This window comes from Mustela nivalis (assembly GCF_964662115.1).
Source record: "Mustela nivalis genome assembly, chromosome: 3".
NCBI classification, from domain to species: Eukaryota; Metazoa; Chordata; class Mammalia; order Carnivora; family Mustelidae; genus Mustela; species Mustela nivalis.
The window spans coordinates 135,461,649-135,524,449 of NC_139022.1; the positions used below are offsets into that span (position 1 = coordinate 135,461,649).

The following is a 62,801-nucleotide window of genomic DNA, read 5'->3' on the forward strand; positions in this document are numbered from 1 at the left end:
TTTGGCGGAACCGGGGGCACGAGGTAGGGTGCATGCTGCCCTCCGGACACTGTAAAGCGTTATCGGGCCACAGGTGGTGGAGTTCACTCTGCAGCGCTCCCCATGCTTCACTCACAGCTTCATCCCCCAGTTCCGGAGAACTTGTTACAACCCAGATTGCCTGGTCCAGCCCCCAGACGGTCTAGCTTAGTTGGTCAGGGCTGGTCCTGGGACTCTGCATTCTTTACAGCTTCCCAGGCTGTGGGCAGCTGCTGGTTTGAACATTGCATTTGAAGTTGCGCTGTAATAGACTGATGTCAGGAGAAGGGCACAGATGTCGTCTGCTGCTCTTTGGTCTTCAATGATGGAAGTTAAGAAGTTCTTCCCAGAAAAATGTACAAACCCACCTACACACAAGATCTTGCACTGTTTCAGGCAGCTCCTGGATCGTGGAAAGCTGGCCCTGGATCCTTGCCCCAGCGACAGAACCATCCCCTGGTCAAAGCACCAGGCCGCTGCTCACCCCTGCCATGTAGGCTCCCTGGACCTCTTGACAGAATTGCTCCTCTGCGTTCACGATGCTTAGAGTGAGGCCATAACTCCATCCGGGTAGCTGTGTCCATATTTGCCTCCCCTCCTAGATTATGGGACTTTCAAGCGGTTGTCCCCTGCCCCGCCCTTCGTAGCATGATAAGGTTAGATTTCCCTTTGAGGTTAGCCCTAGCCATGTGATTTACGGTAGCTGCTAAAATGTTGGTGATCCAAGCTTTATGAGCCACTATGTGGCTCACTGGACTCTTCACTTTGCCTGGGATCTTGGAAATGTGCATGTAGTGGAGGAGCCACGAGCTGCTGTACCCGAGCATCTGGGTGTGTAGAGACTCCTGCCCACCTGCGTTGGACACACAGCACGAGTATGAGCTCGGCTTTTGTTGACTAACTACTGGGTTGTTTGTTGCTGCAGCGTAACCTGGCTTGTCCTGGTGGAGCAGGCGCTGTGAAGCCATGAGCTATGGGTCTCCAGCTTCTACGCAGGCTGGTGCAGAGGAGGCCCTCAAACATCACACCGGCTACCACTTATGAAGACCTCGCTAAGTGCCAGGCTCTGGTCACTGGAATCTCACCTCAAAGTCCCACCAACCCTAGAAGTCAGATGTCCTTATTCCCAGTTTACAGATGAGGGGCGTTTCTGGGTATCGAGTGGCCTAGGAACCCAGCATCCTATCTGCAGCGCCATATATGACCCAAGACACAAGCAGGCTGGTGGCTTTTCTGGCCGCTCCCTACGCCATTGGCTTCTCACTGAGCCTCAGTGTCTGCAGTCACAGTAATGCTCTTCTCCCAGATCAGCGGTGACATGTTCGTGCTCTGCACAGCGCCTGGCAGGTTGTAAGTGCTCACTAGTGGTAGCTGTTGTTTTTCATGATGATGCTCCTCTGGCTTGGAGACAAGCTGTTTGAAAGAACGAATGAATGCAGAAGGGTGCGGTGAACTGGAAATTGGATGAGGTGTCTGGGGACACCCTGGGAGCCAAAACGCAAATGTGGCTTTTTTTTTTTTTTTTTTTTTTAATGCTTCCCAACCAACCTAGAAGTCAGCTTCCCTCTATTGAGCCCTGGCTTGGCCTGGTTCAGGGCAAGACGCTTCACACACATCCCCTTGACCTGATGAGAGAGAGGCTGTTAATTCGCCCCCATTTTACAGATGTGGAAACTGAGCCTGGGGGCAGTCAAAGATCTTGCCCAAGGACTCACCGCTAGAAGAGGCAGCTCCAGGGGAGCGGGGCGGCTGCCTCTGAAGCCGGGGATAGGAACCTCTTCATGAAAGGGGCTTCCCTTCAGGGGAAACCAGGGCAGGCAAGGCAGCAACGAGCCAGGCCCTGCGCTTCCGCTCCAGCTTTCTCCTCTGCAGCCTTGTCTCTGCTTCCCGCAAAGGTGTGAAAAGAGCACACGCGCACCGCCCCCACCCCGGAGGAAAGCGAGCCAGCCGAGGAACCGCCCCCGGGCCGCCGGCGGCCCCTCCCCGCGGCCCACAGACTCCTTGTCACCACCGTGATTGGTAGACTAAACAGCGGCAGCGGAGCCGGCCTCCTCGCCTGCTCTCGCCGGCGGCCGGCTTTCAAAGACGGGCCTCGGCGGCTATCTCCCCCATCAGCCCCAGCAGCATTTAGCCACTTTCTTCAAACACCCAGCCAGGGCATGATGGTTAACGTCAAATCTGGCAGCAAGTCATAACCTATAGGGCTGGGACATTTATCACGGCCGGGGAGGCCCCTGGGGACTTCAAAGAGGCCTGAGGGGCAGGGGGACCGGGCGGGGTTGGGGGGGCGGGGAGGGGGCTCCGGGCTGGGCTTCTCCACCCAGATGCTCAGATCCCTCAGAGCCCGAGGAATCAAGGGGCTTACCTCTGCTGGCCGGCGCAAATCATGATGATGATCGTAGAAATGCTGTTGACCTGTAATAGCTGTTGCCTATGTAGGGTCAGGCTCCATGTTTTATTTTGATTTTAATTAATTAATTAATTTGTTGAGGTAATCTCTGCGCTCAACGTGGGGCTCGAACTCCCGACCGGGAGGACAGGAGTCACATGCTCTCCAGACTGAGCCAGCCAGGCGCCCTCAGGCTACATGTTTTATCTCATTGAATGCCCAGAGCCCCTCTGTGAAGCTTTTATTGTTATTTTTGGAGATCGGGGAAATGGGGTGGAGAGACATTATGCCATTTGCCCAAAGCCACCTGGTTCCTAATAAAAATAGCGTCAACCACAGTAATCCTATCCTCCTGTATGGAGTGATTACTCTGTGTGGGTGCTTCATGTTGCCTCATTTAATCCTCCAGGTGCTCTCCGAGATAGATTATTCTCATCAGGAAGAAAAGAAGGCATGACAGATATTAGTGGCTTTCCCAAGGTGACAATGACTGGTGAGTCAAAAGCAAGCAGACCTTCTGCTCCAAAATGGGTTCCCAACCACCTTGTAGTGGAGCCTCTGGGGCTTTGGGTCCCCAGGGGCAGCCCCATCCTCTTCATCCTTGTCACTGGCTCCCTGAGGCACTGGGAAGCCAGAGAGCAGCCCTGGGTGTCCCGCTGTCAGATCCCAAGCCTGACAGAAATCCTTGGCGTGTCCTGGAAACTTCCAGCTGGTGAACTCAAGGCCTCGTGGGGCAAGGTGGAGAAATGGAGGAGCTGAGAACATTGCCTCCATCCAGCTTCCTGCCCAGGGCTCTTTCATGCGGGTGGCCTCCTAAACGTGGAGAGTGTCCCATGTTTGAACGCTCCAGAAGGCTTCCAGGAGGAGGTGATATTTGGGCTGGTGAGAAGATAGAAATAAGGCTTACGTAGAGGGAACAGGTCAATGTATCAGCCAAGATTCTCCAGAGAAACAGAACTAATAGGATGTATATACACATACATAAATATATATGATACATATGTCTGAGAATGAGAGAGAGGAAGATCAAAATTGAGTTTTTAGGAATTGGCTCACGTGATTGTGGGGATTGGCAAGCCTGAAATCTGTAACGGAGGCCAGCAGCCTGGAAACTCGGGGAAGGGTCGATGTTGCAGTCTTGAGTATGAAGGCTAGAAACATAAGCAGAATTTCTCTGTTGCACTCTGGAGGCAGAATTCCCTTCTATCCCGGAAAACACAATCTTTCCTCCTAAGGTCTTCAAATGATGGACGAGGCCCACCCACATTATGGATAGCAATCTGCTTTACTCAAAGTCTACTGACTTAAATGTTAATCACATCTGAAAAAATACCTTCCTGGCAACATCTAGGCTGGCGTTTGACCAAGCAAGTGGTCGCCACAGACTAGCCAAGTTGACACATAAAATTATCCACCACAGAGGGCAAATATTTGCATGGCTCCTTCTATAGGAGGGACTTAGAAGAGTCACATTCACAGAGATAGAAAGTGGAATAGTGGTTACCACGGGCAGAGGGGAGAGAGGAATGAGGAGTTAGCATTTAATGGGTCCAGAGGTTCAGTTTGGGATGATATGAAAAAGTTCTGGAGATGAATAGTGGTTTGCCCCGAAATGTGAACATACGTAATGTTACTTCACTGTACACTTAAAAGTGGTTAAAATGGTCAATTTTATGTTATGTGTATTTACCACACACACACAAAAAAAATGGCTGTCACAGACACTTAAGGTCCAGGCTGGAGAGGGGGATGGGGAGGAAAGGCCCCACACGAAGAATATTAACTCTTTCAATTGCTTACCAGATACTGTGTGTTGTCTACACATGCCAGGACCATGCAAGGTCCTGGGGAGACAGCAGGCAATGACATTGTAACTCAGAGTCTTTATCTCATGGTTGCGAAGAGCCCAGGAGGGAAGTGTAGCAATATCCCCATTTTACAGATGAGGAGGCTGAGAGGCTTACGATTTGATCAAGGTCAGACAGACAGTGGCAGAGTGAGAGCTGCGATCCAAGTCTGTCCAATGATCAAGTTATCTGTGGGGAGAACTGGATGGAAAGAACACATAAAATAATTTTTGTCCCCAAAAGTTTGGGGGTGAAATAAGGGAGAAAGGGGGAATGGTAGAAGGAGAAAAAGAACTGGGGTGGGCCTCCTTTTGGAAGATGGGGAAGACTTGAGCTTGTTTGTGGATGTGGGGGGTGAACCACTGAGGGATGGGGAGAAAGGTCGGGTTGAGTGGCTGAAAGCAAGATGGTGGCACATAGAAGAAGAACTCTTGAAGAGAGAGGAAGGGCAACAGCAGGGGCAGAGTTGAGGAGAGGGAGCCCAGGGATGGGGTGCAGGAGGAGCAAGGTAGGGGCATGAGCTCTTGAATCAGAGAGATATAGGCTCAGAGTTCAAGTCACATCCCTTGCCTGTTAGCCTTGTTGCCTTCAGCAAGCAACGTAAGCAGCCCAGACCTCAGTGCCTTCCCTCATTCAATGGGGATGGCAATAGGTCACGGGTTATTTTGAATATTAGTTAAGATATGAATGGGACGTGCCTATCCACAGTGGGTGCCTGGGTCAACAGGAGAGGAGGAACAGGATGGGCAGCTGAGAGAGCCCAGCTGAGATGCTGAGAACATTCCAGTCAGCCCAGAGTGCATCCTTCCCTGTCTTGGCTGCCCAGCATGGAGGGAGGCCAGAAAAGTATTTCTTCTTGTTGTGCTTGTGACTCAGTCCCCCTGAGACCACACCACTTGGCTCTGCCCAAGGTGGACCTGGGGTAAGGGGAATTGCAGCCTCAAGAAAGAACGTCCCATGGGCCACACGACTGGTACCTAGTAGACACGTGAGGTGGAAAGGATAAAACACTTGGCTCTGCTGCTCTGCAGCTGTATGACCCTGAGCAAGTCTCTTAGCTTTCCTGAGCCTCTGTTTCCTCATCCACCCAAGTGGGGTTTACAACCCTAGCCCCAAACCCTCAATGTCTCAGATATCTCAGAGTAGAGAGGAGCGTCAGACACTTGTGGGGAGAACTTCACTCCCATGGTGGAGCCAATGAGAGAAAATATCAGCATTATCATTTACAGAGCACTTTTTAACTTTTGCAAAGAGGTTCAGATTGTTCCAAGATGGGACCTCCCCCTTCCTTCCTCGCTGCTTTTTAGATCCTCCAACTCAGTCAACAAATGTTTCCGAGAGGCTAACTGTGCCAGGCCATGTAGTAGGGGCTGTTGACAGAGGAGTGAGCAAAGCGAACATCTACCACCATGGAACTTACACTTGATGGGAGAGAACAAACAAGACACCAATGTCTACTATGCTCGAGAGTGAGAAACACTATTAAAAATGTAGGAGTGGGGTGGGGGGTGGCGCCTGGGTGGCTCAGTCATTAAGCGGTTGCCTTTGGCTCAACTCATGATCCCAGGTCCTGGGATGGATCCCTGCATGGGACTCCCTGCTAAGCAGGAAGCCTGCTTCCCTCCTCCCACTCCCCCTGCTTGTGTTTCCTCTCTCTGTCAAATAAATAAATAAATAAATAAATTCTTTAAAATACATATGTAGAGGAGAGGGGAGCCTGGCTCAATCAGTTAAGTGTCTGCCTCTTGAGTCTGGCTCAGGTCTGGATCTCAAGGTCAAGGTCGTGAGTTTGGGCCTGGGGTTGGGCTCCATTCTGGGCATGGATCCTACTTTAGAATAAATAAATACATACATACATACATACATACATACATACACGTGTGTGTGTGTGTGTGTGTGTGTACATATATTTATTTATTTAAAATATATATATAGGAGGGAAATGTCAAAGAGGGTTTTATTTTAGATGGCATGGTCAGGAAAGGCTTTCCTGAGAAAGTGGCCTTTGACCAGAGCCTTAAATGATTTTTAAATTTTTATTTTTTTAAATTTAATTTTATTTTTTTTCAGTGTTCCAAGATTCATTGTTTATGCACCACACCCAGCAGAACCTTAAACGAAATGAGAGCTAAGCTAAGGAAATATCTTGGAGACTAAAACAGGCAGATAGAATCCCAAGGACCAAGGCCCTGAGGTGGGAACTCATGCGGCAGCCAGCATTCCTGCACCTGACCTTCAACTACAGTCTCATCTATGCATTCATCCATCCATCCACCTTCCTATTCCCTATCTATTTTATTTATCTGTCCATATCTCCATCTCTCCATCCATCCATCCATCCATCCATCCATCCATCCATCCATCCATCCATCCATCGACCCAACCATCCATCATATACTGGGAACCTCCAGTGATTCATCATTGGGAGGCATGGAGAAGACTTGATAAGAATTAGGCACCATCTCAACTGATATGGAGATCACAGCCAAAGGAGAGACAGGTACAAACACTTAGTGCATGGGATAGCAGCTGATGGCATGTTTTCCATCACTCACCGTGTACTTTTGCTAATGAAGATCTCTGTGTTTCCTCACCTTCATAGTTTTAGGAAATCTGCTCGGGTTTCACAGCTCAGGTTCTCGCTACCTTCTTCATGAGGTTTCTGGTCCTTCCCCTTTAAATTCACTACCCCTTCTGGTTGGGACCTTCACCCTGCACTATGGTGCTCCAACCTCTTTGGACTTCTTGTGTAAAAATAAGTCTCCTACTGGCTCATGAACTCCTTAAGATCAGGGTGAACATAGACAACAACAGTACTAGCCTACCATTTTTTTTTTTTTTAAGATTTATTTATTTATTTATTTATTTGACAGAGATGAGAAGCAGGCAGAGAGAGAGGAGGAAGCAGGCTCCCCACCGAGCAGAGAGCCCGATGCGGGGCTCGATCCCAGAACCCTGGGATCATGACCTGAGCCGAAGGCAGAGGCTTTAACCAACTGAGTCACCCAGGCGTCCCATAGCCTACCATTTATTGAATGGTTAATGATGTGCTTAGCACTGTGCCAAGCATATTTTATTTTATTTATTTATTTTTTGCCAAGCATATTTTAAAAACATTGCCTTATTACTCAAAATACACTTGAAGGGGACCTGCCCGTGCTGAGAGAGAGGTGCTATCATTATTCCCATTTCATAGATAAGAAAACTGAGGCACAGAGAGTTAAGTGATTTGTCCATGTCACAAGCTAATAAATGGCAGAGCTGAGACCTAAATCCTGGCCTCTCCAACTGCGAAGCCCATCTCCTGAATGCTGCTCCCCTTACTGCTTAGTCCCCTTACTGCTAACCTATACCCCTGTCCCAGCGGGGGCACTGAATAAACAGGGCAATGGTGAATTAAAGTTCATGGCCCTAGCACAGACACCTATTTTGAATCACATTTTCATTACTGGCACTCAAGTTTTGTGACCTTGGCCCTGGTCAAGTCAATTAATCTGTCTGTGTTTTAGGGGGACTCATAGGCTTATTGTGGAGTAAAAGGAATAAAAGAAGGTGAATGGGTGCCCAGCACAGGGTATGTAATCTATGTAAGTTAGTCACTTGTCTTATGTAAAGAAGATGGCGACCTCAGTTCCCTCACAGTTTGGCTCTTGGTTCTTTCACAATTGGCCTTTTGTACTTCCTCATTCTTACTTTACACTTGTGACTGAGACTGCCCAAGAAAAGTACCAGTATTTTTGCCTTAGGAACCTTTAAATGCTGCCAAGGACCTGCAAGAAGAAGGGCAGAATGAAGCATGGACATAGAGGGCCTCACCCGGGGGGGGTTGCGTAGAGCAGTGGGTCCCCATCATCAGCTCTCATGGGGACTGGCAGACAGGCCCGAGGGCTCAGGCAGCACTTATCTGCTCCTCCCCAGGGGCCGCATCAGTCAGGCCCTCGGACCTTCCAGGGCCTCCCTGTAAATCACCCTGGATGATTTATACAGAGACGCCCAGTCCGCTAATCCAGTAAACAGGATAAGCAGGGCCCAGCCGGATTTATGGGCTGCCAGAAGGGCCTTCACTGTGGGAGATGTGTGCACTGTGACCCTTCTCCTGACCGCTGGTCTGGAGTACCCTAATGGGCAGGGGTCAAGTCACTGAGTTCCAGGCCTCACTCTGCTCCCCCAGCTGCTGATGGTAATGTTGGGTTGGTCCCTTTTCCTAGTTGGGTTCCAGGCCCCGCAAGCCCAGGTGTTCACAGAGCAGCTGGCGTACAGTCAGCTCGTGGGGAAAAAACCCGGCTCCATCTAGTACTTCCTAACTGTGTGATTCTCTGAGCCATGGTTCCCCCTCTCCATGTAAAGTGACAATATTAGCACATTTTCGTGAAGTTGTTATTATAATGATAGTATAAGAGAAGGCATAGGGACACCTGGGTGGCTCAGTGGGTTAAAGCCTCTGCCTTTGGCTCAGGTCATGATCCCAGGGTCCTGGGATCGAGCCCCACATCGGGCTCTGCTTAGCAGGGAGCCTGCTTCCTCCTCTCTCTCTGCCTGCCTCTCTGCCTGCTTGTGATCTCTCTCTCTGTCAAATAAAGAAATAAAATCTTAAAAAAAAAAAAAAAGCAGAAGGCATATAAAGTGTTCACCGAGTACCCAGCACCCAGTGAGGGGCCCATAAGTATTGACAGATCACAATTATTTCACAGATAATGGCGCTGGGATATATCACAGAGATTCTCGCCCGGAGGGGGCCTGCCCGAGGGTGTGTTGCGGCTTTGGTCAAGCAGAACTAGAAGGAACCTGAGTTCTTCCATGGGCTGCAGATGGGTAATCATGAGGGTTTGGCAGAAAGGAGATAGGAAGGACTAAATATTCACATAGCTGCGTGGATGGATCTTGAAAATAGAGTGGAAAGAGAAAAAGCAAAGAAACAGTAACAATCATATAACTTAAAAATACACATCCCCAGGGGCGCCTGGGTGGCTCAGTGGGTTAAAAATACACCCCCCCCCACATACAGATGCAGGACAATCTCCCACAAAATCTCCATAGTATTTTTTATTGAAATAGAAAAGTTCATCCTAAAATCCATATCTAATTTAAAGGACCCCAAATAACCAAAAGCAATCTGAAAAAGAAAAACAAAGTTGGAGTTCTCATAGTTCCTAATTTTGAACATACGACAAAGCCATAGGAATCAAACCAATTGTGGCATAAAGATAGACATAAAAAGCAAAAGAATAGAATACACATTCCAGAAATAAATCCTCACATATATGGTTAACTGATTTTTGACAAGGGGGACCAAGATCATCCCTTGGGCAGTCTTTTCAGCAAATGTTGCTGGGAAAACTGGATAGTCCCGTGCAATAGAATGAAGTTGGAACCCGACTTTATACCACATATAAAAATTAGCTCAAAATGAATCAAACACCCAAACATAACAGTCAAACCCTCAAAACTCTTAGAAGAAAATATAAGGGAAAATCTTTATGACCTTGGATATGGCAGTGATTTCTTAAGTACTACACCAAAAGTACAGGCCACACACAAGAACGACAGATTGGACTTCATCAAAATGAAAACCTTTCGTGTATCAAAGGACACTATCAAGGGAATGGAAAGAAAACACATAGGATGGGAGAAAATAGTTGTAAATCACATATCAGATAAGGAATTAATATCCAGAATATATAAGAACTCCTACAAATTAAGAACACACACATACACAAACAACTCAATTAAGAAATGAGCAAAAAATAGAAAGAAATGGGCAAGTACGTATGCAGGCACTTCTCCTTTCTGCTGAAGATAACGAATGGCCAACAAGACCTCTGAAAAGATGCTGAACATCATTAATCACTAGGCAAATGCAAATCAAAACCACAGTGAGATTCCACCCACTATTATTAAAGAACACAATAAAATAACCCCCCAAAATAACAAGTGTTGGTGAGGAGATGGAGAAATTGTAACTTTTGTGCATGCTGGTGGGAACGTAAAATGGCACAGCCGCTGTGGAAGACTGGCCGTTCTTCAGAAAGCTAAACATAGAATCACCCCATGAGCAGCAACCTCAGTCCTAGATGTAGACCTAAAATAATCACAAACAGGGGCTGAAAAACAGATACCAATGTTCTAGCCACATTATACAACGGCCAATACAATGCAAGTGTCCACCAGTAGGTGAGTGGATAAATGACGTGTAGTACATGGGGTGTGGGTCACTCATAGGGAGGGATGAAGTTCTGATACACGCTACGATAGCTGTGGACCTTGATAACATTATCCTAAGTGAGATAAACTGACACAAATGGATAGATGCTGTATGATGTCACTTGGATGAGGTATCTTGAATAGGCAGACTCCTAGAGACAGCGGAGTGGTGGTTACCAGGGGCAGAAGGAGGGGCATGTGGGGAGTTAGCAGTCAATGAGCAGAGTTTCTGTTGGGGTGAGGGAAACGTTCTGGAGATGGGTGGAAGTGATGGTTGCACATCGACGTGAATATATTTAATGTCACTGAATCATACACTTAAAGATGGTAAACATTAGGGGTGCCTGGGTGGCTCAGTAGGTTGGGCGTCTGCCTTCGGCTCAGGTCATGATCCTGGGATGGAGCCCTGTGTCGGGTTCCCTGCTTAGTGGAGTCTGCTTCTCCCTTTCCCTCTGCCCTCCTTCATGCTTGTACTCTCACTCTCTTGCTCTCTCTCTCTCTGTGCTTCTCGAATAAATAAAAGTTTAAACAAGGATCAATGGTGGTTATATGTCATGAACACAGGAGCGAGAGTGGTTAACTCAATGCTTTGAACTTGAGGTCTAAGAAACAACTATGCCAGCTCATCCCAGAGGACAGAACAGTGGGTCATGAGGGGCTAAAACACCAGATGACAAAGTGGTCTTGGTTTGAAAGCCATCTTGGTTTGAAATTTTCATCATAAACTGTAAACCTCTAGGGCTGGCATTCATAGAGTGCAGGAAGCCAGATGATCTGGGCTGGAGGGTGACATGGACCTGCTTGCTTGCTCAGTGTGTTGAGACAGAGCACTGAAGACTTTGGTCCAGTTATCTGTTAAGGAAGATGGGTCTAGGAACACTGAGTATCGGGTGTAGTGGATTTGTTTTTACACAACACCTTCTCTGTCTCTTCCAGGGGCTGTGGTCAGGAAGGCTTCTAGAAAAGTCTAGATGCTTTTTCTTCTAGACTTCTAGAAAAGTCTAGAAGCTGTGGTGAATGGCAGTGCACCAGATCAATAAGGGGTTTAGGCATCTGAGAGGGCAGACACCTGTGAGCTACATATATCTCGGTGGGCTTCATGGAGGCAGTGGTAGTAGGGCTCATCTTGGCCACAAGGGCAGATGGGAGGTGGACAGGTGGAGAGAAGGGGAAGGAAGAACAAGAATAAACACTTTGAAGCTGGAATAAAAATGACAGATGTGGGCAAAGGAAGGAAGGGGAAAAGGGAGGCTGAGGAAGAGGGAAGAGGAGGCGGTGGCTCACAGCAGGGGCATGGTCCACAGGGCATCCACCACTCATCAGGCCCATTTACTCATTCACTGATTTGTTCCCCTATTCATTGCTTCAGCATGCACTGAATCCCTCCTGCATGCCAGACCCTGGGCTGGGGGCCAGGGATCCAGCAGCAAACACCCCAGATGGGGCTCCTGTTCTTATGGAGCCCACAGGGCCAGGAGACTGAAGGAACAGGCAAATAAAATGAAATAACATCTTTGATTGTGACCAGTGCTGGGAGGAGAGAAAGGGTGCGGGGGAGACCGGCTTGTTTGGAGGTAACTGGGAAAGGCCTTCAGGGAAGGTGGAGTTCAAGAAAAGGCCTGAAGGATGAGAGCCGTCAGACCTGTGAAAAGCGGGGAGGGTGAAGACCCTGCCAGGCAGAAGGCTGAGCTGCAGGTCCCCCCTGCAGGCGGAGATCCGGACACACGGAGCTGCAAGATGGCAGCTGCAGGTGCCTCTGCCCAGAGACAGCACTGCTCTTTCCTTGGTCCGAATTTTGCTTCCAGAAAAGCCTTCAGGGATCCTTCAGTCCGTTACACAAATGAGGAAACTGAGACCAAGAGACGGGCTTTCCTAAGGTTACAGTTTGTCCATGTGGGAACCCAGTTCTCCTTATCCCATTTAGATTCTTTCCTTCTTTGAAATGCTCATTTTCTCATCTGGATGTGGCCTCAAAGGACTCTGGCTTCTCACTTCCATTGGGGGACCTGACACAGGGACCCAGACATGCCATTGGAGCTCATGGACTGAGGATTTGGGGTCAGCTTGGGCTCTGTCTGCCAGATAAAAACACAAGATGCACACACATCCTGGGAGTTCCCGTGAACCACAATGCCATGGAGTTTGTCTTTTCCCGAAATTTCTACTTTGGCCCTGAAGAGACTTGTGGTTTGACAGTGGGGTAGAGATGGCCAAGAGATCTGTTTTCACTTAACTCAACGGCCCATGGGGAAAGAGGACTAGCAGGCTTGACAAGTCCTGAAGGGCAGAAGTGGGTCACCAATGGATGAATATCTCAGGAAGGCAGATTTCAGCCCAACCCTAGAATGCGCTTTCTGACTTCTCACCGTGTCCACCGTGGAGGCCCATCGCCAGAAGTATTCAAGAGGCCAAATGGCCATCCATTAAGGAGATGCTTGGGACGGGAGGATGAACTTCTGAGATATTATCCAACTTGGGCTCAATGACTATACAGGTTTAGGATTTAGGATCCAACTATAAGATTAATAATATAACTACCAAGGAGAAGTTGAATCCATAACTGAATAAATGATCCCTTCATTCTCATTCTCTATGGTCCCATTTTCTACGGAGTCGCTTGGTTGGCCCCCAAAAGGCATATCATTAGTCACCCAGGCATGACGGCACTCACTATGTTACAGTCTTAGATTTGTTCTAGGGCAGGGGCATTGGCTGGCAGCCTCAAGCACTTCCTTTCCCACCACCATGGGTCTCGTTGAGTACTGACTGAGTGTTCTGTGCTGGGCCACCTGACAGGCACGCCCCTCTCAGAGCTGTTCTGGAAAGAGGTTCTATTGATGTCTCTGACTCTAAGAAACTTGATTCTGTTACTCTTTGTCATCAGTGTGAGGGATCCTTTGAATTCTCTCTTGACAGCTGGAGGAGATTTTCATTTGCCCAAATCCAGTTTGAGGTTGAGCACAGGAAGTTCTGGAAGAGCAGGACCTTCCAAGTTCTGTGCTTGTCATGAGGAAACAGGAGAGTCTGGGTGGAGGGCCAAGGAGAAGGCTGATGGGCAGGGTGTTATTTGAGGAGAGCTGAGTGTGAATGCACGCGCCTGCGTGTGTATGTGTGTGTGTGTGCGTGCGCGCGCGGGCGCATGCATGCTGGCCATGCAAGGGGTATCATGTAATTCAATGACACAGTTTCTATTTCCAAAAAATGGATTCCAGGTCACTCCAAACACATCCAGAAATCATCTCTGTACTTCCAGATGAAGTAGAATTGACAAATAGCAATCAGAAAAATTGAACAAAGACGGGGTAGGACTCATTTTTTTTTTCCTCTTTCCAAACACTGGCAACAGCTTGCAACACTTGGCTCAGAATGCTGGACAGACAGCAGGCGGGGTTCTAGGAAGCTCTCTGCACCATCTCTGTACCTGCTTCCCTTGCATCTCCTGGGAGCTGAGACTAAGCCCACAGCCCCTGGACTTGCAGGGATGGTCACCTGCCACATTTTCTGGTCCCCAGGTTTGGATAGAACTTCAGCACATTTCTGCTTCTGCTTCTTCTTCTTCTTTTTTTTTTAAGATTTTATTTATATGACAGGCAGAGATCACAAGTAGGCAGAGAGGCAGGCAGAGAGAGAGGGGGAAGCAGGCTCCCTGCTGAGTAGAGAGTCCGATGCAGGGCTAGATCCCAGGACCCTGAGATCATGACCTGAGCCGAAGGCAGAGGCTTAACCCACTGAACCACCCAGGTGCCCCTGATTCTTCTGATCAAATTTTTGGAGAGGTGGGGTCTTTTTTTCTTTCTTTCTTTTTCTTTCTCTCTCTCTCTCTTTTTTTTTTTAACCTGGAAACAAACTGTAGCTGAGGGAAAAGAGGAGTTGCTTAATTTCAAGGTCCGTTGTGTTTTTCCAAGATTTAGTTCCCTAAAAAGTAGGATAAAACAAATAACTATTTACCACAACTAGGCTTTCTAATTAGCTCCCCTGTGTCCTCCCCTAAATTCAAAACACTTGTCTCCACATAAAATCTCCCGTAGGTACCACCATTAACACCCTTCAGAAGGAAGGGCCAGCCCACAGCTGGCAGCCCCTAGCTTGTGGGCTGCAAGCCACGAAAAGTGTGGGGCTCAGACAAAGGCGTGTGCAGTAAGTGTGGGATCCCAGCACTTAAGAAACCTTCTTTGTTGAGGGTGCAAATGTCATCGTACAGTGAGAGAACATCTGGGCCACAGAAATGGGGACTCAAAGGGCCTCAGGCCTAGGTCTGAGAGGTCACTGTAACTTCCACACAGTCTGGCAGAAGATGTCCAGTGCTCATGGAGAAAAGAACCCATTTCCACATTCTTTTGCCCCGGACACCCACTGGATGTTTATACATCCCTGGGAGAGGTTATCTGCGTTTGACTTGAGGCGGGCCCAACACCAGGCCTCCGATGGGTGAGCCTGGGAGATGTTGTGAAAGACGGCTGGGAGAGTGTGAGCGCGTGCACGCGTGCTGGGGGTTGGGGATTCAGAGGAGAGGATCCGTGGAATCCGGAGACCCAGAATCAGCTCCGTTGCTGGCCCTCCTCCAGCCACCCCTTGCCAGTGAACGAAGAGGTCTTCTCCTAGACATGTCAGGGTTTAAAGGGGCCTACCTCTGCCCTTAACTAGTTGTGTGACCTTGAAGAAGTCACATCCTTGCCTCAATGGACCCAACTATGAAAAGCTTATTGGATCATGGGCTTGAACCGGTAGTGGTTCTTCAGATTTTAGAGACTTTAGCTTTTGGGGAATCTGATGTCAGAGGTCTCTACGGGAAGGATATTTTACATGTGCATTTACTTACATATTTGGATCTTCTTAGACTCTGAAAGTCCCTAAGGACCCTCTGTAAGACCCGCTGGTGGGATCCTCCAACGCCCTGAGCACCGTGCTTATATACCATGGGTGCTTAAGAAATGTTTGTGGAATGAATCAGTTCTCCCTTTAAACTCTGACTTACTATAAATCTGGGATTCTAAGCACCTGGGTTGATTCCACTCAGGTGACTTTTGCAGACAGAAACAAAGGTAGAGAGGGAAGATCCTTGCTTGAGAGTTAGAGGCACGTGCATACACACACACACACACACACACACACACACCCCTTCTGATGGCCAGCCCTCTGCCGCACCTCTTTTCTCAAGCACCTACCGTGTGCTAGGCTGCAAGGACAGGGTAGTGAGCAGCGATGACCCCATCCCCCACTCCCGGGACTCACGGGATAGCCAGGCCGAGCAGAGACCTGTACCGGACCTGGGTGCACATCGAGGCCCAGACAGCTTGCACCCAGGGCCACATTCCAGCTTTCATGGGCCTTGGGCACTTTGGCCTCCATGCACCTTTCATGGCAGAAGCTCCATCAAAAATTATTTTAAAAGACCACTGCATAGGTATCAAGATGAATATAATCGGTTTGGATTCATTGTTATATATTCATTTTTTGGTTTGTTTTTTCATCTTGATTTTAAAAGAAAGAGTGACATTTCTGTGGGCCCCTGAATGTATCATGGGCAGCACGTATGGTGTCTCATGGATGGTTAGCCCTTCCTGAAGCTCTGTCTCACCCATCAGATAACACCAAATGGAAGGTTGCCAAGCGCGGGTTTTACAGAGAAGCTAGAAGGTGTCAGAGGAGGAAGAGGCCGTGGAAGATCCTGGAAGAAGACGGCAGTCAAGCAGAGCTCTGGAGGGTGAGCAGTAGAGTAGAAAAGACTTTCTGGACCTGGGAGGGAGCAGGGAAGCCAGAGGCCTGGAAGGAAGAACATGCAGGACATGGGTAGGTATGGGGGTGACCAAAGTCCCAGTGTCCCTTGACATGGGATTTGGAGGTCATTCAGTGTCTTACTAACAGCCCTACCCCCTTCAGGCACCCCATTTCTTCCATATCCCGTAGTAGAATCTCAGGATATGGAGAGGGATGAGGCCTAGGTGACCACCAGAACCACCACCATTTATGGGGCACTGAGTAGGGCCAGGCACATGGAGCACTTTGTCATTATCCCATTTTATAGATGAGAAAACCAAGGTGCAGGGGTGAAGTAACTTGTCTCCAGTCAAACAGCCAGAAGACCCAGAGTTGGATTTCCACAGAGGGCTCTCACCTCCCACCACTCTCCATGCTGACTCTTGGAGAGGCTGAAGGAGCCCCAAGCAGTCAACCACACTTGGGAAACCAGAGACCAGAGAGGAAACATGATCGGTCTTATGTCACAGGAGTTTTTCAACAGGGTTGAGAATCAAATCCAGGCATTCTGGCTCCATCCAGCTCAGCAGCCCTGTCCGGCAGTCAGAAGGATGGACGTCTTCTGAATGATCACACTGGCACCGTGAGGACTTCCTCATCCTCTCAGCCCCAGAAATCACAAAGCTCGTTTCCACTATGGCCTTGCCCCCTTCTGAGCCAGTTCTTCTGGCCCAGGCTGTTCATGAGGGTTCCTAAAGGCCCAGTTTCTGTAAGAGTCAGACTGATACCCCCTTTCTCAAAAGTTGTTACCGGAAAGGGGGATCTTTCTTCTCCTACCCCTATTCCCTGCCCCAGGGGAAGGCTCAGCAAGGACAGAAGAGGCTCCTTTGTGTCCCAAACCCATCCCTCCCGTGCATGAAGCACTGGCCTCCCGGGCTGGCTGTGCAGATGCTATCACGGGAATGAGCTGACTCACCTTCGTAACATCTCAGCCCGCTGGGCAGGAACGCTACTCTGGGCGCCACTGTCTTCCAAGGGTATAGACATAGCAAGCAGTCCCACGGTGGGACAGCAGGAGGGCCAGGGGCCTCCATGCCGTGCCCCCCTGGACTCTAGGAACAGGGCTGGGAAGTAAGGGGATGTAGAAGCTGTCAGGAAGGGCCTGGCTGAGTATCCAGGAGAGAAAGGGGGATAAAGGCTTGGGGCTCCTCAATGAGAATATCCCATCTCTTGGCTGAAGTGACAGGAGTTGAGGTGCATTCAATCCGAGACCTCACCACAGTCAGTGCTGACCAAGGAGGAAATGGGTGGTTCGGGGGGAGCTGAGTTCCCCTGTTCTGAGGGTGTGGAAACAGCGGCCGGCTGGGGACATTGGGAGGAGTTTCAGGTGCCAGGTGGGTGACACAAAGGTTCAGAGTTGTGTGGACTGGAATGCTTTCTGAAGCCCTCTTCTCATTTTCTGAGGAGGCAATGTGGTTTCATGGAAGGAAATATCATGACCTTAAATATCTGATTTCTACCACTTACTACCTAAAAGTGGCCCTTTACTCTCTGCGACTCAGTTTCTTCTTCTGTAAAATGGGGACAGTAACAATAACAAGGGCTGTTCTGAGAGTGAGGTAAGACGATGTAGATAAAAGTCCTGGTGATCAATGAGTTTCATTTCCCACTTTACAGGAGAGGAAACAGAGTTTTGGAGCTGTTGTTAAGTGACAGCCACAGTCTAAAGTTAAATGGCTGGTTGGGGCTGTGGCTTCAGAATGGGAAGACTGGCTTCTTCCAGCACAGTGGGCTGAAGTCCGCTTACTGAGCCCCTTACTGAGCACCCACAACATGTGGGGTTCCACTGACCAGGTGTTCTATGACCCGGGGCAATTATTAGCCTCATGTTACAAATGAGGCTCAAATAATTATGCCATTTGTTCAAACTCTCACAAATAAAGATGCGGCAGAGTCAGGATTCCAATTCAAGTCCAACTCCCAAGTCCATGCTCTTAACTAGGGGTTGGCAAAATACAGCCCATGGGCCAAATGCCCCGCACCCTGCCTGTTTTTATAAATAAAGTTTTATTAGAACACAGTCACACTCACTTACGTATGTGTTGCCTGTGGCTGCTTTTGAGGTTATAAGTGCAAAGCCGTTGCAAACCAACGATATGTCTTCGAAAACCCGAGCCATTACTATATGGCTATTTACCACAGAAGTTTGCCTAGTTCTTCTCTTAATCACCATTTTTTAAGACTTTACCTGAGAATTTAAAAAGAGAACCTCCTTAACACCAGGACTCATTTTTAGGCCAGTAAGTTAGTACTCAACATGAATTCTGGATAGAGATTGAATTACTGCCTGAGGCTACTTCTACCCCTCTTCCTTCTCTCCGGGAGCAGATCTTTGGTTGGGGGTGTTGAATAAAACAAAGACAAGGGCATTGTGCTGAGCACATGAGCACATGAACAACTCCTTATAACAATCTGTATATTGTTATATAATTAGAGGATTTTAAAAATTGTTTTATTTAACATTTTATTCTTTAGAATGATTTTATTTCACCACTTGCTGATATTTACAGTTTATTATTAATGCTATTTATTTTACCTGTATCAGAACTGTATTTTTTCTCCTTTTAAATATATAATCTATGTTTGAATGTAGAATGTCTTCTGCGACTGAACAAGTGAGATTTTTAGCCATAGCCAGGCAGATAATAGATTTTAATATACAGAGATCAAAGAACAAATCCAGTCCAGAAAAAAAGACACGGCAAGTGTCTTTGGGTGAAGCTGGACGGGAGTCAAGAGACCTTGGTTCTAGGCATTGCTCTGTCTAATCAGTTGGATGATTTGAATTTCTCATAAGCCTTCCTGTGCCTCCACTTCCCCTTATATAAAATGGGGCCATTGCACCAGATGATTGCTAATGGTTTTTCCTAGTATGGCATTGTATTCCCACAAAAGCCCACCCAAATAAAGCCTTTGGTGCAGAGGTGCTTAGAGGCAGAGGCTTAACAGAGATGACCTTTGATCCCACAAACGGGCATTCTCTTCTGAACCCAGCAATTCTTTACGGAGTAAGGAACAGTCTGCGTGCACCAGGCACCTTTCCAATCTTTTCTGGTTTTGTCACAGGATCCAGGACTCTTATCAGAAGAAGGGGGATTTAGGTCTGATGAGGATAGAGTGTCCCTGGTGGGCAGCGGAGGGCCAGTGGACGCCACAGTGGGTCTCCATGACGGGGAGGAGGTGGAAGCCAAAGGAAGCAGGGACTCTGGCCTGTCATCTCTGCTTGTCCTCAAGATGACTCTATCAGAGCACTGGGGAGCAGGACAGGACGGACTTGTCATCACCATTAGGGGTGCAGGTGTCCCCCTCTCTTTCCTGCTAATCCTCATTATGATTACCCTCTCTCTAGGGCAAGAAAGCAAACCTTTTGGTCTTTATTTCTTACCACTTTTTACAATTTGATAGGCACACACACACAAAGGAATTTCATTGTTCTTTTAATTTGTATCTATTTGATCACTCTAAGAGTGAACCTTTTTTCTTGTTTAGCTATTTGTATGTTTTCTTTGTAAATAATTTTTTTCTTTGCTAATGAGTTATTTATGGCCTTTGCCTTGATTTTTTCCTGTATCTTTTCACTTTTGATTTTTTTGAAGTTACATATTTAATAGGTAAATACATCTTTTGTTTTGGTAAGCTCTTACAAAATCAAACAAAATTGGGTATAGAAAGAAAATGTTAATAGCTTCCACTTTCTCCTCTGCAATTCTGAACTCCCAGGAAAACACTAACAATTTACATTTGCTGGGTAACTGCTATCACTTCTTCGGTATTAGTGCAAATTTATTCTCTCTCTTTCTCTCTTTCTATATATATATTTATTTTTTCTTTTTCCTTCTCATAAAAGTAGAAACATTCTTTCTTTTAATCCAAGATCTGTTTTAAAAAAATTTTACATTTCAAACTGATTCTCAGATTCCTATGCCTCTTTTCTGTTTTGCAAATTCTTTCCTGTTATCTTGACTTTAAGAGTTAAGCAAGAATCTCTGGTCACTTTACAGATTAGAGAAACTGAGTCTCAGGGAGGGCATGCAATTTGCCTAGATCGTTCCAGGGCTCAACAGTGGGACAAAAGCCCCAGGACAAGAACCTCCTGATTTTGGAGGGGGTTCCTTTTCTATGCTGAGTGAATCAGACCTTCTGCCCTTAAAGTCACCCTCCCAAGGTACACAAGCTGAGTTGGGGGTCCGAGAAAGTCTAAGTACTGAGAGAGTCAAATGAAGGAAGAGAAATTCAAATCAATCCCTAATGTGTTAGGTGACCTTGGGGTGACTTGTTTGCCCTCTCTGGGTTCCCTGGGTTCTCATCTATGAAGTATTTGGCCTTACCAGAGTATTTCAAACTGTGCTCTTTGGGGCTTTAGGGAGCCCTTGCTAGTTACCGTTCCTCAATGGGGCGCCTGGGTGGTTCAGTTGGTTTGGCCTCTGCCTTCAGCTCAGGTCATGATCCCGGGGTCCTGGGATCGAGTCCCATATCGGGCTCCCTGCTCAGCTGGGAATCTGCGTCTCCCTCTCCTCCCTCCTCGTGCTCTCTGTCTCTCCTTCTCTCTCAAATAAATAAATAAATAAAATCTTTTTAAAAAAGTGGACACAGGGAGCACCTTCAGGGGTGTCACTGCAGTAGTTTGTGCTGGTGAAAAGTTGGAAGCAATTGGACATGTCCACCCGTATGGGATGGGTTACCTGCCAGGGATCACTCATTTGTCATCTCTTTACTCATTCATGGAATAGTTATTATGACTTCAGGGCACTGCTCTAGACATGGGGAATCATCTGTGAACAAAACTGACCAAGTCTTCACCTTCTCGGAGCTTACCTGGAAGGCAGAGCCACCTGGCCATGACCTGCATCCCAGTTAGGGGACATGAGACGGATCCCTGCATCCCGGTGTGGATGGGTCTCTCCAGGCCATAGGGCTGCATGGTGGAAGAAGGGATCGAGACCAGAGAGGGCTGATTCCTTTCATACAAGCCCCTCCCTTACATCGGTCTGTCTGTGGATGAGCCTGTAAATGGAAAGGTGCTGAGGAAGAGTTGGGGGGGGTACATCCCCAAATGATGGTGTTGTTTCTGGAAAGAGAAATGAGGGTAGCCTGCACTGAGGGTACTTTAACTTTATATTTTTTAAGAAGATTTTATTTATTTATTTGACAGACAGAGATCACAAGTAGGCAGAGAGGCAGGCAGAGAGAGAGGGGGAAGCAGGCTCCCCACTGAGCAGAGAGCCCGATGCGGGGCTTGATCCCAGGACCCTGAGATCATGACCTGAGCCGAAGGCAGAGGCTTTAACCCACTGAGCCACCAGGTGCCCCTGTATTTTTTTTTTTTTTTTTTTGACCAAGGAAGATATATTCAAGTATTATTTGTGGTTAAACAATACATATAGATATAGATATAGATATATTTTTAAGTTTAAAATAAACTTAAGTCCAAAGAGAAAGAAAAGACAAAAAAATGTACAAGTTTCAGTTTCTCAGAGTCCTTCAAAATCTAACATGCTCAGACTCTAGAATCTACCTAAAGTGATGAAGCATCTTGGTTTGGGGATCAGAGATTTTAAATTACACAAACCAATGAATGTTACTGTCTGGGTCCAAGCACAAGCTCGCCTCAGCCGGAATTCGGTGTGTTCAGCCCCAGCTCACCCCTTCTCAGTCACTTCGAATCCCCATCTCAGCCTGGCTGGAAGGGAGCACCTCCCCTGAGACTTCTTTCACCAATGAGGGAACATAGGGCCAGGCACTGCGATTTCTTTTTCTTTTAAATTAACTGGATATATTTGACATATAACACTGTGTAAGCTTTAGGTATACGAAATGTTAAGTGATTTCTTGTTTTGCCAAGGACTCAGTTAATGGTAGAGCCCATCTCGAAGGGGGAAGCAAGCCTGCCTTACCTCCAGATTCCGGGTCCAATGTCCCAGGGGAGGGGACAGAGTAGGAGAGCCGGGGACGCCATCCCCCAGCCTCCCCCTGGAAGCTCCAATGACGATTTCCTGAGTCCCGGTGTCCAGCACTTGCTGAAAGGGAGCCTTGTTGACATGGAAGGAGATCAAGGCAGCCGGGGGGTGCCGAAACCTACTGTCGGGTCCACATCTCCCGAAGAGATAGGGACACTTGGGACACTGCCCCCACCCCCTCCTCAAGCTCTCTCCATTCAAATTCCACGGGGCTTTGGAATCACTAGACTGTCTCCCGCTCCCAGGAAACCCCAGGCTTCAGTGGAGCCAGGCGACTGGCCATCCATCACCCTTATCTCCTGGCTCTGGCGGCCCCAGGTCCCTGGCCTGGATGGGCCCAGGGGGCAGGAGGGGTAGGGGAGGGGTGGGGCCTGGGGGGTCCTCGATAACAAGAAAGGCAGCTGTCCCCTGGGGGAGCTTCAAAGTGCCTGGAGCTGAAATTTATGTGCAGACTTGCTCCCATTAGGGGTCAAAGGGCCATTCATCCCACAAATAGTCATTGAGCACCTACTACGTGCCAGGCACTGGGCTCGGGCCCGGAGATTTTGTGGTTTGTAGGTCCAAAGCTTAGCCCCAAGCCTGGCAGATGGTTATAGGGCAACACAGGTGGCTGTTCTTATGACTGCAGTTGATAGATACAATCGCTCATCTGTGATGCATGTGTTGAGATGCTGTGTGCTGGGCAGTTGCTGGCAGGGGACACAGCATGCAGGCCTGGGGGTGGGGTTTGCAAGAACCACCCTCCCCCACCCGCTTCTCCTCAGCTGAGGACTCAAGGTATGCAAAAGGGGGTCTCTGCACAGGGCCCTGGAAAGTCACTGGACTCGACCACTTCTCAAATCCCTTTCTCTCCCAGACTCTAGGGGCCCACATCTGCAGAGCTGAGATCTGCTTTTCTGAGATGCTCGCCAATAGGTTCCTAGCTCTGTCCTGTGAGCCTTACGCAGACTCTTAAAACCTCAGTGTATTCATGAACAAAATGGGGATAGCAACAGTTCCTGTCCTGACTTATCCTATCCTATCTTGGGTTATCATGAGGATAAAATGAGAAAAAGATTCTAAAACACTTGGCATAGGTCTGCACAGTTCAGTCTTCAATAAGTGGTAGCCACTAACAAACAAAATAGTGATAGTCCTCGGAATCAGAACAGGCAACAACAGCAGCAGGAGGAAGGAGTAAGAAACATTAAGACCTAAACTTTCTAGGGAGAAAGCCCTTCTCTGTTCTCAGGGAACCTCAGTTTGGCCAGGCAGGGCACACAGGGTTTCCAAGGATGCATTGTTGCTGCAGAATTCACATCAGCAGAAGAGGAAAGACATGGGGAGCTGGCACACTTCTGCTCCCCACCATGGGGGCAGTATAACTGCCGATGAGCAAGGGGAGGTGGCCCCGGGAAGGTTGATAGGTTTCCCAGTGTCGTGGAGCTTGGGTGAGCTGGGCTTCAGCAGAGCTTGTCCCCCACCTATACCCCTGCCAGTGCTGCAGGGGGAGCTCCCCAAGGACACGGTTGTGGGAGAACTGTGTGCCCGCTCCCCCAAATGCATACATTGAAATCCTAACCCCCAGTATCTCAGAAGGTAGCCACATCTGGAGACAGTGTCCTTACAGAGGTAATCATGTGAAAATGAAAGCATCTTGTAAAACTGGTGTCCTTGCTCCAGGGGGAAATTTGGACAGAGACACGCATGGAGGGAATGCGATATGAAGAGACCAGGAGAAAACGGTCATGTACAAGAGATGCCTGGACCACAACCTTCCCTCACAGCCCTCCAAAGGAACCAACGCTGCCAACACCCTCGTTCTGGACTTTCCAGCCCCAGGACTGTGAGGAAATAAATTCCCATTTCAGGCCTGTAGTCTGTGGGGACTTAGGGCAGCCCTGTGGGCAGAGTGCGGAGCTCCTCACAGACCCCATGTATGGGCTAAGTGCCCAGGATTCCCTGACGACGTCCTGGGCAGGCCGGGGGAATGATGTGAGCAATCATCCTATTCCTCCCTAGAACCCGGGATGTTGGACAGAACCTGGCGGCCAGCAAGGCCGTGTCTGGCCACCAGGTCAAGGCCATAGGATTGCTCTTTGTTTCCTGTGGCTCTCTGAGCACCAAAAATTCATTTTCTGGGTGCCTTCCTGGGGAAGCTCAATGAACCTCACTCACGTCTGTCCTCTGGGAAGACCTGGCAGGCGCGCCCTGGCCTCCCTGGGACGGGGGGTTTGTCAGAGTCTGGGAATTACTGAGCTGGCTGAATCTCTTCCCTCTTCTCTCTGTGATCCTTTCTCTCATCTTTCCCTTCCTTCTTCTCCGGCGTCCCTCCTCCGGGACTGTGCTCTGTGGTATCCTCTCCACATCCCATCCCCAGATGGCTTCCTCCAAGCCCCACTCTTCCCAGGCCACCCTCACGTGGTGGCGCTCAGCAGGAAAAGCTCCCTTGTCCAAAGCCCTAGGCTGCCTTGGAGAGGGAGGCAGGAAAGTCTAAACTCGCTACTTTGGAGCTGAGAAGAAATTATCCAGAGCTGGTTTCTCCTCCCACGTTCCAGGGAGGCTTGTTCTTGTCCCTGGCCTGGATACATTATTATATTTTGCTTTAATTGCATTAAAGCAAATGACTATGCCCCCTGTGGTTTGGATCAGGTTGAGGATCTGATAATCAACCTTGGCACAGTCTAGACAGGAGTCACTTTGAAGCTGTTTTTAGCAGGATGAGAACAAACAATTTTTCCAAAGTGGTCACATTAGACAAACAGGGTGGTGGGTCATCTTTTTGGGAAGGAGCAGGCCCTGGCTCCAGGCTGCCTGCTGACGGACTCCCAGGCTCCTGGGAGGACTGTGGACTGGACTCCCTGGGACGCAAAGAACTTAAGTAGAGAGGTCATAGGCATAGGTCTCCCACAATGTCAAATCTTGTCCAGGTGCCTCTTCCTGGAAGCCCATCCTGACTGACACCACTTGGCCCAGAGCTGAAAGGCAGCAGAGTGCTGGGAGGACACAGTGGGCCTTGGAGATGGAAGAAAGAGGGAAATCACCCAGGGCACCACAAAAGGTGGACTCGCTTGATGCAAAAGTATTCTCTCTTCAGCTGTGCTCTCTGGGCCTCAGTTTCCTTGTGTGAAATGGGATGGCTAGTGCTACCGTGCAGGGCCGAGGGGAGGTTTCTGAGAGTGTAAGCATGTAGAGCATCCACATGGTGCCTGGCATGGGCTCTGCACTCTGCCTGGTGGCCTTTCCCTTACAGGAGCCACAGCTCCCCTCAGCCATTCTCAGAGCCTTCCCTGGTCCCACAGTTCAGACTGAAGAAGTTCTGGCTTCTGTGGCAACCAAAGGAACCTGGAACCCTTAGCCATGCTCTGGCTCCAGCTCCCTGGCCCTGGGAGGGAACTCAGTTTTCCTCTGTCTCTGCAGAAGCTCTGACCAAATGGTTTCTAAGTTCCCTGGCAGCTCTGACATTAGAAGGTCTTGAGCAGGAACCAGAGAGGGGCAGGTCCACGGCAGAAGACTCTGCTTTTCCAAATATACCCTGTGCTCCATCCTGCTTGCTGCTCTGGCTGGGGACCAGCAGCACGGGCCTTACCCAGGAGCGGGACAGAAATGCAGACTCTCAGGCCCCACCCAGGGCACCCGAATCAGAATCTGTATTTTATTTTATTTTTTTTAAAGAATTTATTTATTTATTTGACAGAGAGAGATCACAAGTAGACAGAGAGAGAGGAGGAAGCAGGCTCCCCGCTGAGCAGAGAGCCCGATGCGGGACTCTGAGATCATGCCTGAGCCGAAGGCAGTGGCTTAACCCATTGAGCCACCCAGGCGCCCCCAGAATCTGTATTTTAACAAGATGCCCAGTCCTTGAAAAGCTGTTTTATATACAATCAGTCTGAAACGAGAATTTGAAAAGGCTTTTGTTTGTATATATTTGAGGAATTGTTAAAAAACTATGAAGATGTCATTTTTTTTTTTTTTTTTTCAAAACCAGTATAGCTGTTGCAAAAATGTTAAAGGAATCCAGCACAGTTCAGGGAAGAAATGATTTATGGAACTCTGGCAAACAGCTTTTTCTCCAGGGATTGATCTTTCTGTGTAAGTCAGGGTTGCCACTTGCCTTTGGATCTTTGGTCTCTTCCCAACAAGTGTCTTGCTCACGCCTGATTCCTGGAGGGCTGTGTGTGTGTGTGTGTGTGCGCGCGTGACGGTATCTTGCAGCTGATCCAGTGGGCAGGGACTTCAGCAAAGTCAGCAAAACCAGGATGGAAATAAACTGAATTCCTGAGAGCTGTAGGGTAAGCACGAGGAGCACGGGAAACCAGCGCTCAGATAAACTCAAGCAGCGCACATAGTCTGTGGATTAGTCAGCCACCCTGGCTTTCCAGCAGGGCCTGTCTGCTAGAGGGCTTCCTGCCTCTCCCTGCAGCCCAGCCTCCAACGGGGCTGAGTCCTGTTTCTCTTGCTCCATAACAAAAGCCCCAGACACTGGACCATCCACTTCAAGGAACTGATTCCCCAAAAGTGAGCACCACGTTGGCAAAGATCTTTATACAAGAATATACATCATGTACTACTGATAAGAGTGAAAAGCCAGGGGAAAAAATCTGAGCATCCAAGAGTAGGGGGCCAGAAGTCACTTTGTGATGTATTTTGAGTCCGCAGGCAGTGCCCGGGAGCAGATCAGCTCTCATGCTCAGGAGTCAGCAGGTCTGGACCTGTGCGATGTTTTCAGCGAGTCATTTAGCCTCTCCGAGCCTCAGCTTCCTTGGCTGGAGAATGGAGGTAATCCTGATACCAAATTCATTTTCTTGTTTTCAGGATTAAATGAGGACATGTGTGGAAAATATCTAACACAGAAGCTGGCACATGGTAAGTGCTTGGTATGTGTTGGTTTACTGTGCTCCAATTCACATGGAGAAAAATGTCGTACATGGACATTCATGCCGTGGAAATATAGATGTAGTATGGTGAAAGCTAAAAAAGTGGATTGTAGGGCGCCTGGGTGGTTCAGTTGGTTCAGTGTCTGCCTTCAGCCCATGTCATGACCTCAGGGTCCTGGGATCAAGCCCCATATCAGGCTCCCTGCTCGGCGGGGGTCTGCTTCTCCTTCTTTCTCTGCCCCTCCCCCCAGCTCGTGTTCTCTCTCTCTCTCAAATAAATAAAGAAAATCTTCCAAAAAAAGAGCAGATTATAACTCAGCATGATCCACTTTATAAGCCTATGTGTATGTATTCACATTTAAAATGATATGAATTCGGGGTGTCTGGGTGGCTCAGTCGGTTAAGTGTCTGACTTGATTTTAGCCAAGGTCATGATCTCATGGGGCCCCACGTGGGACTCCACACTGAGCATGGAGCCTGCTCAGGATTTTCTCTCTCCCTCTCCCTGTGCCCCCCCCTTAAAAAATTATATGAATCAACAGCCACATAATAGAACTGTCATTGTTAAAAGAATAGGAAGTGGTTGAACACCATGTAACCATGTCTCATCTCTCAAACTCACTTCCATCATCTCTGCCTGGGAGCACCACGGAAAAGCAGAGTTGGACCTGTCTTTCATAAGGAACATAAAGACAAAACAAAAGTGGTACCAACTAAGTACTTACTAGGAGCCAGGCACCCTCCGGGTGTACTACTAGCCAATTTATTTTTCACAACCACCTATGAAGTGGCTACTCTTAACTTCCCATTTTACAGATGAGGGAGCTGAGGCCCCCAAAAGCCTTAGTTGTGATTTGCCTGAGGTCTCAGAGCCAGAAAGCTGTTAAAGGATGGTTTCAAAGCCAGGCTCTTAATTACTATGCTGTGCCACCTCTTAGACATTTCATTTTACCAATAAGGAAACTAACACCCAGAAAAGCAGGGCATCTGGCCCAAGGCCACATGCAAAGCAGGAGCAGAGGAAGAAGTAGGACCAGGGCATCCCAGGGCCCTGGGTAGTTAGCGTTTGCCGTCCTCTGCAGCCAGAGCCTCCGGATAAGTCCAGGCCCTTGGCAAGCAAGGGAGACAACCCATGAAAGGCCTGCACCTTTGCCCCGGAGCACTGAGCCCCGCTTTAAGTCCTGTGTAATTTAAGGCAAATGGAATCCATATGGCTCTGATTCATTTACACTTAAATCTTCAAAATATTGTGTTTTAAGAGCTGTTACTTACAAAGCCTTCAAAACCTGTTAAATAAGATTCAGCTCCCCCATGCCTCCTTCCCACCCCCACCCCCAATCCAGCCTCCCTCCCCAGCCCCCTTCTCCACTGGGCTCACACCAGCATCTGGTGGGCCTGGAAAGACACTCCCTCAGACTTGGAAACCTGGCTGTGGGCACAAGGAGACCATTACTAGGATGTCCAGAGCAACACTTTTTTGTGGCAGATTTACATCATGTGATACCATACAGCAGTGGAACCCAATAAACAAGGTCTATACATGTTGAAACGGACAAGTCTCACAAACACATCGTTGGGAGAAAACACCAAAACAAGTTGTGGATGAAGTCATAACCATGATACCAGTTACACAAAATTTTCAAACCTTGAAAATTGGGCTGTCTGAGTGGTGCAGTCAGTGGAGCACCTGACTCTTGATTTTGGCTCAGGTCATGATCTCAGGGTTGTGGGATCGAGCCCTGGGTCTGACTCTGCACTCAGCAGGGAGCCTGCTGCAGATTCTCTCTCTCTTTCTCTCTGCCCCTCCCCCCACTTTCTCTCTCAATAAATAAATAAATAAAATCTTTTAAAATGCCAAATCATTTTTTAGACATATAAACTACTCTGATAAGGTTTATTTTTTAAGCTGGTCATGGGTACGTGAATGTTGGCTACATCACGGATACATGTTTGTATAATCTTGAAAAACCACCTAATCAAATTAAGATTAAAGTTTATACTTTGCATCAGTAAAAGAAAGTTAGCTTGTATATTAGAAAGTCCAAGCTGCTCATTTCATGGAATGGGGGGAAGGAACTAATTGCGAGTTTGTTAGCTATGGAACACTTACTATTTTACTGGCCAAGCACACGTCATCTCAGTCCCACACTGCTGCTCTGGGGTCGACGTCAATGAGATCTCCATGTCAGGGGTGAGGCAGCTGAGGCTCGGAAGTTTCCTCCAGGTCATGCCGCTTGTAAACCATGGGGTCAGAATACAAACTGCGGCCTTCTGCCTCCCAGCACGCACCCCAGGTCCCATGCTGTGGAGACAGGCATTGTTATTTGGTGCTGACCCCCCATTCTCTGGGTTTGGTTTCATCATTGCCAGCCTGAGCCTCTGAGTAGTCGGAGCGACCTGTTAGCGGTGGCTCAGGGAGGTAAATCCACAGAAAGCAGACCAGTGAGCCTCTTGACTCCTTGTCTAGTGCTCTTTCCATACCAGCCCTCTGGAGAGCTGGGCGTGGGAGAATGTAATCGTGTTTACTGATACCTTCCACTTTTTTTTCTTTTAAGATGTTAAGATTTTCCTTACAGCTCTCTCATGTAAGAGAGCACGAGAGAACACAGAGAGCACGGGGTAGAGGTGGGGGTGGCAGAAGGAGAAGCAGATTCCCGCTTCCTGTGCAGTTTGGTTACTTCCAAGGGGAATCAAGACCCCAAAGTCACCTTGGCCAGGCTGGGGAACAGAGTTGTATAGAAAGGAAGAACCTGGTGAACCTTGGGTGTTGTAGCTAGCTCTCCTTTCATTCATGATCCAAACTATCAGTCAGGGGCCCTGCAGGAAACAGGTGGTATGCTCAAATAGCGTAATTTGAGAAGAATGTAAGAAAGGGACTATCCACAAATTTATAGGGGGGCAGTGTTGGAAAAGCAATGAGTCCCAGTGCAAGGGACTGAGGCTGGCAAGAGCAGTGAGCTGTTATCACCTAGGTCTGGGGGATAAAATGAGGAACGTTCTCTAATTGAGACGAGCAACTTTCTGCTGTGGGCTGTCCACTCAGAGCTGCGGCCACTGGTAGAAGGTGCAGCCAAGCCAGCAAGGAGGGGTCAAGGAAATGTGTCCCAGTGTCATGCTCCTCCTTCCCTCAGATGCCCTGCAAGTACTCCTTTCAGCCAAATCTAGTGGGAAACAAAGGCCAGGAGACTCAAAGCTATTTATGCAGGTCGGCCTCCCAGGGCACAGAGCATGATGCGGAGAGCCAGAGACTGAATCCAGCGGGGCCAATGTATTTCCCCATTCCACAGTAAATACTGGCTTTCCTTCAGACATGCACAGTCTGACCATTTCTTCCCACCTTCACAGCCAGCCGCGGGTCTGAGCCACTCAATCCTTGGCTGGAACACTGCAGGAGATTCCTAGGTGATCTCTAGCTTCTACCCTCTGTTCTGTCTGTTCTTAACAACCAGAGTGATTCTTGTAAATGGAAAGTCAGACCACGTCACACCTGTTCTCAAAATCTTCAAACTTCCTAGAGCAAAAGCCAAAGTCTTTACATGACCTCACAAGTTCCTGGATAAGGTCATCCCCCCAGACCCTCCTGACCTCATTTCTGTATTTTTCTCCAGTCCTCACTCTGCTCAGGCCACACTGGCTTTGCTCTTCTTTGATACACAGGGAAAGTTCCTGCTTTAGGGCCTTTGTTGATCCCTCTTCTGGAATGTTCTTCCCCACCCCCTACCTCCATCTAATCAAGGGTCTCCTGCTCCAAGACCTACTCTGACCCTCCTTTGTAAAACTGCAAACTGTCTCTCTGTCTCTTGCCACTACTGCTCCCCATTGTCCACCTCTAGTTTTCTTTTCCCCACGTCACTTGGCATCTTTGACCATGCCATATAAATGACCTATTTGTTACATTTACTACTATCTCTCCACACTAGATGCAAGCTCCATGAATGAGCATAAGACTCTGTTTTGTTCATCAGTATATCTCCAGAACTTGGAAAATAGTTAAGTATTCAATACATAACTACTGGATTATGTTGAATGACTAAAATGGGGTTGAGGAAATACCAGACTTGGGTTGTTTCAGTTAGAGAACGGCAGAGGATAGACAGCAGCAAGAAGATTAGTGGATGCAATATGAGGGGAAGGGAAAAAAGTCAACATGGAATTATTCATTATCTACTACATACCTGTTAAAAGTCGTGGCTTATCAGCAGAGATCAACGGCCAGAACCTTTTGTATGACCTTTGACCTAGCAATTCCACTTTCAAGAATTTGTATTAAAGAAAATGTCAAAGTTATTTGGATAAAAATTTAATCACAATGAAATTCTTTGCAGTTGTTTATATTAGTGAAAAACTGGAAACAACGTAGGTGTCTAGGAATCGTGGAATGCCTAACTCAATGCTTAAGTACGTTCCAACCATAAGATGGAATACTGTGCAAACATTAAATGTATTCATTGACTATGTATGATAATTGCTCAGTGGAAAAGGCACATTACAAAACAGCATTATGGTATAATCTTGTTTAATTAAAATATATATGCATTTTTAACAGTCTGAAAGCTATAACTCAAAATATTAATAACACCTAATCTTTGGATGACACTCTATGTGTGTTTAATTTCTTTCTGTCTCTATTTTCTAAATTTGTTTCAAGGAATTTGGATTATTTATTTATTTAATTTAAAAAAGATTTTATTTATTTATTCAACAGAGAGAGAGAGAGAGAAAAAAAAAAAAAGCACAAGCAGGAAGAGCAGCAGGCAGAGGGAGAAGCAGATTCCTGACTGAGCTGGAAGCCTGATGCGAGACTGGATCCCAGGACCCTGGGTTCATGACCTGAGCTGAAGGCAGATGCTTAACCCACTGAGCCACCCAGGCCTCTCTGGATTATTTATTTTTATAAAACTACATTTGTATTTTTTAAACAGTAGTTATTTACTAGCTCTTGGGCAAGTAACCTGACTTCTCTGGACCTCAGTTCCTTCATTTTTAAAAACAGAAATAAAAACAGCTTTGGGGAGGTCGATGGAGGAGGGCTAGACTGGTAGTAGGGATTAAGGAGGGTACCTGTTGTGATGAGCACTGGTGTTGTATGTAAGTGATGAATCTCTAAATTCTACTCCTGAAACTAATATTACACTATATGTTAACTAACTGGAATTTAAATAAAAACTTGAAACAAACAAGCAAAAAAAAAAAAAAAAAGAAAGAAAGAAAAACAGCTTCATGTCTGTCCTATTTCACAAGAGTTGTTCTTAGATGTGTATTGGAGGAATTGACCAAAACTGTAAGAGAAGAAAAATAATTAAGAGTGTAAGGATTGAAAGGGAAAAGATAGAACTATCACCATTTGCAGTGATTATGTTTATTGACTTAGAAAAATCAATTCTACCTATAAAAATTAATAGCATTCCTCTGTTCCAGCAATAACCAACTAGAAAATACAATTTCAAAATACAATACCATCCATAACAAAAACTACAACGTCTCTGGGAAGTAATTAGGAACAAAGCCAAGACGTCCCCTTTCATTATTTCTATTCAACATTAAAGTGATTATTTTAGCCATTGCAATCATAAAAGAAAAGTTACTAAAAGGCATACAACTTGGAAAAGAATTAAAATTGGATTTTTAAAAATAGATTATATGATTTTGTGTGGAAAAACTTAAGAAATTTATGATAGACACTATTAAACTGAGGACACTAGGTCAGTATTTTTTTAAAAAATCGATTTTATCTCTATGGTAGCTCATACAATTTAAAAATTAAATTTAAAAAATACCATTACATTAGATCCCAAACCCATAAAATTCCTAGAAATAAATTTGTCAAAAGATATATAATACTTCTATCCTCAAAATATTGATAGAATAAATTAAACAGATCTAAAAGAATGGAGAGCTACACTGTGTTCATAGATTGGAAGATTCCATATTGTTGAGATATTAATATTCTCCAAATTCATATATAGATTCAACATAATCTCATTCAAAAATATTACAAAATATTGAAGATCTAAATGTGAGAACTGAAACCATAAAACTCCTAAGAAAACATAGGCAGTAATCTCTTTGACATTGGCCTTAGCAACATTTTCCTATACAGGTCTCCACAGGCAAGGGAAACAAAAGCAAAAATAAACCACTGGGACTATAGCAAAATAAAAGGCTTTTGAACAGTGAAGGAGACCATGAGAAAAATGAAAAAGCAACCCACTGAATAGGAGAAGGCATTTGTAAGTAATACATCTGATGAGGGGTTAATATTAAAAATATTTAAAAAGTTACACAACTCAACACCAAAAATGCTCAAAATAACCCTAATAAATATGGGCAGAAGACCTAAATAGGTATTTTTCTAAAAAAGACATAGAGATGGCCAACAGACACATGAAAAGATGTTCAGCATCTTTACTCATCAGAGAAATGCAAATCAAAACCACAGTGAGATCTCACCTTACACCTGTCAGAATGGCAAGTATCAAAAGGGCAAGAAATAACGAGTATTGGCAAGGATATGGAGAAAAGAAAGCCTTGTCTACTATTGGGAATACAAACTGGTACAGCCACTGTGGAAAAACAGTATGGACGTTCTTCAAAAAATAAAATATGGAAATACCATATAATCCAGTAATTCCACTACTGATTACCTAAAAAAAATGTGAACACTAATTCAAAAAAATATATGCACCCTTATGTTTACTGCAGCATTACTTACAATAGCCAAGATACAGAAGCAATCTAAATGTCCACTGTTAGATGAATAAAGAAACTGTGAATAAAGAAATGTTCCATATATATAGAATATATATTCTCTCTCTCTCTCTATATATATATATAGAATATTACTCATCCAGAAAAAAGAATGAGCTCTTGCCATCTGTGACAACAGAGAAGGACCCAGAGGCTGTAATGCTAAGTGAAAGAAGTCAGAAAAAGACAAATACCATATGATTTCACTTAAATGTGGAATCCAACACATTATATGTTATTTAAAAAAAATGTGGAATCCAAACAAGCAAAGACAAACCCATATATAGAGAGAACAAGCTGGTGGTTGCCAAAGGGGTGGGAATAAGGGGATGGGCAAAATGGGTGAAGGGGAGTGGGAGGCACAGGCTTCCAGTTACAGAATGAATAAGTCACAGCTATGAAAGATAGAGCACAGGGAATATGGTCAGTGGTATTGCAATAGTGTTGTGTGGTGACAGACCGGAGCTAGACTTGTGGTGAGCACAGCACAATGTCTAGAACTGTCAAATCCCTGTGTTGCACTCCTGAAACTAATGTAACATTGCATGTCAACTCTACTTCAATTAGAAGAATGTTTAAGGGACACCTGGGTGGCTCAGTGGGTTGAAGCCTCTGCCTTCAGCTCGGGTCATGATCCCAGGGTCCTGAGACCCTCCTCCGCAGAGGGCCTGCTTCCTCCTCTCTCTCTGCCGCCTCTCAGCCTACTTGGGATCTCTCTCTGTCAAATGAATAAATAAATGAATAAATGAATAAATAAAATCTTTTTTAAAAAAGAAAAATGTTTAAAAAATTACAAGATTTCTTTGAAGCATAATTTAATTCTAAAATTTATATGGAAATGTAAACAACTTCAAGTATTCAAATGAATCTTCAAAAAAGGGAGCAAAGTTGAAGGACTTACCCCACCTGATTTCAGGACTCATTGTAAAACCACAATAATCAGGAAACGTGGTAGTGGCCTGAGAAGAGATACATAGATCAATAAAACAAAATAGTATCTAGAAATAAACTCACACATATATATGGTCATCTGACTTTCACCAAAAGTTCCACAGTAATTTAATGGGGAAAGAAAACACTTTCAACAAACTGTGCTGGAGCAACTAGATATAAGTGTGAAAAGAAAATGACCCTCAATCTCTACCTCACTCTACACCCCCAAACCAATTCCAGATGAACCAAAGATCTAAATGCAAAAGTTAAAACCTCTAGGATTGTCTACAAAGTCTCTAGAAACAAAGAGGAGAACATTTTCAACCTTGGGGTAAACAGGTATTTCTTGGAGAGATGTCAGTAGGCTAAGAATGTGGGGTGGGGGGCACAGGATATATGGAAACTCTCGTACTTTCCACCCAACTTTGCTGTGAACCAAAAACTGCTTTTAAAAGAATATTCTGTTAGGGGCGCCTGGGTGGCTCAGTGGGTTAAGCCTCTGCCTTCAGCTCAGGTCATGATCTCAGGGTCCTGGGATGGAGTCCCACATTGGGCTTTCTACTCAGCAGGGAGTCTGCTCCCCGCCCACGTACTTGTGATCTCTCTCTGTCAAATAAATAAATAAAATATTTAAAAAAAGAATAGTCTGTTAAAGATTTGATAAGTTAGGCTTCATCAAAAATAAACCTCTGATCATCCAAAGACATCATTTAAAAATGGAAAGATAAGGGGCACCTGGGTGGCTCAGTGGGTTAAGCCTCTGCCTTCAGCTCAGGTCATGATCTCAGGGTCCTGGGATCGAGCCCCGAGTTGGGCTCTCTGCTTAGTGGGGAGCCTGCTTCTTCTCCCCTCTCTCTGTGTGCCTGCCTCTCTGCCTACTTGTGACCTCTGTCTGTCAAATAAATGAATAAAATCTTTTTAAAAAATGGAAAGATAAGATAGGAGAAAATGTTTGCTATATATATGCTTGATGTCATATATATATGAAAAAGGAATTGTATCCAATATATGTAGGAAGTCTGACAATTCAATAAAAGACAACCCAATTTAAAACAAAAGTACAAAAGAGTTGCAGGGGTACCCTACAAGGGATATTGAAATGGCCCATAGGCACATGAAAAGGTGTTCAATATCATTAGACAGAGGGAAAAGCAAATTAAAGCTAATATGAGAAACCTACTATATACCAGAATGATTCAAATGAAAAATACAGACAATACCAAGTATTGGTGAGGATCTGGAGCAAATGGAACTCTCTTACATTTCTGGCTGGACTGTAAAATAATAAAACCACTTCAGAAAACTCTTTGGCAGGTTTTTTTTTTTTTAAATAAACTATGTTAACCTTGTAACCTAGCAATTCTATTCCTAGGAATAAAATGAAAATATATACTATGTATTTATGTATGTACACATTTTTTTTTTTTTTAAAGATTTTATTTATTTATTTGACAGACAGAGATCAGAAGTAGGCAGAGAGAGAGAGAGAGGAGGAAGCAGGCTCTCCGTGGAGCGGACAGCCCGATGCGGGGCTCGATCCCAGGACCCTGGGATCATGACCCGAGCCGAAGGCAGAGGCTTTAACCCACTGAGCCACCCAGGCGCCCCTGTATGTACACATTTTTGTGAATATTTGCAGCAACTTTATATGTAATACCAAAAGATGGAAATAGCCCTCATGTCCATCATTAAGTGCATGGATAAACAGCTTCTCCTAATGGTATGCTTTTCAGCAATAAAACAGTTACTGATACGTGCACTGGCATAAAGGAGTCTGAAAAATGCATCAAGCAAGGAAGCCAGCCATAAAAAGTATATGTGTGATCTCATTTATTATATGAAGTTCTAGAACAGGAGAAATTAGCTTGTGATGATGAAAATTAGGACAGTATTTGCCTTTTGTGGGAGACTGACTTCAGTGACGGAGATGTTTTATTCTCTTATTGTGGTAGTATTACATCAGGGAATCTGCTTGTTCAAACTCATCCAACTTAAACTCCAGGCATTTTTGTGCACACGTTATAACTCAATGAAAATTCTGTAAAGGTACAAAACATCCAACATAAAGGAAAAAGGTATGGATATGTAAAAATAAAGGATTTTTACTTTTATTTATTTATTTATTTGTCAGAAAGAGAGAGAGAGAGAGTGTATGTGCACAAGACAGGGGAAGAGCAAGCAGAGGAAAAAGCAGGCTCCCTGCTGAGCAAGGAGCCCAAAGTGGGACTCAATCCCAGGACCCTGGAGTCATGACTTGAGCCAAAGACAGTCGCTTAACCGACTGAGTCACCCAGGCATCTCCTAAATTAGGGATTTTTAAACTGGAGAATAACATTGATTTAAACTGGATAATAACATCAAAGTGATGATGGATGAAAGATAATTTGCATTGTCAGAAACTAATGAGAATGAAAAGGAACTCTTGACAATTAACCAGAAAACAGCCTTAAGAAAATGGGCCACGGTTATGTTTAGTAGTTGACAGTTCTCAGTCAAATTGAATATAGGCATATATGTTATCTGACCATCCTATTCCTATTCCACTAAGAACATGTTCTATGATGTTCAGGATTGTACCGCTTGTGAGGTTTAGCGGATACCAACCTGGAATCAGTTGGATGGTGAGGTGTTGTATTAACTCAGCCACTGGCACCTGAGGTCCCACACGTGTACACATTTACTGAGGATATCCTATGTTCCAGTTATGGTTGTGTGTTAACATAATTTAACTCATTAAGCCTTTCTAACAGGGAGGAATTGTCATCACTCCCCCATTTTACAGATGGAGAAATTAAGGCACTGAGCCATCAGGTAATGTTCTGAATGTCACAAAGCCAGTCACCTGCAGAACAAAGATTCCAGCCCAGCAAGCCTGAAGCCCACATCATCAACTGCTTCTATGCTTCTGTAGGAACGCGGGGCAAGAAACCCAGAACGTTGAGTCCAGGGCTTAGGGCCATCAACCAAGTCACGTGCATGGTCCTGTAAAAATGGTTAATCCAAAGCAAGGAAGCTCTGGGCCTTCGGCCCATGTTAACGTCCTTGCCAGCATTTCCTCAGATTCAACAGTGGAAGGGGGAGAGCCAGGTGGGAGCCCATGTGGTTTTGATAGAGCGGCCATTCAAGCGGGCTTTAAATATTATAGTGGCACCGTTTGCGTAGTTAAATTTAAGGATCTGTCAGTTTATGATGAATTTTTATTTTTAAGGGTTTCAAGTAAGCTGTAAACATTCACTCCAGGCTGAAATTCCCCCCATTTTAACACCTAAGCGGGCCAGGGCGAGAGAGCGGGGTAGGGGGAGCTGGGAGGTGAGCACAGAGGGGTGCAAAGAGGCTGGGCACCAGCATGGGGATGGGGGGAGAGCTTCCCACCCGTATCTCCGGGAAAGGATTTGAGGGGCCGGCACCCCATAATGAGGGAGGCCAACCGCTTCCCCAAAGGAAGCAAGACCATTCTCTTCACCGATTCAGTTTCTCCTTCCCCCCTCTTCCTTGTTGTAACTAAACTTCCGCAAGGAATTTATTGGTACCTGGAAAGTGAAAAGAATCTAGCTTCAGGCACGGCTTAACTCAGATACTATCGCTACCTCCTGGCCTGGCTGTGCTCCGTGGGTTGCTCCATTCCCAGACAGGCTGCTCCTACCCAACAGCAGGACGACAGAAGGGACTTCACGGCGCGCATGCTCACACCTTTACACCTCCCGAAGGGAGAGCATCTCTCACAGCTGGACTCTCATTGGCTGGACGGGGGCCGCACGTGCATCCCTGAACCAATCACCGGACGGAGGCGTAAGGGACGCGCTCTGAGTTGCCGAGGCCCGGAGTCAAGAGTGAAATTACCACTGGACCTCTTGGGATGAGGGTGGTAGAGGGGCGGCGCCCCGCAGAAACCTGGGGATAGCCTGGGGGGCGTCGACCACGGTCATTACTACGAGATTGCAGAGGAGAAAGCATAGGCTGAGACCTGAGTGCTTTGAGCGAGGCGAGCCACTGCGGGACAGGATTGAAATCCAAGTCAGCCTCACCCGAGAGCCTGCGCGATTGCCACAAGACCTAGCCACCTCTCGATCCAGAGCGAGAAGATCCCTGAAGCCAGGCCGCTAGCTAACTTCCCTCTCAAGCTTTGGGTCACCTTCCTGCCCTGAACTCAGAAGGCGGCAGCCAAGATGAGAGGAGGCTAGAGTTCCTGAAGGCACTGGGGTGGCTTGGAGGGGACCTGGAGCTGAGGGTCGCCCCCAACATCAGAGCACCTTCCTAGGAGAAGCCCATGCCGCTGCAAAGGCCAGAGCTGGGGCGGGTGGGGACAAACCACAGGGAGGTAGCTACAAGAGAGCCCAGTGGACAGCGAGGGCCCTCTCAGGGTGCAAGGAGATGGAAAGGGCCCAGGAGAAGGAAGCGGAAGGAGGGGGACGGGCGGGGTGGGAGGAGCAAGCAGGGGCCCACTGGGTGCCCAGATGATTCCCAGGGCATCTTGTGCATTGGTCATAAGGTCAACTCTGTGACGTGGGATTCTCAGACGGTGACTTAGCTAAGTCAGCAGCCAAATCCAGACGAAAATTGTCATGTCCTAATCCTCCCTCCCCGACCAGGAGACACCTCCTAAATTCCAGCCCAAATGGTTTCTAGGGAGCCCCAGTGACAAGGAAGTACAGTGGTGAGACCTCAGCCTTTGCCTCTGTCAGGGTGGTTTGAATCCTTCCCTGACACTCCCCAGCTGTGGAAGAGGGAACAAGACACTTCACTTTTCTGGGCCTCTGGTTCTTCATCTGAAAATGAGAAGAATTCCAACCCTTCAGGGCTGTGTGGGAACCCAGTGAGCTCCTGTGGGCCAAGTGCTGGAAGGTAGTGAGAGCCCGGCACACCTGGACTAATTGTGCCTCTGTAACCCCCTCGGGGTCTTCCCCACCTCAGGCCCTGCACAGCGCCCCCCACTGACTCAGAAATAGGTTCCAGCTGCTACAGACAGGAAACCAAGCCCCCCTCTACATCCCTCGCCAAGTCTCTCTTTTCTTCCCTTGCCTCCCGGTGCCCACCGACACACAGGTCTCTTTCACCTCCAACAGCAAGAACCGGGCAGCTGATTTAGGAGTGCGCTCAGGGCCCAGAATGTAAACCGTTTCTCACCAGGAATGTGTAAACAACCCATAAAGCAAAGGATTTGGGGCCTGGTCACGTGGCCCAGCTGCCCATAAAACCAAAGCATTGATGTCTGCTCTCCAGCAAGCTTCTAAGCCACGGGAATGATGGAAGGGCTGCGTCCTGGAACCTGTAATCTCCCACCATACATCTGAGGTGGCATGTTTGAAGTCCTAGGATGAGTTATTTATATTATTTTTGCAATGTGTACTGAAAGGGCATTAGCCCAAACAGCTGGCAATAGGGCTTACAGGAACATGGCCACTTAAAAAAAATAGGGGGGAACGAGGGGTCCCCCTGGCAAGTCACTCGTGAGCCAGAGTTTCTCTGGGCAGCCATATAATCAAAGCCAGATCGTCTAGCTTTGACTTCCCCAAGCCCAGCTGTTCAAGGACCACTGACTCGATTTCTGCCATATCCTGGTACCACCTGATCTATTATTTATGTAATGGCTTTTATTTTAAATCACAAGTTTTTCACTTAGCTTCAATCCAGACAATATCCATGAAATCATGTGTTTGGTATCTTCATTGTTTCCTCTTATACATTAAAATATATTTGTAACGTAAAGTAACAAATGTTCACTTTGTGTCATATAAAATCATCTAGCTTACCACCGGTGTACCACAATTTGGGCAACACTGACCTAGTCAAACATACTCATTGTACAAACCGGGGACTTGAGGGCCATGGGTCTTCCCTAAGGTCACTCAGTTATTTAGGGGCAGAACAGGGAGCAAAAAGGATTAATCACAGCTACCACTTAATGAGTATTTACTATGCACTCAGCACATGGCTAAGCCCTTTATGCAGATATCCCAATTCATATAACAATGAGATAGTGTCCATCCCTGCCCCAATTTTGCAGATGTGGGAGCTGAAGCCCAGAGAGGTTAAGTGGCTTGTCCAAGGCCACATGACTAGTCAGTTGCTCAACGAGCATTTTAACTCAGGTCTGCCTGACTTCAAAGTCTGGCTCTTAATCATTCAAGGGAGAGAGGCAGGGAAGAGAGGAAGGAAGGAACGGAATATTTATTAAGTGCTAGCCACCTTTACGTCTAGAGCTTTATCCTACTCTGCCCCCCTATTCACTGTCCTCGTCTCTGAAAATCCTCACTGTGAGTTGCCAGAGTTGCCCCAGAGAACAGTGTCTCATCTCCAAGCCTCTGGGCACAGGGATAGATGTTTAAATTCCATGGCCCCAGGATGAGTTTGCAAAAACATGCTTATGCACTTAGACTGTCAGCAGAGGCCCTAGTCAAGCTGTGGCCAAGTGTCACACTTATGCTTGGGAAGGTGGGGCTCTGGATCAGGCAGACCCGAGACCAAATCCCAGTTCCTCTACTCCCTGATTAAGTCAAACCACTCAACCCCTTCAAGCCTCAGTGCCCCATGTTTTACTGGGAAAAACATAAATGCCTATTTCATGGGATTTTCATGAAGGGTAAAGCACACTGTGTGTAAAGTGCTTAGCAGTGTCTGGGACTTGGCACACAGTAGGATTTTAAAAAGAAAGAAGGGATCATACTAATGAAGACTGGCCCACATCTCCTCCAGGACCTCGCAGGACCACACAGCTGGCTGGACCCAGAGAGGCCGAACAAAGCATTCGGAGAAAGAGCAAGGGCCATGGAGCTGAAAAGTCAGGCCCTTCACCCAGCTCCCCTACCAATAAGCCCTGGGGGCTTGTGGCAGCCACAGGGCCTTTGCCACGCCTGTTCTCGCAACTGCCCGCTGGGGATCACACCTGGGTGTCAAGTTCAAGGGATGTGTTTTTGTGTTCATGAAATTGAGTCTTTGGCTTGTCAGGGCACAAGGTGCTGTCCAAAGCCACCACGACCAGTCCCTAATTTTACAAATTTGGGAACTCTTCACGCACGTGCATTCACAGTCCTGTATATATGTGAGGGGCAGTCCCCAAGCGTTGGGGCTTCTGGTCTTACCTCTGCCATTATCATTGAAATTGCTGGCCTTGCTAAACCTCAGTTTTCCTAGTTGAGAAACGGGCACAGGCAAAAGCTTCTTCTTAAAGAACCATTTTGAGCTTTAGATGGTTGAAATCTGTAAAGTACTTTATATGGTGCCTAATGTATGATAAAGGCTTAATATACTGGCTCTTACTATTGTTTCTGAGAAACATGTTTTCATAGTTTGTTTTAGGAAGTAAAGCTACTGGGAAATGCTTGGTGGGTTCTTAAATAGAGGAAAGTGTGGATTTCTCTAAAACCGTGGGGTTAGAATACTAGTGGAGAGACGGGTAACACTTTCCATCTTTCAGCACAGTGTTTTGAATACTAAATGAAGGGACACTACTTGGCTCTGAGGCAGGAAGACCGAAGACACTGTCCCTGCCCACAAGCTGCTCCAAGCTCCCAGCTGGACAAGAAGACAACTGGCAAACACACTGCTTGCATTTTCGGTGAAGCTCCATTAATGGGGGCACCAGGAAAACATGAATAATTCCAACCAGTAGGATCCAGTAAGCAGAAGGCAGCCTTTGAGTTGATCCTTTAAGAATGGGAAGAATTTCCTTTAAAAATAAAAGGGAAGATTAAAAAAAAATTTGCCCTTTTCTATGGGTCCAAATTCCACCTTTTCTTCAAAAGTTGCTTCCTCCCAAAAGCCTTCCAGGAGCACTCTTTACTAAAAGGGCCCCATCCCTCCTCTCCTGAAACCCCATAACCCACTATCTGATCAGTTCATTTGGCTTTGGCATTTATGTCTTTGGTATTTATGTCTTTCTGGGGGCTCTTTTCTTCATCTGGGTTTTTTTTTTTTTCTTTTTCTTTTTCTTTTTTCTTTTCAAGAAAACTCTCTGAGGGCCTCTCTTCCACACAGCGGACACTTGGTATATGAACTGACAGGTGCAACTCTAATGGCCTCCCACATCTCCCTGCTCCCTTCGCCATGCTGTGTGCTGCCCTGGGCAAGACCTGAACGGGACATGCCGTGAGTCTGTGGGATCTGAGTTCCCTGCCTCCGTCCTAGGCTTCTCCGGAGAGCTGCTTGGCTTCTACAGTAACGACCAAGATGCATGAGCCCCCTCTTCCATCCAGCCCTGGACCTTCTCCAACAGCCCCACCTCCCCCTGATGATCAGAGTGTCCCAGACCTCAGGCTCCCCTCCTTTCCCACACCCACCTCCCCCACCCCCCGTGAACGCACAGAGCATGGGGTTTACCCAACTTTGGGGTTACTGTGAGACCCAGGCAGGCGGGCTTTCCTGACTACTAGTGATCGAAAGCAGTGATGGGCATACTCTTGGCTGGGCATTCAGATATGAACTCATTTCATCCTCATATCACTGAGAAACAGAGGGTATCATTTTACCTAGTTTACAGGCGAGGCCACGGGAATTTAAGCTTACCTGGGACTCTTCCTTGAGGCTTCCATTTCTCTTGCCAGCCCACCAGTCAACCCCTTCCCCGTTTAGACCATCTGATCTGCTAGCTGCTTTTCCAACCCCTTCTTTTTCCTCCATGCTCACTGCCACCACGCTGGCCCGAGCTCCAGTCCCCTCTTGCCTGTACAGATACCATAAGCTCCCGACTGGTCTCCCTTCCACCACTATGACCCCTTTGGAACTGTCCTACTACTGACTTCTTCGTTTACAAGTCTCTTAATGCATATACCCATAATACATAAATACATATATATACCTGATTTACATAAACAATCATCAGAAATATGCTTCATTAAGTCAATAGGGTTTTCTTTCCTTTCTGTTTGGCTCCTCTTTGTCCATCTCCTTCTCTTCCACTGCACTCCAGGCCAATACCTTGTACGTGTCCTACTGTGCTTTTACCTGTACTTATTCAAACCTAAGTGTTTGTATTCACATTATATATACAGAGTGAGTTTATCAGTGTTTGCTTTTAAAAATGGGACCCTATTAGGATTTTCTGCTCTTTGCCTTCCTCATAGACATCTTCCCAAGTCAGCTAATGTAGCTCTAGTTGTCGCTTTTTAATAGCTGCCTAATATTCTGCCGTGTTGTTTTATCAGTTTATGCAGTTAATCACCTTGTTCACGGTCATTCTCCGCTCCCAGTTTTTACCACCAGGAACAATGCTGCAATAAGTGTTCAGTAGGATTCTAAGAAGCAACAGACACTGACCTGCTGGACTGAGCTGGAGGCTCAGGTTCTAGATCAAAGCTCCAAATGACATCACGGAGCAGTCTGATGAGCTCCCAGAAGCAGTCTCACCACACCTTACCCGCCCCCTCCCCTGCCTCTTCTGCCTGCAAAATTCCACCCAGCAGTCCCTGGGAAACCATCCCTGGTGCTGTGCCCACCAGCTCTCCACTTGCCCCCACGTACCACAGGACGAATCCAACTGGCAGAGCCTGGTGAGACGGCCACATCCTGGAGGCAAAGGAGGCTGGAATTTGAGTCAAGGTTCCTAAATTGGACAAGTAGGGTTCCAACACAGAGATGTCCCCAGATAAAGAGAAAGGCTATTCAAAAGATGGGCACCCATGGGTATGACAGCATCTACTGCAATTTTCTTGCACATATGTCCTTCCTCATCTGGGCCTTTATTCCTATGGGACAGGTTCCCAGGAGTTGAGTCGCTGCTTTCCAATCATCTATCACACTTCACCTTCCCACCGGCAATATGTGAGAATCCCATTTACTTTACCTCCACACCAGCAGCTCCGACAGATGTCAAACTCCACCACAGGGCCAGACTTATTTTCCTGACTGCTAATGTAAATTTGAATAACTTTTTTGTAAGATCGTTGGCCATGCCATTGGCTTAGTCATTAGCTGACCAGTCTAGATTTTGCCCATTTTTCAACGGGGATGCCCTCTCCTTTCAAGCTATACACCGGCTATCTTCAGTCTGCCCCTCCAGATCCATGCTGTGCCTTTCTCCATCCATTCTGTGCCTTATGCCCCATGGGGTCTGTACTGAACACCCAGTCCTCAAGTTCTGGTTGGGTTTGGCCAATGGCAGATACCACTAGGGGCCATGGGGGGTGGGAGAGTAGTTGGGGAAATTTTCCAGGCCCTTCCACCTTCTCTCATAGGTCCCAGGCAGACACAATTCCCTTCTGATACTCCCTCATGCACCTCCCTGGGTGTGCTTCCTCAACCCTGCCCACACCTTTGAAAATAGCTCCTCTGCATTGTCCCCTTCATTCCATCTCCTTAACGACCAAATTTGTACGTGCCACCTACCTCCTGCCAGGACCCTGACTGATACAAGATCACACTTTCTCTGTTGTTAGTGTTAGAGTCATTTTTTTCAAGCTCTATTTTTTGCCTAATGACTTTTAGTATCTTTTGCCATGCTAAAGACCATATATATATATATATATATATATATATATATATATATATATGATTTTGATTTGACAAAGAGAGAGGTCACAAGTAGGCAGAGAGGGAGGGGGAAGCAGACTCCCTGCTGAGCAGAGAGCCTGATGTGGGGCTCGATCCCAGGATCCTGAGACCATGACCCGAGCCGAACGTAGAGGCTTTAACCCATTGAGCCACCCAGGCACCCCTTTATATATATATTTTAAGTTTCTATTTATATATGTTTGAATACATATAATTTTTAAAATAATCCCTTCATTTTCAGCCTTGAAGTGTAAAGTCTTTTCTGCCTCTATATCAGGAATTGGCAACTTCTTCTGTAAAAGGCCAAAGAGTATATATTTCAGAATTTGCAGGGTGTATGTTCTCTGTTGTAACTATTTAGCACTGCCATTGTAGCAAGAAAGCAGCCATAGACAATATGTTTACAAACTTGTTCCAGTGAAACATTATGTACAAAAACAGGGGAGAATAATCCCACTGTTAGACATTTACCCGGGAGAAAGGAAAGCTTAAGTCCTCATGCAAACTTCTGCGTGGAGTTCATAGCAGCACTAATCGTGATAGCCAAAAGGTGGAAACAACCCAAATATCCATTGACCGGTGGCCATCACTAGAATTGATGAATGGCTAAATAAAATGTGGCATAGCCATATATCTATTAAAAAAAAAAGTAATAAAGTACTGATCCAGGCTACAACATGGAAAAACCTTGAAAACATTATGAGTGAAAGAAGCCAGATACCAAAGCTCACATACTATTTGATTCCATCTTTGTGAAATGTCCATAAGAGGCGAGTCCATAGAAACAGAAACTAGATCAGTGGTTGCCAGGGACTGGGGAAGGATAGGAGACAGGGGCTTGATAGGTCACGACTATGGGGTTTCTTTTTGAGGTTATGAAAATGTTCTAGAATTGACTTGGTGATGGTTGCACCTATTTAAACCATGTAATTGTACCTCTTAAATGGGTAGATTATATGGTATGTGAATTATACATCAGTAAGGCTGTTACAAAAAAAACAAAACAAAACAAAAAATGAGGCATCTAGGCACCTCAGTCCATTCAGTGGCTGACTCCTGGTTTTGGTTCAGGTCATGATCTCAGGGTCCTGGGATTGTGTTCTATGTTGGGCTCCACGCCCAGTGGTGAGTCTGCTTGGGATTTTCACCCTCCCTCTCTTCCTGCTCCTCCCCACTCCCCTTCTCGCTCTCTCAAGTAAATAAAATCCTTTATTTTTTTTTTTTAAAGATTTTATTTATTTATTTGACTCAGAGAGAGAGAGATCACAAGTAGGCAGAGAGGCAGGCAGAGAAAGAGAAGGGGGGGCGGGAAGCAGGCTCCCCGCTGAGCAGAGAGCCCAATTCGGGGCTTGATCCCAGGACCCTGAGATTATGACCTGAGCTGAAGGCAGAGGCTTAACCCCCTGAGCCACCCAGGCGCCCCAATAAAATCCTTTAAAAGAAAAAACAAACAAAACAAAAACAAAAAACAGAGGCAGTCAGCCGGATTTGGTCTATGGATAGGAGTTTGTGGACTCTTCCTCTCTGTGGTCTCCTGGAATGTCTTACAATAGTTTGTATTATTTGAACTCTTACATTTAAATTTTTGATCTATCTGAGATCTAGTATTTTATGGTGTAAGATGGGGATTCATTTTTATTTATTCCAGAAGGTTATATTATTGAGCCTGAACCATTTGGGAAATAAAGGATCCTTTTTCCACTGAGATGAGGTACCTCTTTTGTCAAATATTAACGTCTGTATCCTGGAATCTAATTCTGGATTATTTGTCATGTTCCATGGATCTATTTGTCTATGCCTCTCCCACTAGTACAGTGATCTTATTTTAGCGACTTTATTGTGTGTATGTTCTGGTTTCTGTAAAGGAAGTCTCCCCTTATGTTCTTTTCTTTCACACTTGACTTGCAGCCAGTGAGCTTATCAAAATGGATATCACTCCCTGCTTAAAAGCCTTTAATGGATTCCCACTGCGTCACAATTATGGCCCAAATCCTCACCGGCTTCAGTGCTATTGCCCCGACCAGCTTTCCAGCTTCACTTGGCTGAGGACACAACACTTGTGTTCTGTACTTCAACCATGCTGAAGTGACTTCAGTGATTCAGCCCCTTCTGCCCCAGGGCCTTTGCACTGGTGGTCTCCTCTGCCTTGAATGCTTTTTCTTCCCCCTTGTCAGGTTAGGTCCTCTTCTTCTTCAGCCTCAGTTTGATCATCATTCCTGGGGAAGCTGGCTTACCTGACAAATACCTTTCCCACACTGTGAACCTCTGCTGTGTTGCACTTACCGCACTTACAATATTACATTTATTTGTATTTTTTTTTTGACTCATGTCTGCCTCCCTCAGCTTCCCATTGCCTTCCTTGTATTTAGCACTGTGTCTTACCCACAGTTGGTACTCAGGAAAATGTTGAAGGAGTGAATTAGTTTGTTAGAGACCAAACTTAGGCACCTATCTGCCTGGCTCCCACATCTCCCTGCTCCCTTCACCATGCTCTTGTGCTGCCCTGGGCAAGACCTGAATGGGACATCAGGAGACCTGAGTTCTAGAGGCCAGGGATGAACTGAATTCTCACATGATCAGTCAGAGGCAAAACCATGGGCCCTGCTCTTTGGGTCTCTAAGTATGTGTTACCTTGGGACAGACTCTTTGCCTCAGTTCAGCTTCCCCATTTATTTTATTTTTTTAAAGATTTTATTTTTTTGACAGAGAGAGAGCACGCAGAAGCAGGGGAAGCAGCAGGCAGAGGGAGAGGGAGAAGCAGATTCCCTGCTAAACAAGGAGCCCAGTGCAGGGCTCGATCCCAGGCCCTTGGGATCATGACCTCAGCTGAAGGCAGAGGCTTAACTGATGGAGCCAACCAGATACCCTGAGCTTCCCCATTTATATATGAAATGGTGAAGAGAGGTTTAGACTGGACGGTGGCTGTGACAACAGTGTTACAAGTCCCAGACACCCAAGCTGAAGCCATATCTGAGTTCCATCTGTATTATTTTTGACTTAAATTTTTTTATTTCAAGGATTTTTGTATTTTTAAATTTTCAAAAAAGACACTTCTTTTTTAAAAAAAGGAAATAAGGAAATTTTAAATTTCCTTAAATAAGGAAAATTTTTATTACTTCTGTCATTCCATTGTAACTTGCATTTTAACTAAGACATGTTTCAGTAAATTTGTACCGGTAGAGTTAGAATGGGCTCATCCAGGAGCTATCTAAAAGCCTCTGACCCTCCAGCGGTTAAAGTTCTGTGCTTTGGGAAGCCCTGATCTGGGGCTGTTTGAGGATGGGCATCCTTCCTTGAAGCTTTCATTGGTTTAGTCAGTCAACAAGCATCTGCAAGGACCAGGTCAGGTGGTTCTACATCAAAGGGTGTGGGAGGGGGCACTGGGCTGTGGCTGTCTCAGGGAGGTACTGGGAGGCATAGCTGTGTGCTGACTGCATGCCTGTGTCACAGCTTGCTTGCCCATACGTGTGTCAAATTCAGTTTGGGTCCATCTGCGTGAGAGCTTACGGGATTTTGTACCCATGCAACAGCCCAGGTGTGGTCTGCTTTTTCTCAGGCCTGAAACTCTGGTGTGTGGGAGACAAAGGGGCTACCAAGGCAAGAACCCCAGCTCTGCCAGTCTCCTGGAGGCCAGTAAACAAAGTGAGCCCCTCAGGAGTCCTCTCTGGGGACCTAGAATTCTGGAATGTTCTTAGTCTCACCCTCTCATCATACCACTGGGGAAACAGGCCCTAAGTGGGGAGAGGACTTGCCAGAGATCCTGAATATGGAAGTGTCAGGACCAGGCCTCAGGATTCTCTCTGAACCTCTTCTCCATGCACTTCTCGGAAACCTGTCAGGTACCATCTGCCACAAATGCAACTTGAGGGGAAAACAAGGACTTCAAAATAATACACACGAAAACTAATGTGTGTTGAGCACACACTGGGTGTCAGGCACAGTTTCAATTACTTTAAACACATTAACATGTTTAGTCCTCAAAACACTTCTATGATGTATGTACTACTATTACCCCATTTTCCAGATGTGGAAAGTGAGGCACAGAGAGGTTCACTAACTTAACCAGGGTCACACAGTTGCTAAGTTGGCTTCATGGCCAACTCTCCTTGCCTCCACATTAAGCAGAGAAGGGGAGAAGGGAGAAAGGCCTTTGGATCAAAGATGCCTTTATTCATCTGACCCTGGGAGTTACGAATAGTGGGTGCCCTTCTGTCATTCCATGGCATGTTTTTGAAACCTCAGGTGCTGTTCTTAACTTTGCCTGTGCTATCTTGGTGTCACTTCTCAGAGGAGACCACCAAATTCAAAGAGAATTACACATATGCTCAAGACAACAAAGCTGTCCCCATGTCCTCTCACCATTTGCCAGGCACTGTGCTAAATACGTCACCTGCTTTGTTTAATTTAATCCTTGTGACAACCCTACAAGTAGGAACAATTATTCTGCCCACTTAATGGATGGGAAATGGGCTCATAGAGGTTAAGTCACTTACCCAAGGGCACAGAGCTAGTAAGTGACTGAGGTAACACTTGAACCCAGGTCTATCTGACCTGAAACCCGTTATTTTAAGCAGCTAGCTCTCCTGCCTCACATGCACTTGTATCTCATAACCACATGCAAGGGGGGAAAGGCACAGACATTGCCCCATCTTGGAGGAGGAAACAAAGATAGCTTGCCTGGGAGCCTATAGCTAGTGAACATGAATGCCAGGACAGAACTCAGGTCTGTCTGATTCCCCGGCCAATGCCCTTTTCTTTGTTCCTTCAGTATTCCAAAAAAGGCCCTAGTTCTTTGGCCATTTGTGGTCAGCAGTCCCAGTCCAAAGCAATTTCTCACTTATTATTCTACAGGTACTTTTCCACAAGCCCATGAAGGTCAGAACACGTTCCATTTCACAGCTGGACAATCTGAGTCCCAGAGAGGGGAAGAGACTTGCCCAAGGCTTTGAACTAGGGTCCCTGACTCTGCGTACAGCCAGGGAGGCCCAATGTGTGTTGGGGGGGAGGGAGGCCCTCTGGGGCAGGCTCCAGCTGGCTGGTCTCTCTGCTCTGACCAGAGGCAGGAGGGTGAGGTCATCGCCTTATCAGGCTAATTGCCACCCTGTAGTATAACCCTGCTACTCAGCTGAAACCTGCAGGAATGGTTTCTGGAGACGGGAGCTGTTATTGTCCAGATGAAGGGCCCAGGGTGACGGGTGGGGAAGGGGGGCAAGCTTACCCTCATCATTCCCCTTGGAGCAGTTTGCTTTTTTCAAAAACCTCTGGGGACAGAGATGTTTCCCGGGCCTTCCGGGCAGGATGGAAGGTTTCTGCTGCTTCTACCTGCCGCTGGCCAAGATGCCAGCCGTAGTAACAGAAATGCATAATCGACAGCAGAATTCCTACAAGGAGACAAACGAGGGTTAAAATAGACGCTGCTGGGGCCCTTTCCCTTTGACACACAGCCATCGGTCACTGACAGTGACGACAAAAGTGGAGTAACTGAGCTGGGGAAACCAGGTCACCCTGCTCAGGAAAGGGTCCTAAGAAGCTGGTTTTGCTAGGACATAGGTGGGGGTGACCTACAGCTGGATGTTAGAGGGAGGAACTGAGAATCAGAAGGCAATGATGACAGTCATGTGACAGCCATCTGCATGTAGTGTGGCCCGTGTTCCCAGGTACCATATGCTCCATAAAGAGCCAATGGTTGCTGAGCCCATTGTGCTGAAAGACGCCCAGAATTATGCAGGCCTGAGTTCGAATCCCAGCATCACCACCTCCTAGCTGTGCAACCCTGGGCAGCAGGGTTAGAGTGAAGTGAGTGAGAACCTAGGATATGAAACTGAAGGAGGTGTCACCTCGAGATCAAGCACTCCTAAATCTATATGCCCTGGGTGCCTCTCTTGCCTCACCCTACACCTGTCCCTGCTGGGCCCGTTCCTTCCCTTTTCTGAACGCGGTCCTGTCGTTGGTAGGAGCGGGGTGAGAATCAGGGCCTCTGTCTTGGAGGGTTGGGAGGAGTCAGAAGAGGCAGAGGAAGAGCTCAGCCTGGACTGGCACGCCGTCAGCCCGTAAAATGCCACCGGTGCTCAGGGCAAGGTGTGGTGCTGTGTGCTAGACTGACAGCAGCCGATGTCATGAACTGAATGACTGTGTCCTCAAAAACCCGTAGGCTGAGATCCTAACCCCCAAGGTGATCATCTCAGAAGGTGGGGCCTTGGGGAGGTGAGTAGGTCATGAGGATGGGGTCCTCATGAAGGAGACTCCAGACAGCCCTCTCCCATAAGGAGACAAGAAGTTGGCAGGCTGCACCCTGAGGCTGGGAAGAGGGTCCTCATCCCAACCGACCATGCTAGCCCCTGATCTCAGCCTTCTGGCCACCAGAACTGTTTGAGAAATTTCTGACGCTTAGAAACCATCCAGGCTATGGTACTTTGTTACGGCAGCCCCAACCGATAATGACAGGGACGCCCGATCCCTGACCTCACCGTGCTTACTGTGGAACCAGGAAGTCATCAGGAAACTGATGATGGGGAAGAAAGAGGGGGAGGCCAGGGAAAACATCAGCAAGAAGAGAGGTAGTATGGGGAAAAGCTGGATGTCACATCACCCTTCCCAAGCCTCAGTTTCCCCACCCATCAAGGGAGAAGATGAAAGTCACAGGAGGTCATGGATATGACAGGGCTTTGAATATTACAGGGAGTTGGCTGTCTGTGGCTAGAGGTTTATTAGCATAGGTGATGCAGAAAGCACCACAGGGCTCCTGATCTGTGATGAGCACCTTTTGGGTCCTCTCTCCCCACAGAATCTTCCTTTGAGTCAGGGTTCTAAGACCCCTCATACCTCCCTTACCTCTGTCCTGTTCTTAGGAGCAAAGGTGTATGAAAACACTTTAATCAACAGTGTGGCTACAGCTCCCCAAGAGAAAGGTTTTGTTTGGCCCCCATTTAACAGATGGAGAAACGGAGGCACAGCAAGGGAAGTCATGTAGGAGATACAGTTTGTGGTCCAGGGAGAGCCTGAAAACAGTCTCTGTACATCCTTTGTTGTAGTTTCCCAGTGGGCAAGACATTCCTGCTAAGCCAGCCATAGGATAGCAACTGAAGAGTGGGGACAGAGACCCCATTCTGCTCAGGTGGGGTGGGGTGGGGAAGGACAGCCGTCTAGTCTTCTAGCTTCCTCTCTCTGCCTCCCTCTTCTGGGGCTAGAGATTTTTCTGCTTCATGCTAGCCCCTCCCTGACCATGCTAACACCCTCGGTCATTTCAAACTATATTCTCACCTGCCTGTGAGAGACTTTAATCCCATACCTTGGTTGCTTTCTTATGAGAAACAGGAGTCTGGCGCACAGGGTCTGCTGGAATTAGAGATAGGTTCAAGATGGAGGAGGATGGGGTCTAGCTAAATAGAACCGCATTTTTTTTTTTTTAAACAGCTGGAACCCAGAAAGATGCTCAAAGTCTCCCAGTAAGTCAGGACCAAAACTTGGGCTCTGAGTCCAGAGACCTTGCCTTCTTTGCACTGTGACCTTAGAAGGCACAAGACTTAGCTATCAGCAGCAGGAGGCACAAGAAATACTTGTCGACACACGAACGAATGAATGCTGGTTCCTCCTCTAGTGGGAGCTGGGGGTGCAATGTTGACTCCTTGGGGGGACCCTACCTGTGCAGACAGGGCTTAATCCACCTAAAATCATCCCTCCTTCCCTTGGCTTTAATTCGCCTGGGGTTCCCTCCTTTCCTCAGAGAGTTGTGTGCCATCTAGAGGAAGCCAGGAGCCCAGCACCTTCATCCCTTGGGGAGAACAACAAGGGGACCAAGGAGCCATGACAACTCCATGCCACATGTGAGTCTAGACCAGTGCAGAGAATCTCTGGTGGGATTTGGGGATTCTACAGTAGGAAAGGGTTAATGTCCCAACAGTGATGGCTCTATTATGGTTGGCAGAAGACGGTCCATGTTTGTTGGAAATATACACAAAAAGAAAAAAAAGAAATCTACATCACATCAGTGACTCCTTTTCAACCGGCTCAGGGGAAAATCTTCCCTGTATTGTACTTGTGACTTTTCTGTAGATCTGAGAGTGCTCCAACATTTAAAATATATGTAGCACTTAAAATATATGAAATTAATATATTCCAGGGAAATGATGCAGACAGGGACACCTCCATCTTCAGATGGGCATGGCGGTGAACTGAAAATCTCTCACGGGGATGTTTTCTACCTACTGAGCTCTGACTGGGGGCTTCCATGCGTCGCCCCCTTGCTCCTCACATGCTCGGTCTCTGGATAGGTATTAGGTATCATCGCCCCTATTTTTCAGGAGGAGGAACTGAGATTCAGAGGGTTAAAGTAGCTGAACTGGCAACCCCAATCCCCCTCCCACCTTCCGAAGTTGCCTCCCGGAAGCTGGCTGGCTTAGTGCTGCCCAGGAGCCTCAACCCTGCCCCTCCTCCTTTCTGATCTGCCCCCTACGACCCCTCCACCCCTGGCATCAGTCTTCTTACTCAGTAAGCCCTGGCTGTGCCGCCATCTCCCCCGAAGCCTCTCAGATCCCCCAACTGGTTACAACTGTCCATTTTCAGAGATCGAGCCTTTCCATGGCCAAGCATCCATTCACTGGAGAAATATTTGTTAGGAGCCTTCCCCGCAGCAAACAGCCTCTTGCCAAGGGCGGGGGGCATGCTGAGGAAGAAAACAGACGCTGTCCCTACCCCCGTGGAAATGGACACAACCGTGCCAGCAAATACACGTCTGATCCCACATCTGAGGGGGGCCAGCAGCATGGTCGGGAGGCCTGGGGGAGCGGGTACCATCAGGGACACAAGGGGCACCAGGATGTGAGGGCCAGGAGCTGGAGGGAAAGCAGGACTTGGAGGAGGAGGTGCTGGGAGCAGAGGTCCTAGCCGCAGGCAGGCGAAGTCCCACAGGGCCTCCGAAGCCATTTGTAAGGAACCCGATCTTTACTCGATGGCCAGGGAAGCCACTAGCGGCTTGTGAGCAGGGTTGCGCCGATGAGATTTACATTTTGAAGTGGTCACCGGCACCGGCTGCTGCTGTGGAAGATCACAGGGAAGCAGAGTAGAAGCAGATGGGTCCTTATCTCGCCCTCCCTGTGTTGGGGTTGAGTCCAGGTCTTATCTTGCTTTCTAGAGAGCTTCTTGAGGCCAGGCAGGGTGCCTGTCCGTGCTGCTCACCGAGCCCAGGCTCTCCCGCTCCCGGGCTGGCTCCTTGTCTCAGCCTAGACTACATCCCCGTCCCCGGGTACAGTCTGGGACCCACTCTGCTCTTGGCTCCGGAGGCTCGGCGGCCCCAGCGCGGGTGAAATGTTTGGCAGAAGAGCACGCGCATTCTCCAAACAGACCCTGATTCATGTTTCCAGGAGGAACTTGCAAACAGACTCTGCAGGCTGCATCCATCAGAGGAGAGATGGACTCTGTAAACAAAGGCCCACGGGCTGTCTCTGTCTTCCTGCAGACACCCCTCCCTGTGGGCTGCAGGCAGTGCCCCGCGCTGCCTTGGCCTCTGGGGCTGAGACGTCAAGGCAGTTGCCCAAGTTCCCACGGTCAACCCAGCTATGACAAGCACCCTACTGTGTTCTCCTGCTCTCCTTGATGGCTAATGCAAATAACGCTAACTCACATTTCCTTGTGAGCCCTCACCCCAGGCCCAGCACTATGCTACATGCTCTATGTAGATCAGCTCACTTGGGCCTCAAAATGACCCTGTAAGGGAAGAGTTCCTATTTCCCCATTTTTCTTATGGGGAAGCCAAGGCAAAGAGAGGGGGATCAGTTGACTTTCCAAAGTCCTGCTGAGCATAAGCGGGGAAAGTGGGACTTGAACCCAGGCAGGGGGGGTCACAGAGCCCATGCTTCCCTCTCCCTAGGCTCACTTGCCTCCCGGGAGCTGGGAGCAGACCTTTACTTTTGTCTGTTTGCAAGTGCAGACACCAAGGCCCAAAGAAAGGAAGTAACTGGGTCTCAGCCCCCTGGCTTCTGCGGCAAAGTTGGCCTAGGAGTGTGGTGTGTGTGGGCTCTCCTTTTCAGAGGCCACAGAGAGGAGGTAGAGAGACTTGTACTACTCCCAGCAGTGCTGCTGCCTTGTTGTGTGACCTGTGACAAGTTCCGTCCCCTCTCTAAGCCTTGGTTTCCCCAGCTGTCCAATGGCAGTGACAGTTCCAGCCCCTATCCACATTATAAGGCCTGCTGTAAAACCAAGTGACTGAAGGGGCAGGGGGACGAGATGAGCTTCCTGGCCCCGATTCCTGGCCTGTGAATGGAATTTCCAAGCACCAGCATTCTGGAGTTGAAAACCCCAGGGGTGGGGCTGGGCTGGGCGCCTCCTCCATGGTGAGACCCCCCACCTTGGGCTCCAGCCCAAATTGCCAGACGCAGACCTGAGAGGAGGGCCTCCTCCAGGCAGGGGTGACCAGGAGCCAGCCCGGCCGGCCATTTGTCCCCAGATGGGTGTGTAGATAACAGGCGTCTGGAGATAAGGCAGGGCCTGCTAGAAGCCTCGTAGAGAGCCAGGCCAACTCAGTGGAGGTGGGGTAGAGAGATGGGGAGCTCAGGGAGCTGGGGCAGATATGCCGGATCCCAGCCCTGAGGCCTGGACAGAACTCTTTTCTGCAGCCCTTTCACACGGGGCTAATGGCTTCCCCTGTTCTCAACCTGCCCCACCTCCACCAAAACAAAACAGAATAAATCAAGCAAGCAAGCAAGCAAACAAACAAACATTTCTTTCTTTTTTTTTTTTTTTTTTTTTACTTTTGTCAGAAGGGCTGCCTAAGCTGGAGAGCCCTGGGTCTAGCCTAGCCCTGACCAACTGACAATCCCATTCTAACTGGGCTCCTAACTAACTATCACCGCCAGCATTATTAAAGGAACAAAGCAAAGTGCGATTCGAACTGATTTTGATTGAAAAGTATGCACATTTATGATTGTATATTCATAGGCATTTGGGGGAAACTATCCCTGCAAATATCAACAGCATTATGTGAAGTATGTAAGACGGATGAATCACAGAACTGTACCCCGAAACAAATAGTACATGATATGTTAATTAAAATAAAATTTAAAATTAAAAAAATGTTATTTAAAGCCCTATTAAAAAAATACATCAACAGCATTAATATCCACAGCAGAGTTTTTCAACGTTGGCACTAGGGACATGGGCATGTAAGTCTTCGCCATGGGGACTGACAGTCCCGTGCACAAAGGAGGCGGAGCAGCGTCCTGGCCTCCAGTCAGCAGATGCCAGGAATGGGGGCCACCTCCCCAACCCAAGCTGTGACAACATTTCCACAGGTCCCTTTCCCACTGAAAACCACTGATCCAGAGGACAGGAGCAGGAGGGACCTGTGCTTGTCAAACCCTACACTGCAAATGTGGTTGTGTGCAAGCATGGCTCGGTGAGAGGACATGAAACACCAGTAAAATGAAAAACTAAAGAGAAGCATTGCAGGATGGACAGATGGATGGACAGATAAATGGACACTGGCTGAAGGAACTGGAGGAAAATCAGAGCCTGTGTGTTCAGAGCAGCACTGGAGACCCTCTAGTTAAAGGCTGAGATTTACAGAGGGGAAAGAGAGGCCACAGAAGGAAGGGGCTTATCTAAATTCACAGCACGGGCTGGCACCGTGTGAGAGGAATGGCTGCGTGTGTTGGCCCCCAGTCCAGTGCCCTGAACCCCACGATGTTGACAAGCAAATGCGAGAACTGTGGGCTGAGAAAAACGTTCCTGCTTTTGCAGCTGGAAGCAAGTGCTCCGCGGGTGACCTGGCCCCCAGAGCCCTCGGCAGGCCCCGCACATGCATCCGAGCAGCAGTCTGTGGCAAGGGCCAGAGGAGGTAGGAAGGCCTGTTCCACGAGCTGTGTGGCAGCAGCACACGTGGGAAGGCTGCCTGAGACAGAGTGAAGTAACCCATGTGCCAGGCCCCGGAGATAGTGGGGTGCCCTAGGGCTTCTGAGGGTTGGATGACCCAAGAGGGGAGCTGTGGCTCTCCCATCAATGGCCACCGTGAGGGGGCGGTTCTCTTTACCTGAACACTGATGAGGTGCCCAATGTCCCCCAAAGGGTCCCTGGGAGGAGACGGGATTCAAAGCCAGTGCCCCCCTGACTCCTGGGGAGCCCTGTACAGCAGGCAGGAAGAGGCCAAAGCAGCCCCAGCACAAGGACCACCAAGAGCCAGCCCCCACCCCCACGCACCTGTCAGGACACACTGATGGCAAAGTGAGGGCTATGCCACAGTGGAGAATGGCTCAGCCTCGAAAAGCAAGGAGCACCTGACCCACCAGTCACAAAAGGACACATGCTGTTTGATTCCACTCATAGTAGATTTCTAGAGAGTCCAATTCACAGACACAGAAGGGGTGGTGGTTGCCAGGGGCTCGGGGCAGGAGGGAAGTGGCACAGTTTCAGTTTTGCAAGACAAAAAGGGTTTGGGAGACTGTTTCCAGAGCGACTAGTGTACTTAATGCTACTGAATTGTTCCCTTAAAAATGGTTAAAATGTGCGGTGCCCAGCTGGCTCAGTTGGTTTTGCATCTGACTCTGGATCTCAGCTCAGATGTCCATCTCAGGGTCATGAGTTCAAGCCCCATATTGGACTCCATCCTGGGTGTGGAGCCTACTTAAAAAAAAAAAAAAAAAAAAAAAAAAGTTGAGGCACCTGGTGGCCCAGTTAGTTGAGCACCTGACTCTTGGCTTCACTTGTCTTGATCTCAGGGTTCCGGGATCGAGCCCCGCATTTGGGCTCCCTGCTCAGTGCAAAGTCAGCTTCTCTCTCTCCTTTGGCCCCACACTCACTCGCTCTAAAATAAGTAAATCTTAGGGCGCCTGGGTGGCTCGGTGGGTTGAGCCGCTGCCTTTGGCTCGGGTCATGATCTCAGAGTCCTGGGATCGAGTCCCATGTCAGGCTCTCTGCTCAGTGGGGAGTCTGCCTCCCCCCACCCCCGCCATCTGCCTCTCTGCCTACTTGTGATCTCTCTCTGTCAAATAAATAAATTAAATCTTCTAAAAAAAAAAAAAAGATTAAGATGGTAAATTTTATGTCATTTGTATTTTACCACAATTAAAAAAATATGTGGTGCAGAACATAGTGAAATAGTCAGTGTTCCCTAAGGGAGACAAAACCACTGTGATTTCTGGAAAAAAAAGTCTTTATTACGGGAATCACAACCTGGCATGATTGGGGGATGAGAATGCAGGAGGGGCATTGGTGGATCTGAGGAGCCCACAAGGGGCTGTCCCTGGAAGGCTTTGGAAGGTGCTTTGGGGACTGTGTCTTTACAGAGCACCTTCCCTTCGTTGTCCAGGGTGGGGGGTCCCAGCCCCTGCTGGTCTGTGGGGCCATCATTTGGCATTCGACCTTGGGAGAGGAATGCCTGCTGCTTCATTTCTACCTCCCAAATCTCTACAAATTCTTCCTTTGGGCAACCCCAACCAGAAACCCTAACAGGGAGGGGTGTTTAGGGAAACAGCTCCCAGCTCAACCAAGATGTCCAAGAACAAGTCACTTCATGGGGTGATGATGGAATGATCTTCCTAAATAAATATATGGTTAATTGAAAAAGATGGAGGATGGGGTGCTTGGGTGGCTCAGTCGATTAATCATCTGCCTTTGGCTCAGGTCATGATCCCGGGGGCCTGGGATCGAGCCCCACGTCGGGCTCCCTCTCCCTCTGCCTGCTCCTCCCCCTGCTCATTCTTTGCCTCTCAAACAAATAAAAAATTTTTAAAAATCTTAAAAAAAAAAAAAAGATGGAGGAAACTGCAGGCAATACACACATCTGTATTTTTTAAATTGTGATAAAATACACAAAAAGCTTACCATTTTACAATTTTTAAGCATACAGTTCAGTGGTATGAAGGATATTCACATTGCTGGGAAGCCATCACACTGTCCTGTGGAAGCTTCTCATCATCCCGAACCGAAACTCTCAGCACATCTTTTTTTTAAGGACACACACACACACTCTTCTACCTCTGGAAAGATACTCAAGAAACCAAGAAACCAGCAGGGAGGGGCAGGAGGGAGACTGACTTTTTACTTTGTTGTTTTGTACTTTTGAGCATGCATTTTTATTTTTTTGTCTATGAAGCTGCCCTAATCCCTTGATTCTGATTGAGTTCAGAAGGAAGATACCTTCCCTCTTTCCCAAGGGGTCAGAGGACAGTGGCTGCTCTCTGCCCCTCAGGAACCCTCCATTTCTGGCACAGTTTGATGTGAAATAAAGATGGCTATGCTGTGTAACTCACCATGTGTAACCCCTGGACTCAGAGCTCAGCATCCCTCTCTCTACAAGGGAGGGCTTGGCGTAGATGGTACCCGAGAGCCCATGATGCTCAGGATGTGTTGACTCTAATCAGAGTTTCAGAACTGCCCCCTCTTCCCCCCGCCCAGAGACTGGATCTTTGAAGTGGAGGTCAAGGCAGAGATGTAGAAGGATAGTGGGAACTGGAAAGGCAGTAGTGGGGACCAGATTCTAAATGAGAGTTCCCTCCACTCAGAAAAAGCCAGGAGCTAGGCCCAAATGAACATGGTTTCAGTAATGGAAGAGCGGCTTCCATTAAGGAATCGGGGGTGCTGTGGGGTTCCTTGTTATCCTGGGTTTTCTCTTATATATTCAAATTTGTTCATAACAATTAAAATAATAGTACATAGTACAAATCACTTTGTACTATGTATGCAAAATCATTACCATGCTTGGAAACGCTATCAAACACGATCACTGTACAGTAGGTGCGTCTGGGCCCCTGAACATGGAGGTGGTGGCCGTGATTAAAACGGGATTAAAACCTTCTGATTTGAGCAGATTTTCATCTAGACGTTGGCTCTCCTAGTACATGGTAAATGCGATACTAATGGCAACCTATTATGATATGCTGTGAAATGAAGCTATTGCATACTGTAAAACGTGAAATAAAACATGAACTTATTTCTATTGTTCAAAAAATACGATACCTACCCCATGTACTTATTTAGGCATAGAATATCTCCAGAAAGATTAACGGGCATTGGGAGTTGTGCCTGCCTGCCCGCAAGGGAGTCAAAAGCCTGGGAGGTTGGGGGTAGGGAGTTTGCCATACATCCTGTGCTTTAAAAAGTGGCTTGACTTTTAAACCTTATAAATGGATAGCTTTTAAAAATAATAGGCTGATTCCAGACCTGGGACAGGAAATGTGCAAGATGAGCTGGGAACATCTTAAAATCAATATTAAAGAGCAAGGGGGCTCTCAGAGTCTTACTGGGGTCATGTGGAACTGCAGAGGCTCTCACTGGCTGCAGATGGGAGGAGAAAATTAGTATCGTACATACCTGCAATGAATCTAGAGTTCATAAAGAAGCATCCATCCATCCATACCTCATTCGTTTCTTGTGGCGGATGCTGGGATTGGCTGATCACCAAAATAGAACCAATTCCTTACCCTTCCTTCCCTGAAACTCTGGGGAATTCTGCAGCTCCTCCCATTAGGAGGCAGAGTGTATCCCCTGTCCTCTTCGAATCCAGGAGAGGCCCCAGGATTTGCTTTCGCTGGTGAACGTGACCAAACAGCAAGCTGAAATGTCTTGCATGGACGGGCTGGCTCCTGAGTTCCTGCCCTGGGAGGAAGAACACGTCCCAGCCTGACCCTCTGGCCCCTTGTGAGCAAAAGACACGTAGAACAGATCTGAGCCCAGCGGTGGCCTGGGGCCAACCCCACCTACCTTGTCCAAACCCAGCTGCTCCAGAGACTTTCCAGAAACAACCACAAACTGGTCTTTTACAGCACGAAGTCTGGGTGTTTTGTTACTCAGCACTATTGTGGCGAGAGTTGGCTGATAGATGTTATAATGCTATTATAGTTTGCTTTAAAAAAGAAAAGAAAAGCCCTACATTTCAGAGGTATAGACTAAAATATTTACCAATGAAAAGAAGTAATTCATTTTAAGAGAAAAATTGTACTCTGTGGTCAGACCATGTGTCAACCATGTGTCCTATCTTGAGTCTCAGGGTCCTGAGGCACTTCTCCCCGGTGATCCTAGAGGTTTGGCATCCTGGAGTGTCATGGTTGAGGGATACTCTGCACTATGCTGTCCATGTCCTCATTTGGGGAGTCTGTGGATCATGGGAGAAAAGGAACTTGCCAAAGGTCCCTATATGCCGAGACATCCCCCCCAAGACTCCTTTTTTCATCCCTCCATATTGCTGTGAGCAGGAGGCTACAGCTTTGGTTTGGGCATCAGTATGCCTTCCTGGGCCCCATCTCTGACCCAGCCTCAAAAAATCCAGAATCACCAGGGAGTACAAAGAAATCTCTTCCGGTCTTCATCCTCTGGCTATGCAAAAATCCCATAAAAGGCCATCCAGATCCCCAACGGCCTGTTACAGACCCAGGACACCCCCAGGAAAAGATAGTGACAGAGAGCTGGTGCTTAAGGACAGGCCCAGCTGTGCTTCCGGTCACCCTCTATTCCCCCAGTGCCTCAAACCATCACAGTAACACCAGCTCCTCCCACCTCCAGGCTTTTGATCCACACAGGCTCATATCTGTCCTTTGGAATGTCATTCCAGTTCCATATGATTGGAGGAGCCAAATGATTCCCCCAGTTAAACAGATGAAGATACTGAGGCCAGAGGGAGCCTTTCAAGTCTCCTGGGGTATGAGAGGCCATCTCTACAGCCCACCTACCCGGGCTAGGCTAGGCATAGGCCAGGTATGTAACAGGCTTTCTAGGTGCCCCCAAGCTCAGCTGCCTGACTTGCTGGTCCTCACCGCCAGCCCAGCAAACCTCCTTTCCCACAAGGGCCCGGGGCAGCTAGGCTGGAGAAAATCCTGTGTGCTCTACGGTCATTGGACAACTTGGGATTCCCTGACCCTGGTCTTCTCTGCCCCGAGTGCCACCTTGACATCTGCACCAACTCGTTCACGTCCTAAAGGTTTGTGCCCCAAAGTTGCCTTATTCATTATTTAATAAGTTATCATGCTAAGTGAAGGAAGCCAGCCGCAGAAGACCACATATCGCATGATTCCACTTATAAGAAACGACCAGAATAGGCAAGTCCACAGAGACAGAAAGTAGATCAGTGGTTGCCAGGTGCTGGGGGTAAAGAGGAACAGGATGTGGCTGGGGGCGGGGTTTCTTTTTGGAATGATGTAAATGTGCTGGAATTACATGGTGGTGATGGTTACACTACCCTGTGAATATACCGAAAGCCACTGAATTGCATACTTTAAAAGGGTGAATTGTATGATATGCAAATTCTATCCCTATAATGCTATTTTTTAAATAAAGATTTTATTTACTTATTTGACACAGAGAGAGAGAGAGGGATCCCAAGTAGGCAGAGAGGCAGGCAGAGAGAGAGGGGGAAGCAGGCTCCCCGCTGAGCAGAGAGCCCGATGTGGGACTCAATCCCAAGACCCTGGGATCATGACCTGAGCTGAAGACAGAGGCTTTAACCCACTGAGCCACCCAGGTGCCCCTATAATGCTATTTTTTAAAGTGAAATAGGAAAAGAAGTGTCCTTATGAATGAGGCTTTCTCTGACTCAAGGAAACAGCAACCCTCTCTGCGCCTCCCACTGAGCCTTACTCTGCTTTACTGTTGTCTGAAACCCTTTTCACCACGAGCCATGTGAACTGTG

The 62,801-nt window shown here is 47.4% G+C and overlaps 1 long non-coding RNA gene across 2 annotated transcripts; it reads right to left on the reverse strand.

Annotated features, from left to right (window-relative positions):
* Positions 1–3,440: 3,440 nt before the first annotated feature.
* On the reverse strand, positions 3,441–29,490 carry LOC309861273. Of its 2 annotated transcripts, none has more exons than XR_014309836.1 (3): positions 29,136–29,490; positions 4,208–4,455; positions 3,441–3,558 (listed from the first exon to the last, which is right to left on the reverse strand). It is a non-coding gene; the product is annotated as an uncharacterized lncRNA (long non-coding RNA). The 2 variants fall into 2 exon arrangements; XR_014309837.1 differs by lacking the exons at positions 3,441–3,558; positions 4,208–4,455 and adding exons at positions 18,362–18,400; positions 21,028–21,216 and having other exon boundaries at positions 29,136–29,488.
* Positions 29,491–62,801: the final 33,311 nt, after the last annotated feature.